General features: G+C 33.9%; 3 protein-coding genes and 1 long non-coding RNA gene across 5 annotated transcripts; all 4 read left to right on the forward strand.

The window, feature by feature from the left end:
* Window positions 1-7,494: 7,494 nt before the first annotated feature.
* Window positions 7,495-8,190, forward strand: LOC127148629 (uncharacterized). Its single transcript, XR_007819712.1, has 2 exons — window positions 7,495-7,969; window positions 8,055-8,190. It is a non-coding gene; the product is annotated as an uncharacterized LOC127148629 (long non-coding RNA).
* Window positions 8,191-13,198: 5,008 nt separating this feature from the next.
* LOC103485741 (basic blue protein-like) lies at window positions 13,199-15,163 on the forward strand. The gene is made up of 2 exons (XM_008443437.3): window positions 13,199-13,500; window positions 14,824-15,163. Exons 1-2 carry the CDS (start codon window positions 13,302-13,304, stop codon window positions 15,021-15,023), a joined length of 399 nt encoding a protein of 132 aa, XP_008441659.3. The 5' UTR covers window positions 13,199-13,301; the 3' UTR covers window positions 15,024-15,163.
* A 22,865-nt stretch (window positions 15,164-38,028) lies between these two features.
* Window positions 38,029-44,998, forward strand: LOC127148628 (uncharacterized). The gene is made up of 2 exons (XM_051082756.1): window positions 38,029-39,390; window positions 44,760-44,998. The coding sequence occupies exons 1-2, from the start codon at window positions 38,166-38,168 to the stop codon at window positions 44,807-44,809; spliced, it is 1,275 nt and encodes a 424-aa protein (XP_050938713.1). The 5' UTR covers window positions 38,029-38,165; the 3' UTR covers window positions 44,810-44,998.
* A 10,825-nt stretch (window positions 44,999-55,823) lies between these two features.
* Window positions 55,824-60,587, forward strand: LOC103485660 (probable protein phosphatase 2C 11). 2 transcript variants are annotated; one of them, XM_017043892.2, is made up of 8 exons: window positions 55,824-56,150; window positions 57,056-57,198; window positions 57,432-57,530; window positions 57,624-57,782; window positions 58,458-58,544; window positions 58,873-58,964; window positions 59,334-59,405; window positions 59,538-60,587. In XM_017043892.2, exons 1-8 carry the CDS (start codon window positions 56,104-56,106, stop codon window positions 59,568-59,570), a joined length of 732 nt encoding a protein of 243 aa, XP_016899381.1. In that variant the 5' UTR covers window positions 55,824-56,103; the 3' UTR covers window positions 59,571-60,587. The 2 variants fall into 2 exon arrangements, with proteins under 2 accessions (XP_016899381.1, XP_008441568.1); XM_008443346.3 differs by having other exon boundaries at window positions 55,825-56,150; window positions 60,158-60,587.
* Window positions 60,588-60,948: the final 361 nt, after the last annotated feature.

Genomic DNA, 60,948 nt, shown 5'->3' on the forward strand with positions numbered 1-60,948 from the left:
ATTCTTATTACAAGGGTCTTTATTTTGAACAGTGGAGATTTCGTTTGGAGCTATCTACATTTAGATTCCAGTGGATAGTTAGCTACCACATTTTGTGAGATCTTTCTAATTTTTTTCATTGTTCTTGTTGTCTGTTGTCGGGATTATTATTCTCGAGATATTTGGCTCTAGTTGTGACTAGGGAGAACTTTGTTATATCCATTAAAGATTATGGTGGAGATTTTTACTTCGGTCCGTGGTTTTTTATTCCTCACATTGAGGGAGTTTTTGCACGTTAAATTCGTTGTGGCCATACTTTGATTATTATTGTTATTATTGTTGATTAGTATTCTAACAGGTTCACACAAAAGTGAGATAATTGATCCAAATAGAAAGTATTTATGCCAATAGGAGAGAGGGACATTTGAGGTGTTTGGTTCCTCAGAAAGACCCAGAAAGTTTCTGGGAAATTTTCTGGCAAGAAGTTGTGAAAGATGGAATTTGGATCCCTGATGAAATTCTGAATTCAAGGAATTGAAAGTGAAGTTGCTGAAGAAATGTGGACTACTTCCGTTGATTGCTAAGATGATGCGACAGATTCAATTCAAACAAAAAAATTAGAAAATAAGAAAATTACAGAGCAACGACGAGATGAAGAAACATTGATGATGATGAAATTCACAACGAAATTAGCAATAAGTTTCTTTTCTTTTATCTCTTTGATTTCTTTTTTACTTGATATTGTCCTTTTCCTTGTTGCCTTACTTGATATTGTTCTTCCTTCATTTCCTTGTTGCTTTTAGAGAATGAAATTGATTTGGTTAAATTAAAACTGTGGAGGAGGTAGAGTTCGAGTGGAAGGCTCAAGTTGGAAATCCAAACTTGTATTATGTTCTTTTCTTCTATATTGAAATGGTGTATGGGTTGCAGAGAAGACTTCACACCCTTTGCAGAATTATATTTCGAAGAATTTGGAGAGAAATTATTATATTGAGCAAACCATAAACAAGAATAATGTACTTGTTGATAGAGGATATGACTTGGTATTTTTTAGATATATAATATCCTCACGAGCTGTAAAGCAAACAAGAAGTGTAAATTGCAAAAGAAAAGAAGTTGGCTTTGCCATTGATTTGATTACTTGAAGCTTTGATCATATTCTTTATTTTTTAATCAATCATAGAAGTTTTTTAAAAAAAAAAAAAATTGGGGGTTTGATGATTAATATCATGAGCCAATTTATTTAGTTAGTTTAATTGGGAAATGTAGTTAATTTAATTGGGGATAGAGATATTTGAGAGATTTGTTTAGTTCTTTGATTAAATTAAGGAAATGTCTTTTTTTAATTAATGATGATGTAAAGGGTAAAGCCATAGGAGAGTTTCAAAGTTTATTTAGTTATTTGTTATGATTATGAATTTAAAAAATAAATTAAGAGAGACAAAATAAATGGTAAAATGAATATAGAGGTTTACATGATTGGCTTCATTCATGTGAGAGAGAGATTGATTTATTATTAAAAATGAAATTTGAGATAAAACATATGGCAAAGGGTTTATATAACATTCAACAAAAAAAAGTTATGAAAAATGTATATTTAATTTATTAAAATCAATTGAAAAGTTTCGAGCTAAATTTATCAAATGATTTAATAAAATCAATTCAAGAAAAATGTGTATTTTATGTAGGCAAAAAAAGAGTAGTGAAAAACCTATATTATAATAGTCTTATCTCAAACATAAATTATAATAATATATACTATAATAATCTACACTCCAAACACAGACTATAATAGTTTGTACTCCAAACGTTGATTATGAAAACAAACTATAAAAGTATACACCCCAAACGCAAAATATTATTGTCTTCAAATTATTATAATACCCAAATTATTATAAGTCACTCATTGCCCAAAAAACCCCTAAGTATTTTAAAAACTTATGGTTTATTAACTAAGAAAATCTCACCGCTTAGTCTTTTTTGTTTATCTACTTTAATTAACACTATTTGATTTTATTTATTAAACACTTTTCTAAATTCAATCACTTATAGAATATTTGACTAATTCACCTTCTAGATCGGTTTTCAGGTAAAGGAATTTTGTTATGTTCGCTTAAGTACCCCAACCTAGACATAACGCTCCTTGACCAAGGAGTCCCTTATAGGCCAACTATTCTATAAATTTAATCTTTTCGAGAATTCATTTTAATCAAATTAAAACAAATTAAAAAAATTAACTTATTTCCAATCATATTAAAAATAATTTTGATAAAGATCTAGGTGAATCAATTTTAAATTATTTAACATAAATTGGAACCTATATTTGCATGCAACTTTTAATTATAGATTTTAATCTAACTCATTAAATTTATAACCTTTATAAAATAATGAATTTATTAAAACCTTTGAATTTTCATTATAAGTTTGATCAAATATAACAACTATATACATATTCATCATTCTTCATAATACATTGATACCACATGATAGAAACGCGGTGAAAAAAGGAATCAAATTTGACCCTAATTACATCGAAACTAATTTCAAGATTAACATGAAAATTACCTTAATTAAAACAAAATTAGGGTTAAAAGAAGAATGTACCTTTGAAGACTCTCGTTTGGGTTGTAAACTCGAACTTGATCCACATTTATATCTCTAATAAATTTCAAGTCTATACTAGATAACCTCGAGACGTTAGTTTATTGGATTCAAGATTATAGTATTCAAGATTTATACTAATTTAGTATGACATTAAACTTCTCACTTTCTTTTTTATTGGAGTCAAGTTATTGTACATATAAACAAAATATTAAGATTTCATTTTGTACATACACATGTAAAAGAGAAATATTATAGTTTCTAAAAGAATAATAATTTTATTGATTTGTCGACGTAAGAAAAAATGATCACATACATTATTTTATCAACAATTACTACCAAAAGCATGTGAGAAACTAACACAGAAGAAGATCTATAGTGTCAGTTTAGAACTGACATCAAAGCAAAATTGACATTGAATGTCAGTTTAAAACTGACATCAAAGCACAATCGACATAAAGTGTTTTAATAACACGAGCATAGATGTCGATTTAAAACCGACATCGTACCTCTTTAATGTTTGTTTTAAGCTGACATTAAAGAGTTTTAATAACACGTTCATAGATCACTACAAGAAAATGGCGCATTCCCGACGCCAAAAATCACGTCGGCATAAAGAACGTCGGGAATAAGGGCTTTCCCGACGCCATCAACAACGCATCGGGAGATGCGTCGGGGAAAACAATCTTTCCCGACGCACCACGAAGGCGTCGGCAACAATACGTCGGGAAAAGGGGCTTTTCCCGACGCCGTGCACAGTGCGTCGGGAGCGGCGTCGGGAATAGGGGTTTTTCCCGACGCCGCGTGAAACGTCGGGAAAAGGGGTTTAATGAGCGTCGGGAATTCCCCTTTTCCCGACGCATTTTGGGGGATTTCCCGACGCCTCGTGACTGCGTCGGGAAATCCCCTTTAAATTCATTTCAGTTCTGTATTCACAGAACCGAAGCCGAGAGGAGAGGAGAAAAAGAAAGGAGAAGAAGAAGAAGTCGCCGCAGCCGTTCTTTCCTTTTGTTTCGCCGCCGTCCGTCGCCGACCGCCCTCGCCGTTGTTCCTCGTCGCCATCTGCCACTTTAGGTAAGTGAAATATGTAAATTTATTTAGTTTAAGTTTATGTTTTAGGGTTTTTTTTTGATAAAAATTAGTTTAGGGTTATTTTTTATGAAAATTAGTTTAGGATTTTCTTTTGGAATAGATTTTTGTTTGTTAAATGTATTTTTGTATAGAGTGTGTGTAATTTGTAGTTGAATTGAAATTTGAAATTTGAATGGTTTAGGATTTTTGTTTTAGAAAATTGAATAAAATTGAATGGGGGTTGAATTGGGGGAGGGGTTTATTGTTAAATTGAAAATTGAATTGGGAGGGGGGTTTATATTTGAATTGAAAATTGAAAATTGAAAATTGAAAGGGGGGGGGGGGAGGGGAATTTATAGTTGAATGGAAAATTGAAATTGGAGAGAGGGGGGGAGTGGAGTTAATAGTTAAATTTAAAATTGAATTGGAGGGAGGGGGTTTAAGTTAAATTGAAAATTGAGATTGGGGGGGGGGGGGGGGGAGGGGAATTTATAGTTGAATGAAAAATTGAAATTGGAGGGGGGGGGGAGTTAATAGTTAAATTGAATTGGGAATGTAATATGTGTGTTAAGATTTGTTTTTGCTATCCTGCAGTTATGGTAGCTTTTTTGTTCTGAATTTGTTTATGTTTGGGATGGCTATCCTGCAGTTATGGTAGCCTTTTTTGTTTTGAATTTGTTTATGTTTGGGATGGCTATCCTGCAGTTATGGTAGCCTTTTTTGTTTTGAATTTGTTTATGTTTGGGATGGCTATCCTGCAGTTATGGTAGTCTTTTTTGTTTTGAATTTGCTGGTATCAAGGGGTGGTAGTTAGGATAGCTTGAAGTATTTTGTTGTTAATAATTAGGTTGTGTTGGCTATCCTGCAGTTATGGTAGCCTTTGTAGTTTGGAGGGGTTTGTAGGATGTGAAGATATTTTGAAGTATTGTGTTGTTAATAATTAGGTTGTGTTGGCTATCCTGCAGTTATGGATAAGGGTTGGATGAAACTTAGAAATAAGTTATCCCTTGAGTATAGACATGGAGTGACCCAATTTTTAGAATTTGCCAAATTTCACGTTGATGCTTACGGACGATTGAGGTGTCCATGCAAGAGATGTTTGAATTTAAATTGGAGCTCATTAGAGGGTGTGGAAAGACATCTGCTGACTATAGGAATATCCCCCTACTACACAGAATGGGTGTATCATGGAGAGTCATTAAGCTATAGAGGTACAGAAAACTTTGAGGAAGGAACTAGTAGTAATCCTTTTAATGAAGGAACTAGTAGTACACAATTTAATGAAGAAGGTGATATCTTTGGTATGCTAAATGATTTACAAGCCCCTATTGAACATGAAGAGGAAATAGAGGAATTTCGTTTGGAAGATGAAATGGCGATGAATGTTGGGGTAAATATAGATGAAGATACAACAAATAATATATTTCAGGACTTATTGAATCAAGCACGTAATGAGTTGTACCCCGGTTGTTCTGAATTTTCGTCGTTGAATTTTTTGATTAAGTTGATGCATGTGAAAGTTATAAATGGTTGGAGTAACAAGTCGTTCGACATGTTGTTAGAACTTTTAAGAGCAGCGTTTCCAATGTGTAATAGTACTATTCCTAGTTCATTTTATGAAGCAAAACGAAAACTTCGTGACTTGGGCTTGGGATACGAGACTATTCACGCGTGCAAGTATGATTGTGTATTGTATTGGAAAGAGTTTGCTGATTTGCAACATTGTCCTACATGTGGCGAGGCTAGGTACAAGGTTAATCATAATAGAGGGAAAAAAATTCCGCATAAGGTATTGCGCCACTTTCCTTTAGTACCTAGATTACAGCGCTTGTTTGTATCGCAGGAAGGGTCTGCTGACATGAGATGGCATAGGGACAAACGTGTTGAAACAGATGATGTCTTGAGACATCCAGCTGATGCAGAGGGGTGGAAGCACTTTGATTCTGAATTTCCTGATTTTGCTTCTGATCCACGAAACGTGCGTTTGGGCTTGGCTTCAGATGGGTTTAACCCATTTGGTCAAATGAGTACCTCGTACAGTATGTGGCCTGTTGTGTTACTTCCTTACAATTTGCCACCATGGAAATGCATGAAAGAGACAAATTTCTTTATGTCATTGCTCATACCCGGTCCTAAATCTCCTGGTAGGGAAATTGATGTGTATCTCCAACCATTGATTGAGGAATTGAAAGACTTATGGACTTTTGGGGTGCGTACGTATGACTCTCTTACAGGTCAGTTCTTTCAGCTATACGCAGCCTTGTTGTGGACGATTAATGACTTCCCGGCGTATGGTGACCTATCAGGGTGGAGTACGAAGGGGTATCAGGCATGTCCTATATGCATGAGTGATAGATCGTCCTTCGGGATACGAGGTAGAATATCTTTCATGGGACATAGACGCTATCTTCCACAGAATCACGTGTGGCGTAGAAGTAGGCTACACGATGGAAAGGTAGAGCGTAAGGCTCCTCCTGTGGTGATGAATGGGCATGAAATATTAGAACAACTAGATCAGTTAGAATTTCCAGTTATGAGTAAACATCATTCAATACAGGATAAGAAAAGAAAGAGAGCTCTTAATTGGACGAAGAAAAGTATTTTTTTCAATCTTCCTTATTGGTCGAGACTTTTGTTACGTCACAAACTTGATGTAATGCACATTGAGAAGAATGTTTGTGACAATTTGATTGGTACGTTATTGAACATCGAAGGGAAAACGAAGGATACCACGAATGCTAGGTTGGACTTACAAGATCTGAAGATAATAAAGGATTTACATCTTGTAGAAGTGGGTAACCGATTGGTGAAGCCACATGCGAGCTACACGTTGACTACCAGTGAACGAGTAGAGTTTTGTAAGTTTCTGAAATCAGTTAAGTTTCCCGATGGATTTGTTTCCAATATATCGAGATGTGTGCATGAAAGAGAGGGGAAAATATCAGGACTAAAAACGCATGATTGTCATGTTTTATTACATCGACTGCTACCAATTGGTATTCGAGCATTCTTACCGAAGAACGTATACACTGCTATAACCGAATTATGTAATTTTTTCCGTGACTTGTGCGCCCGAACGATAAGAGTAAGTGATCTAGACAGATTGCAAGCAGATATCATAATCATACTTTGTAAGTTGGAAAGAATATTTCCACCTGCCTTTTTTAGCGTTATGGTGCACCTTGCCGTTCACTTACCATATGAAACAAAGATTACTGGTCCGGTTTCTTATAGTTGGATGTATCCGATTGAAAGGAGTCTACGAACGTTAAAGCAGTATGTTAGAAACAAAGCACGTCCTGAGGGGTCAATTGCAGAAGGCTATATCATGAATGAATCTAGTACCTTTTGTTCACGTTACCTACGTGGTATAGAGACTCGATTCACAAGAGATGAGCAAAATGATGATACCATTGTAGAGAACGAGGTAATTGGTGACTTTGAAATTTTCAAGCAGAAAGTACGACCCTTAGGTGCATCAAGTGTTCGTGCTATATCAGAGGAAGAGAAACGACTCTTCCATTGGTACATACTGAATAATGCTGACGAAATATCAGAGTATCGCAAGTAAGCATATTCATCATCTTTGTAATTTTTAAATATTTGTTATATATTGTTCTTACAGAAATTAAACTCATCTCTATTAGGAAACATTTGAGGCTCCAACGTCGACATGCTCAAACTTCTATGGATTTGTATAAAATACATGAACGAGCATTCCCTGAATGGTTTCGAGCACAGGTGTTAGAACTGCGTCAGTCTGCAAACCTATCTGATGATTTCTTCTCACTAGCGATAGGACCATCCTTTGACGTTCGTTGTTACAATGGATGCATCGTTCGAGCTGGGACATTCGTGTCGCAGGCCGCCGAGGATGCGCATGTAAGTTATACCCTTATTAATTATCCACTTTTATTATATATTTTTGCGCGTTACCTAACATAATTTTTAAATTTGTTGCAGAATCAAATGCTGGAACTCCAATCCTAGCCTACCCCAGAGGGTAGTCAGCCACTCTCTGAGGATGAGATATGCGATCAGGTGTTGGGTAGACGACCAGGCTACTCAAAAGGCCTTGGTTGGGGACCCAAGCCGAAGGCCCGCAGAACGGCAAGTGCAAGCAGTTCGTCGACATCTTGTTCGCAGTCCACACAAAAAGAGATTGAATTACAAGCTAAACTTCATGAAGCTTTGGAACGGATTGAAGTACAAGATAGAAATCACCAAGCATTAGCTTCACAAGTGGAAGCTATGAAAAAGATGATTGAAGACCTAACTCGTGCACAACAGGGACCACCACATGATCCCTAGCCCTGCGGTACGTCGTATATGTCTCTATTATTCTTAAGTTTTTGCAATATATGATTATGTATTAAACTTAGTTATTTTTATACCATTTTTAGGACCGAAGGTGTAGAATGACGCGCATACGCACCTCGTTGGGAGATTGGGTCTTATGTTTATGTTTTTTGTATATTGAGAACTATATTTTCTTGTAGTCAACTTATTCGTATTATTAATTTTAATTCTATTTTTTAATTTGTGTTTGTATATTTATTAATTTAATCCAAAACGTCGCCAAATTTTTTTGAGCAATCCGAACATCATTGTGAATGTTTGAGCAAAATATTATAAGGAAAAAAGTAAAAATAAAATATTTAAAAAAATATATAAAAAATATTTCCCGACGTTCATTACGTCGGGAAAAAAACGTCGGAAAATAGGCTTTCCCGACGCCGTGCGATGCGTCGACATAGACGGCGTCGGGAATAAGGTTTTCCCGACGCCGTCGATGCCGACGCATCTCACGGCGTCGGGAAAGCCTTTCCCGACGCCGTACCAAATCGGCGTCGGGAAAGCCTCTCGCGACGCATTTCCCCCGACGTTCTTCCCGACGTCGTTTTGTACGTCGGGATATCCTTTCCCGACGTTCTTTGCATTTTCGCCGACGTATTTGTACGTCGGGAGTACCCACGTCTCTTGTAGTGGATGTCGATTGCCAACCGACATAGTACCTCTTTAATGTTGGTTTAACCAACATTAAAGCCCAATTTTATTATAGTAGATACATGAATATGCTTCATGGTATATGCAATGATATATTATAAGTACTCTTTATATTCAATATGATGCAGAGCATGGTTATTGTATCATACAACTATATACAAAATAACACTAGGGTCAAATTATCATTTTATCCAAAAACTACCCCTTACTACTCCTCTAATAATGAACAGTTTATTTATGGTCCAACCATAAACAAAGTTTCTCTCGAATCAGTGAAAAGGTAAAGCCTTATTGGTCAAGTCGTGGAGTTGACACTTAAAGGAACAACTTAATCTATTTACTCTAGAATGCAAAAGGAAGTGGATTTGATCATCCTGTACGTGAAGTTATGTTTTAAGCTTTCCACTTGGTATAGTTCCTAAGATGATAGACATATTGAGTCAATAACTAGGGTCACTCTCACCCATACAAATCAAAGGACAACTTTTATGAGCAAAAGTTTATAAACTCACTCAGTATTCATATTTAATTTGTTTACATGCATATGGTCATCGCTAATTGAAATATTAATCCCTTCACTTACAATGTTACCATGAGAGGTTAATAGATTCCGTGGTTTGGTCTTATAAAATTTCATTATATGGAAACCTTGACAACTCATATGTTTCTACATAAACGATTCGGATCAAATCGTTTATATAACACTTCCAACATTTGTAACACTTATTAAAATGTGTCGTATCCATAATGTTACTAGAATAAAACACATAGCATTATTCATATACCATAGATCATTTAGATTATTATTTTAACACATTCCACTTGTAAGTCAACTTTACATAGTTGAAGTTTTATTAAATAATCTTAGATTTTAGTTTATTGTATACAAATTTAAGCGAATAAAAATATAACACTTTATTTATATAATTATTTGTTTACGATTTACAGACTGCTAAATTACTTATGACATAAACCCCAACAATAACTTCAATTTCTTTTATCCATTTTTTACTTCATTTGCAGAAATATCTTTAACATTTTTGTTGCCAATTGCGAACATTTTTAGCTAATTGTATGAGTGTTGTGATAGAATAATAGTCAATATGGCAATCTTGTTTAGCTGTGTCCCACAGCTAAGTTCATATATTGATTTGTAAACGCATAGTTGCAAGGTTGGAATTATTGAATCAAAAGAGGTAGGTCCCTAGGATACTTTTGTGGTTTCAAGCACCACAATATAGTAATTTGAAGTAATTCAAGTAAGAAAATCTCCCCCAATGAGGAGTGTGGAGGGAAACAATCCAATCTCAGAAGATACAAGTTGGTTTCATAGATTAGACCATTTCAAAGCCATTTTATCACTAAGGAATCTATCAACCCCCAACTTGAGAAATGAATTGGATTGAACTTTTTCACATTGTATTTAACATGATTTGTAGTTGATATTTCTGATCACAACAAACTATATATATATATAAGCCGCAACTAATAAGTCAGCACGGTGCATAATTTATAACAAATGAGTTGAACTGAATTTCGTATTTATAGGCTTTTATTGGCTCATAACCATTTCAAACCATCAATTAGGAAATTGTTCGTTGAAATAGAAATAAATAGAGTTGTTCATCATAATGAAAAGAGTTTTGGTTGAATACGGGTCCGTTGGGATTGCCTATGAAAAAAAATATTTTTTTAAGAATACATTTTTGAAAAAAATACTTTTTGTAAAATGAGTTTAAAATCTAAATACTCACATGTTTGGTTTGACCTCTTTATAAATGTTTATATATAAAACTGTGATTGTTTTGGTTTATATTTATGAACAAATTTCATAAAAAAATACACACATTTTGAATCTTTTTTTCATAAATATATTTTAAAATTAATCGTACATTATCTTGAAATTATTAATTTTTTAGTTACTTGAAACTAAACATTAATTTCATTTTTTGTATTAATTTTTTTAAAAAAATTCAATTTTAAAAGCACAAATATCTTGAAATGTAAATATATAATCATAAAAAAAAATTGATTTCCATCAACAAAATATAAATAAGATAAATAGTTTTTTTCAAGACAATATAATATCAATTATACAAAAAGATGTGCAATTCGATCACGTTCTTCATTCTTCTTTATTTCACGAACCGAACGAATATGTTCTTTATTGACGCCCTCATGATTTCTTTCACAGATGTTAAGTCGAAATAGATTTGACTGAGAGAGAAATATTTGCTAATCTCTATATTTAAATGTTGTTCATATACATTGAAAAAAATATTCAAAGTATTTAAAAATAGAAAAAAAAAAACCAAAAAGAACTACGAAGTAAAAAATAAATAGTAAAAAGGAATAGAAAAAATAAAGGAAGAAAAATAGATATTTGAAAGGTATTTCTCATTAAACATAAAATAAAAATTTATTCTAAAAGGTTGCATGTGTTTTTTCTAAGATGATTTATTTCATAATCTCATTTTTCCATAATTTATTTCAAATGAATGTCAAACACCTCAATTTATCATAAAATAAATTATTTTAAGAATTAAACACTTCAAGAACCAATCCCAACACACCCTATATCTATTTACATTCCAAGTGGTCGTTGAATCTAACAAGTGAACCAGGTTCGGTTTGGTCAATAGAGACAATGAACCGGCAGAAAAAATGAATGAAAAGGAAATGTCCAAAATAACTACGTATATAAACATCATAATCTATTAACCTATGGGGTATGATTCTCTAATTCACTAATTTAAATAAATAATTAGATCTTTTCTAGCTTTTTGGTGATCCAATTATTTATAATAAATTAATAATCATTAGTCCTCCTCTGTATTCCTTTCTATTATTATTACTAGTATTGTATTCCTTGTTTTTACTGTATATGAAATCATTTTCTTTGAAAAGCAACGATGCAATAAATTATATATTTCTTTTAGTTTTGTGTAAATGAAATCATCTCTACGCAATAATGACGTCACACTTTTATCTACTTTACCATTTTTGTAAGCACTTTTTTTCTTTTCCATTCCTCAATTAAGGGGGGGGAGAGACTTATCAATCATTGTAGGTAGAAATTATACCTCAAATGTGGTCTAAGTTATAGTATTCATGAGATATCTCGATTTCATTTTAATATTTGGATATATATCTTTTATTTACATTTCATTTGCAAATTATTTATTTTATATATGTTAATTCAAAAACAAAATTCTTATAAAAATTATAAAGATCATTTAGTTTGTCGATTATATTCGTTTGTATTCAATTTTAGTTTAGATAGAAAATAGTAAATACTAATCATCAAAGAGAAGAAACATACGTAGGAAATAATAATCACACCAACCAAACAAATAATACAATTTTTGAATAGTAGTAATTAGGTTATAAATAGTTGTGTTATATTATCTCCCAATTAATCTACTCCACCCATTTTAAATTGAAATAACACCTAAATTTCTTTGTTTTGGTATAAGATTTTAAAAAATGTTTTTATAAAACGAAAGGAAATTTTTAGAACTAAAACAGTAATGTTGAAATTTTATTACTTTTATGAAGTTTATGAAAAAGAATATATAAATTTCAACCATAGGCATAAGTTTAAAACTTAGATAATATTACTGTTTTGTAAAAATAAATTAGATACAGCAGATTAGTGATAAAAGCACAAAGATTAGGCATGTAATAATTATATATGAGAGAGAAATAATATTTATATTTAGACAATAAATGTTGGGAGTAATAATTTGAGGATATACGTGGGGCAAGACCCAAAGGACATGACCTTAATTTTGTCACCTACTTACACAAATGTAGCACCTCCGACCCTTATATTACTCCATATGCTCCAACCTCTATTTTTGCCTTTTTTTCAACATCTTTGCATTTAAAGGCAGTCGGTGCTTACATTTTTTCTCTTTCTAACTTCACTGAGTTAACTTGAGAAGGATTCAAACTTTTAGTCAAGTGCATATCTCCAACAATTGAATTCTATGTTTTAAAAAAAATAAATTAAAAGAATTGACATTTGTACTGTGTTATTTGAACAATTATCATTATAATTACATCTTCAAACTTTTAATTATAGAAAAAGAAATCCTGAAACTTATACAAATACTAAAATTGTAAAGAAAGCATGACTTTGGAAGGTCTAATCTTAGCACAATTTGTATAAATTGGAGCTTCTTTTAGGGATAATATTGTAAATTTGTCTACAATTTTTGAAGAGTTAGGAAAAATTAATTAAAAGTGAAATGGATGGCACATTTGATTAGAATTAGGAATAAATTAGTGAAGGAGTGTAGTATGAGCCAAAATTTGAATGAATTGGGGAGGGTGGTAAGGTAAAGTCTAAAATCGTGGGCGTTGCCCATTCCATGGGAGTAGTTGGATAAAATTTAATGACACAAAACATGGGTGAGTTAAAAAAGTCACCAACTTTCCAAAGTTTTCAGTACCTCATTAAATATCCATTGGACCCCATTAAGTAAAATTTTAAATTTATGGGTTTTTTCTTTGAATTGTTATAAAATGGGCTTCTCCCCTTTCCTTAGCTTCAATTACCATTGGCATTTACGTTTCTTTCAATATATAATATAAAGGAAAAGAAAAAAGAAAGAAAAGAAAAGAAAAGAAAAGGCAAAATGGGAATTAAGGTGGGTGAGGGAAGAGGCAGTGCAATCGGAAGAGGCGTCGCTGTTGCCGCCGTTATAGGGTTAGTTATGATGTCTCAGTTGGAAAGCGTGGAGGCAGCCGTTTACGATGTCGGCGGCTCCAGTGGATGGACCTTTAACGTCCAAAATTGGCCCAAAGGAATACGTTTTCGTGCCGGTGATATTCTCAGTAAGTCCACTCCTTCCTCCATTTTCTATTTCTTCAAAAATATTTGAAAACAAGACACTCTTTTTACAAACACCAAGAGGTAGGATTAAAGTGAATCCTTCAATTTATTTCTAATATCCAACTTATATTTAAGGTTGGATTGTATTGGTTTTATTCTTGGGTTGTGTTAGAGTTAAACATTTTCTATTTTTCTTTTTCTTTTTTTGTTGGATTAAGTTGCATGTTAACAAAAAGGAAAAAAAAAAAAGTGTTAATGGAATCCAATTCAATTTATTTGTATTTTGACATTTAGTTATTTAGGATTATTAATTTGTGAATTTTTAATATTTTTGTTCTAGAATTGTTATGATATTTTTTTTATAAATGTTTTGTATTAAATATCATACACATTTAGTATTTTATGTTTGAATTTAATAAGATTTAGTTATTAATTATATATTATAGATTTACAAAATTTACGTATTTAAGATTAAAATTTAAAAAAGAAAAAAAAAAAAACCTTATTTGAATTCTTTGAGCTGTCAACTCAATAGATTCAAATTTTCGTATAAACACTAATCTAATCAATCTAATTACGTATGTATGTATTTACCAACATCTAGGAAAAATATGCCATTCCATTGATACCACAAAATAAAATAAAAAGAAAATTAATCTATTGAACGTTTCTCAGTATAGTTTGAGATCCACACTTCAAATTTTGCGTTTTTTTTGTTTAGTAATTAAATTTTAAAATTTTACATCTTTTTGAAATTTTGATTTTACTTTCATTTTGTCCTTAGTTTTTAAGGTTGGTGATTTACATTTAATTTCTAAATTCTTTTCTCATTTAGTTTCTAATCGAACGATTAGTTTCGGTTGGGAATTGCCAATATTAATTTTTAGTAATTAATTTTTATGAAATATTATTTTAATCTTTCTAATTTAAAATATTATTAAACTAATGTTTTAATCTGTGTTTACAAATTTTTTTTTTTTTTTTGTCACTATCAGAACTAACTAAAAAGAAATCACACCGTATGATTATAAATTCAATAAAAACCCACATATCAAATGAAATTAAATTCAAAACTAAGAAAAAAAGATGCATTTCTTATTTATAAATAACAATCCTAAAATATTTGGATTTGTCATTCTTAAAAATTTGTAAGTGTTTAACGATTTTTTCATTTAAAACAGTTTACATTTGAAAATCAAAACAAAATTAAACTGAAAAGGGTTAGTAACCTAATTCAGGGATGAAAATGGTATTTAAATTATTTCGGGAAACAATATAGATATATAGTGGAATGAGGGTATGTATGAGGGTAAATTTGTTCGCAGAGTTCAATTACGACTCATCAATTCATAACGTGGTGGTGGTGAACAAAGCTGGGTACGCCTCCTGCAAAACTCCGGGGGGTGCCAAAGTGTACAACACCGGCAGCGATCAGATCAAATTACCCAAAGGACAGAGCTATTTCATCTGCAACTTCCCCGGCCACTGTGAGGCCGGCATGAAGATCGCCGTCAATGCTCTCTGATCTAATTAAAATAATTTCACCCTCTTTTTTTTTTTTGATATGTTTATTTACTGCTGTTAAAATAAAAGTTATTGTACGTATGTATTGTCCTTTATTTATATAACTATAAGTATATAGTATATTGTGGGAGTGTTTCCTTTTTCTTTTTCTTTTTTCTTTTTCTAGCTGAAATGTCATTTACTTCTTCCAGACATATATAGCTGAAATGCTTGCCAACTGTCGTTTCTCTTTAATTGCTCCTTCGGTAAAATTCAGATTTTGATTACTTATGAAGACCACCGTGGTTCGTGGGTTTGGTTAAAATAAGGTGTAATATACTGGTTTAGGCCGTGTAATAAATACAGGTAGAATGTAGAATGAGAAGTGGCGCAACCGGGAGTTTTTTGGATAATTGAGGTGATTTGAAAAACAAATTGGAGAAAAGGGATGGGATTGAAACAATTTAGAATTACCGGTGTTTACTCAATCTAATTTTTCAAAAAGACTATGATTGTGATGGAGCATGTTTATTTCAAATTACAAACGAACCTATATTATATTCCCATCACCCTATTTTTCTTTTTTTCTTTTTTATATTGACAGCACTGAACACGACCAAACAAAATAAAATTGCTAAAGGTATCAGTATCTTAACTTCTATCGTCTTCAACGCCATAATAAGTAGATCGATAAGATAAAGAAAGGGTTCTAAAATTGTTACAATTCCTATCGACACTTTCATCTATGAAGTAAAAAGGAAGGAAACTGAGACAAAAATATTCTTACAAAATATGTGGGTCCCACTACATAATCAAAATATAATTGGATTGAGGATTTTTCCCAATTCAATAAGATTACAAGATTTCATAATGGATGGTACATTGGACCCCATTTTTAATTAAGCTTACTAATGGATGTATAAAGCTAAGTTATTCTAATAGGACCCCACAAGCAGAATAGAGATGATGCCTAATTTGTGTAAGAAATTTTGGAAATATCCTAAATGTTTAACTTTTCATCTAAACAGGAATTCACTTAGGACCATTTTATATTTATGATTGACATTTAATATATTCCAAATTCGAATTTAAGATTTAATTATTTTCTTAATTTCATTATTGTTATGATAATTGTAAACATTATAATTTTCTTATTTGTATTTTTAATTAATATTAAATAATTAAATAAATTAAAAAAACGTTTCCTTGTATAAATGCAATTTATTTATCATCAAATAATATATGTTTTAATGCGGTAATATTATTCAAAAATATATTTCTTAATTATTTCCATTGTTCAAAAGTATATTTGTAAATGCAATTTATTATATTCTCCCCTGTCTTCTGCTTTCTTCTTCCAATTTGTTGCTTACTAAACGTCGTCTTCTGCTCACGTCTTCTTCTTTCTTCTTCCAATTTGTCAGAATAATTTAAAAATCCTTCACCCCCGAAAGTCCTCCACCAATTCAATATATTTTTTCCACCGTCGGATATTTCATCTACCGCCGGATATTTATATTATATCACTATTCAAAGCTTCACCGGCGTTCAGCTATTAGATGAGTCCATCTGCCTTCATTCCTCCCTTGTTTTGTACTCTATTAAATCATAGTATTCCGAGAAAGTCTAACCTTATATTCCCTGAGATGTATTTTAGATTTATAAGTTTTGATACGCTAGTTATTTATCTTCTCTGTTTTTTGTAAATATATATCCCTTCATATTTACCATAATACATACAGTCGTCCGGATGGTCAGTATTGCGGTATATTAATTTGGATATGTACCCCTTATTATTTAACATAATACATACATTTTGTCATATAGTAATATAGTAATATATTTGTAATGTGTTTGTCATGATGGCCAGAATTGCAGTATACTTCGATGTTTTTTTCAATGAATCACACAATTACGTTAGTTTTAGTGTATCTGAGATTATAGTTAACGAACATATGTGTTATAAAGAATTGTATAGTAGCCTTAGATCCAAGTTAGGCAGTATTATTGATATGAACAATATTGATATATACCTTTGCCTAGGTCCTATAGAATGTGTTAAGAAGGATTTGGCTATAACGAACGATAATGATGTTAAATGGGTATACCATATAGTAACATTGAATGTTAAGTGTCATATTGCTATTGTTGTTCATTCTGTTGGCCCTTTATCTATTTGTTTGGGTTCATCGACGTCGAGTTCTTTTCAAACTCAAATCCATGATGATGTGGGTCGGTTTTTTTAGACCATAGATATGTCTAAGGTAGATTTCAATTTTGCATTGAAAGTCCAAGACATGTTTTCAACCAAATCTTTGTTCAAACAGTGTGTACAAGTCATTGCTCTTAGAGATAATTTCTAATACGTTACTATGAAATCGAACAAGGAAGTTATGATTTTGCAATGCGCCATTTAAAATTGCAAATGGTCCTTGCATGCTTCTTATTGTATTCATGGGGATAGGTCATAATGGGTTCTTACTAGATTTGATTCTGAATATACATGTCCAGTAGATGTTCCATTAACCGATCATAGACATGCCACCTTTACTGTTATCAAGGACCTAATTAAGAACAAAATTTCCTTAGCTGGTTCTGAATTGTCAATTTCCAAAGATATAGTTCGTTTCATTCGTGCTGAACGTGATTTAAGTATATCCTACCAAAAAGCATGGCGTGCTCGTGAGACTGCGTTGGATGATATTCGCGGATCTCCAGAGGACTCCTACAAGATGTTACCTAGATTTGCATACATATTGGAACTCAACAACCTAGGTATATTCACAATATACATGTGAATATTATTATACAATTTTCTGCATTATTTCTTTAACATGTTTTCGTTATATGTTCTTATTTTTTGTATGTTGATAGGTTTTGTTGTTGAATACAAAGTTGATGTCAATGGTAGATTTCTTTACTTCTTCATGGTATTATATGCTTCCATTTCTTGTTGGCAACATTGTCGTCCAGTCATTTCTATTGATGGAACAAGTTTGAAGAATAAGTACGATGGTACTTTGTTATCTGCTTTAAAACCTGATGCCAATGATCAAATTTTTCCACTAGTCTTTTGTGTTGTGGATTCTGAGAATGATTCCTCGTAGACCTGGTTTTCTAACCAATTGAAGAGAATTATAGGTAGTCGAAATAAGGTTGTCATAGTATCTGATAGGCATAAAAGTATATGCAAAGCTATAAAGATAGTATTTCCAAATGTTTTACATTGCATGTGCCTTGTTCATTTACTTAGGAACCTCAAGTTGAAGTATAAGAGAATAGTGAATACTGTATTTCATGCATGTGAGAAGATATTTAATATTTTAGACTTCGAACACGAAATGCGTTTGTTGGGATCTTCTGCCTCTAGTATACATGAGGAGCTTGAATCCATTGGTTTTGCTCAATGATCTCGTGCCTACTCACCACATAGGAGATATAATGTCATGACCACTAATATATCTGAGAGTTTGAATTGTGCTATGCTGAAAGCTAGGGAGTTACCAATATGTTCAATGATGTTGTGGTGCTTGAAACCACAAAAGTATCTTGCAAAGTATTTTGTGAATGATGTTGCAAAGATGGTCTTTTGAACGAAGAAATGAAGTTGATTATCAAGTTACTGATTTCACTAAAACCATTGAAGGTATATTAAGGGATCAGATCAAACATAATCGATCAATGTCGTATGGTCATTTTAACTATTCTTACATATGTTTAATATCCATCTCCATATTTCATATATACATTATATAAGACTCTTATATTTTGACATTGTAGGTTAATCCAGTTAATAACATGAAATACCAGGTCGTAGATGGTACTTCCCAATATGTGATTTACTTACCTTCCGAAGGTTTGTAGTTATAGGATGTGGAATATATTGGAAATACCTTGTGCACATGCATATGCTGTTTTCACCATGAAACATTTATCAATTAAGTCATATGTCTCCCCCCTTTACTTGAATAGCACTTTGAGTTCAATATATAAAGAAGTAATAATTCCCTTAGGCGATCATCGTCAATGGCAAATACCTGATGATATTATGTCCATTGTCATTCTTCCCCCCAATATAAAACGTGTTGTTGGTCGACCGAAGAAGATTAGAATTCCTTACAAAATGGAGTTCAAGAGACACATTAAATGTGACCGTTGTGAACGTGTTGGTCATAACCGCAAGAGATGCAAGTTTTCCTTATTGAACTAGATTATTCTTCATTTATTATGATTTATACTTATAATTAAATTTTTTATATTGTAATGTTGTTAAAATTTTAATTTCAATTATAAACGTTTCCTAAATTTTCCTTACTTTTATGGTACTATATACTGCATAATACTGAAAATATACTCTACATTATTTTCCTATTTTTCAACCACATGATGTTCTTTCCATTTTAATGTATACATTATTTGCCTTAGTTTTTTAGGTCAAACTTTGCAGTTCAATACGTTCCAATATTGTATTTAATATTGTTAATTTCAGTTAACTTCAAATTTTAATATATAGTATCTTGACTGATATACACTATTTTATTTAATATATACTATGTCAGTCGAAAAGTGTATTATTAGATTGTTTTCAATTTCAGTAACTTGAAAAATGTTGGTACATCCCAGAGTTGCTTTCAATAATCTGAATTAGAGTCATGTTCCTTTACATAAATAAACCTCTCAATTAATATCATGTTTTAAACAAACATCTGTTAACAAACATAATATAGAATTTGGGATATTCCTGAAATTCAACATTGTATATTGACAGCTATTCATGAAATCCACTTGACCTAATTACTACAGTCTAACTTTCAAAGCAAATAACATAATCCAAATTACTAAATTCTAAATAACAAAATTGTTTCTTCAGTTCAATATAACATAATCAGATCCAAATAACACAATGTTCTACAGTCCTTGGGAGAATAATTTAAAACATGGTGGTTCAAATCCTTGAACATTAAACTCTATTTTTTTCCTTTTTTGGCTCCGCAGAACCAAATTTCATTGTGTATGGCAATCTCAATATCCTTCAAGGTAAATTCCCTCTCCTCATGCTCTTCCTTACTGCTTGTTGATAAGACTATTATTCCATTCAATAATTAGTTAGGTACATATTCAATATGATGTCATACATATTATCTACATTAGAAATATACATACAGTAATTGTAGTAGTCCTAACAGCGACAGGTCTTTGAGCGGTTTTTTTTCTAATTTTTTCTTCTACATAAAGCACATGATGCGTAATTTTTCATAATTTCAAACTACATATATATTGAAATATAATAATTATAATGACTAAATTACTTACCTTCATTTTTATTGCTTCTTTCTCAATTTTGTCTACTTCATTTAGAAGAGCAGTGCTGTATACTACATCATCAAGCAAATCATTTTGTCATCCTTGTTAATATTCATAATTAGTATGTAATATACAGTATAATAGATTACAAATACAGATATATAACTGTCTAATATACCTCTTGCTCTTCATTTTCTCTTGTATCGTTTCCATCTTGTTCATCATTATAGTCAGCGTGAAACAATATACGTCTATATATATCTAATATACAGAAGAAACTATAAAGCATAATATAGCTATGAATAGAAAATCTACCTGCTGATTAGTAACATGCCTATCAACTTTATTATCAACATTCTCATTATTTGTATCTCTTTCATCTCCATCATTATTGTCATCCATTTATATATTTTCATTATTTTATACTATTTCAGTTACCTTTTCTTTAAACATATTTTTGAGACATTCGACATCCTCAATCAACTTGTCCAATATCTGGTTTAAACATTGATCGTTGGCCATAATCAGTTCTTGAAAATTGAGGAAGTAATAAGGAATTTCTTCATTGGATGACTTAGGTTGCTGTGAGCATTCACCTCTCTCAAATGTTTCATGAGTTTCCTCTCCCATTTTCCTTTCATGAAACGTGCTTGGTTCCACGAAATCATCCTCAAACATGGCCTTGTAGTGGAACTGTTTCAGAAATCACATTCAGATATGAGTTAATACTATTTGCATGTAAATATTAAATATTAACGGTATGTATGAAATATACAGTTTCAAATCAAATCTGATCATTGTTGAAGACCTTTTCTACCCGTTCTTTCCATTCTGGGTGGCTATGAACTACCTAGTTCATCATGTAGATCTTTCTGTCATCAACTTTTAGTGCATTGAAGGACCGGTCAACAGTGGGATGCACTCATAGACCCATACTAATAAGGAATACACAAATCCAAAAATTCTGATAGCTAGGGCAGTGGGGTTTTTTATAGATTTTTTAATAGAATCAATCAGTACATTATAACCTATCCTACCCCATGGAAACGCATCAAACTGTTTTTCATTATCCAGTAATTTGATGTGTTCCAAATCACGTCCAGTTGTGATTTTTTTTCCAAGAAGGAAATTCTCTAAGTATATTTTTGTCATCTTAATTTTATCTTCCTCCTTCAGTTTTTTCGATTCATTAAATAAAAAGGAAACCCTAGACCTCGGTATAGGATCTTCATTCTTGAAGTACTTTGAAAGAATTTGCCCTTCACCTTAGAAATATCCACTTTTGGCAATGGACCACAATTCAAACCAGTTATTGTCTCAAATTCCCTAATATGAAATTTGGCTATAGTTCCTTCAACCACAACTCATCGTCCTTCATCAATGTACATTGACGTTTGATTATGTGGTATAAGAGTTGGCTTTAAAATTTGAAAATTTTGAGATCTAGAAAACTACCAAAAGTTGTATTTCTAAACACTTCTAATTCCCTACTAGTTAATTTTTTTTTTTAATATTTCTAATTACATCTAATCTTGCATAGATGTTCAATTTTTGCACTCTAGACCATTGGCTCATTTTCAGGATCAATGGTGCACCCTGCACACATAATATAAAGAACAATATCATTATATGTATACTTAATATATACTAAACACTAACAATACCTAAAGTATATTTCATCATAGCCATGAATACCTCATAATCTTCCTCTACGTCAGCTGTTTTTTCCCCCTTCTTTTATCCTTAGTCGATTTATGAATCAATATTAGTAACATCATTTGTTAGTGATAATTAAATGCATTTTAATCAACTGCAATATTGTATACACATATTTTGTATACCTTAGTATTTCATTTTCTTGTTTCTTTCTTCACATTTGTATTTTTTTTACCTCTTTTTTCTTATCACTTTTTTTTTATTTCCTTCTGTTCCCTTGCTTTCACATCTTTCTCTAACTTTCTCTTCTTAGATACCTACATTTCATATGAACAATAAAAACCTTATAGTAATCTAATGATAGTTATTTACATACCTACGTTTCATATATACATACATGTTCAGTTTGGGTTACCTTCCCTTCCCCTTGAACACATTTACGGATAATTTCCTTTGCGCTATATACGTACATGTTCAAATTATAAATAAACCTCATCAGACTCCAATGAGAAGTTTAATGGTACATCATACGATGTTTCTCTTTCATTATTCTACAAACAAATATAATTATGGGAATTAGCATTTTAAATCATATAAAATATATATACATTAGTAAATATAACATATGCTTACTTTTTTTCGTTTGTTTTCATTTGATCTTTTTTGGCATTTTGGCAACCGGAGTTTCAAAAACCACATCCGTTTTCATAATCTTTTGATCATGGTATATAACAATCTGTGTACGTGTCGGCTCTCTTAAATCTTTTTCATCATCTTCTGGATAAATTGTTTCTAGTGGTTGGAATTTCATTTGTTCTTCATTTCTTATTTCTTCCTACGATATATACACATATTATATTTCTTTTTATATGTACAATATAGAATTTCAATTCAGTAAATATCAACTATACCTTTGTATTATCGTCGATCACAATAGGATCATCCTTGTTTGATTTAATCTTGTTCAGCCTCGATCCTAGGCATCTTATGCTTCTACGAACCATTGTTTTTCAACCTTATCCTACATATTATTATACAATATAAAGTTCAAATTTTTGGTATAACAACAAATATGTACATCCATCAATTTTTGGTATACTACACTTATAATTGTTTGTTTCAAAACTATAGAATCTCTTAAATATATACAGAATATCTGCACTTATAATTACTAAATGTATGTTTTCAACAGAGTATCTACACTCTAAGGTCTATATAATATAAGATTCAGATTTATGGTATAACAACAAATATGTACATCATGCAATTTATGGTATACACAGAGTATCTGCACTTATAATTGGTTGTTTCAAAACTATGTAATCACTTAAATATATACATACTTCAAAATGTCGATTTAATCAGGAAATATATACAACATGCATTACTAAATATATGTTTTTCACAGAGTATCTACACTTTAAGGTCATATAGAATATAAAATTCAGATTTGTGTTATAACAACAAATATTTACAGCATGCAATTTATGGTATACACACAGTAGCTTCACTTAAATACCCTAATTTCTTTGACATTCTAATCACAGTAATGGAAGATTGTTCAATAAATAAGTGGATATCCAACATATATTCCCTTAATCCCAGTAATAGAATACTCACCGGAACTCTAATGGAATGCTTCAAAACAGAGTTTTACAACGAAGTTTCCGAACCTTGAATGTCTGTTGAAGAATGATTAATTGAAAACGTCATTGAGTGAAAGAAAATTCCATTATACCCCCTTTAGTTCGAGATAAGAATAGAAAAAAAAAACTCACCAAAAGGGAAGAATGCTGCGGAAGAGATGAAGGAGCTTTACAAAACCCTAACAATCGGTTGAAGAAATTTTTTTGCGCACGATGAATTGATTCCGTAATTGCCCGTTGAGAATTTCCTCACGTGGTTCATAAACTCCCCATTTTCATGCCATTAATTAACGTATCACTTACCATTTTTTTTAATTTGTAAATCATTTAATATGGGTACTGTTGTAATTTGGGCCATACTTTTGTGTAAATTATTAGCCTAATTAGGACCTTAGTGTAATTTATGGACAAGTTAGGCCCATAGTGTAAAATCAATAGCCAAATTAGGCTATTTGAGTTAAAAACCCCTTGATTTAAACCCGTTCCTCCATGTCAATGTGGCCTTAGTCCACTTACTTTCGGTTTTGATTTCTTTTTTCTTTTTTAATACAGCTATAAGGTGAGAAATGGAATCTTCGACCTCTACAGATAGAGATCATGTCAATATCACCGAGTCAACTTTAGTTCGTTTTGATCTATTTTAGCCTTTCTACCTACAAAATATTTATATACTTACAACTTTTATTTATTTTGGTCTTTATACTTTAAATTGTTCATTTTGACCTTTATGGTACTTTTAAACTTTATTCATTTTGGTCACTTTTTGAAAGTTTAAGAACCAAATTTAAATTAACCAAACTTGAAAGTCTTTGTACCTTATGTTGAAACATTCTCACATGTTGCTGTCAAAGTTCTACTAGAGCGTACTTCAGCAGTTTCTATGAACTAGGAGTTTAATTCAACTCAATGTCAACAATGTTGAAAAAGTGTGTACATGGATCTATCATTAGGATATAAATATAATGTTGTTGTTAGTACCGATCGAGATCATTTGGTTTGCAAAATTCATAAATCAATTTATAGACTTAAACAAGCATTTTCAACAAGTTCTCTCATGCACTTTTATCTTTGGGATTCTTGCAACCCAAATTGGATAAATCACTTTTTACTCATAGCTCGAGAAAAGGATTCATTGCTTTGTTAGTGTATGTTGATGACATAATAATTACTGGTGCATCATTTATTGATTTTGACAAGTTGAAACAACATCTGAACTTTTCCTTTAAACTAAAAAAACCTTGATTGTCTAAAGTATTTTTTAGAATTGGAGTTGGCTCAATCCTCAACTGGTCTTTTTGTATCTCAAAGGCACTATGCGTTGCACTTACTTGAAGATAGTGGCTTTCCTTGTCTCTAAACCAGCACCTCTTCCTATGTGTCCGAACATAAAGCTACAAGCTAATGATGCCAAACTACTTGAGTATTCTTCCTTTTATAGGCATCTCATTGGTTGGTTATTATACCTTATCGTTGTTGCTCAAATCGACATTATGTTAGCGACATACAAAGCTCACCTAATATGTAGTAAACCTGAAACAACCACATTTGACAACAACTCAAACTTTGCTTCGATATCTCAAAGGAACATCTGGACAAGGGATTTCCTAAAAGCTTTAAGGTCTTTTCATATATTAATGCTTTTAGTGATGTCGATTAGGCTTCTTGACTTCATACTCGTAAGTTGATATTCAATTTGGTATATTTCTTAGTGACCCTTTGGTCTCATGGGAATCTAAGAAATAAACAATAATAGCTTCACGATCATCCATTGAAGCTTAATACAGAGCATTGTCAACCACCATCAGTCAAATTTAATTTCTTAGCTTATTCAATTGTTAAAAGACTTACAAGTTGACATATCGGCTTCTCCATTATATACATGGACACAAAAGCATATCAATAGTCCATAAGAGTGCAACTATGGATCATTAATGAGTGGAATGCCTCATACTTAATGAAGGTTGATTAATTAATTAAGGACCTTGATTAATTAACATTGTATCATTGGAGCTTATTAAAATGTAGGTCCATTTGGTCTTTGCTAGTTATAATGGATTAAACAAGGATTTAATGGTGAAATTGTTTTAACTATCCAAATCAATCAAGGGAATTTTGTAACACCCCCAAAATTAAGATAATTTTGGAGTTCATTATCTTAGTTTTATTTAATTAGATTTAATTAAGATAATTTTGAATTCATTTAATGAGAATTATTTGATTTTGTGAGGATTGAAACTAATTAAATATTGGTTGGATGAATATTTAGTTACACTACTACAAAAACAGACTCTCTTGACGGTTTTAAATTGTCAAGAATCACTATTCTTGACGGTTTTAAAACCGTCATTGAAGCCAATGTCAAGAATGTCATAATTCTTGACGATTTTAAAACCGTCAAGAAAAGTAAAAATTGACAGTTTTAAACTGTAAGTATACAAATTTTTATGATAGTTTAAAACCGTCAAGAGTATAAATGTTCATGACGATTTAGAACCGTCAAGAGTATAAATTTTCATGACAGTTTAGAACCGTCAAGAATATGAGTACCATGACAAAAACCGTCAAAAATATGAATATTTATGACATTTGATAACCGTTAAGAGTATGTTTTTTCATGACATTTAATAATCGTAAAAAAATTGACTGTTTATGACATTTAAAAACCGTCAACAATTTTTTATTTTTTATTTTAATTCAATTATATTTTTGTTCTTGTATTATGCTTCCATTTGTCTTGTATAGTGGTCTAACAATTGTTCCATAAATACATATAAACGACAATATTCATCAAATATAAAACCTTTCACCATATCATTTCCAAAATTGTGCAAATATTCCTATCATTTACAAAACCAATAGACAATTCCATCAGAGTTTCAGAATGGCTACAATAACAAAGTTTCAGAACAATTCAACTCGTATGAATAATTCACCTATCATCCATATGAACAATAATTCACCTATGAACAAATAACCTATCAACAAAGTTTCAAAATGGCTACCAACAACAAAGTCTCAAAAGTATACCAATCAACCCCCCTCCATATGAATAATTCAAAAATCAACCACAACAAAAAGTTTCTTGCTTCAGAATCAGAAATAAGTCGCAATCATATGTACGAACCCAAAAAATCAGCTAACTCAACCCGCACCTCATCTAACTCGGTCTATAAGTATGGTTTTCGTGTATCAATCTATATACATGCAAAATAAATGAATTAGTATTCGTGAAAATTATTATACCCACAAAAGAAATAGTTTGATATATAACACACCGAATCTGAGATGAGAATGCTTCCCCTATTTATAATTTCTCTCATAAACTTCATGACATAGTATCCACACTCGGTACTCCCGACTTGTAGTGGACACTATAAAAACAACAAATTAGAATAACGGACTAATCCTAATTACTAGTAGTCTACAAAATACAATGAACTTAAATATTTATACTTGCCTTTACTGTTCGTCATAAAGTTTGTTTCCTACTTTTATTAATATTCTTTTGCGAATGAAACATCACTATTGCTCTGTTTTTCCAAGATAAGATTGCACATATTTTAGAATATTGTACATGCATTAGAATTAAAGTACTACATGATATAAAATGTTAACTTATGTGTCGGTTACATATCTTGTAGTTGATTTGGATGCCGTCCTAAGTGAGTCAAGGTAAAACACTGTATCCTCATACGTATTTATGGCAAGCAGTGTCCAATGACCCCTAACTATACAAAAATATAAGTACTATTTTATTGTCAATGCAACTACTAAACTAACTTAACTTACCAAGGATTAAAATGAGTAAGAACTACTTGGTTTGCTTTTGACACCATCAATCTACTACACAAGTTTTGAATTTAAGATTCTTGTGTGTTTCCAAAAGAGATGAGAGACAGATCTACAAAGACATACTGCACATTTTCTTTCGGACCAAGAACAGATGAATACAAGTACCTACAAAATATAGACGATGAATTTGTATTTGTTGAGATCTCATCCTAAAAAAATACCAAAATTAATGTCAATTATAGAAATGCTTATGTAATGGATAATTGGAATGTGTAATCTACATGTAATGACTTACGATTTTATGTACGACTTGCTGAACGCTGTCGTTGTTGTACTCTCCTTATTTATTAACTCGAGCTTTCTTTCACATTTTAGCTCGATCAAAATCAACTTCATTTAAACCCTCCTTCTACATTCGAACATACGGAAATGAAGAACTTAACCCATTATTGAAATTATAAACTTCAAAACTTAACCAAGAACATATACATCGTTAAAGAAAAAATAAATAAAAAGTACACTTTAGTGACAATGAATGGCTAAAACAGCAAGCAGCAAGCATCTAAACATCTAAACAACAAGCATCTAAAGTATTCTAAAATGCCCCAAAGCATTAAAGAGATGAGCTTGACAAGCTTAAAAAGCCTTAAACTACTTCAAAAGAAAATTGAAGTATTCTACCCACTAAAACTTACCAAAATAGACTTGAATCCTAACTTAAACGTCTATGAAGACGCTCAATCCAACATATTTAAAGCGATCAAGATGAGGGTAACTCAAATCTTTGATCAAAATAGAATAAGTAGTTACCAAAATTCGCTGAAATGGGAGACGTTGCTGGAACATGTAGAGCAGAGGATTTGCAAGCTTTAAATGGGTAGAAAAATTGGAGGTGCTCGTTGCTAGAAGGGAAAGGTGTCATGGGTCTCTATCTCCAGCTAGGTGGTAGCGTCGACGGAGATATAAAGTTTTACTGCTATATATCAGAAGTTATATATAGGTAGAATATCAATCTATCACCATATATCAGAAGCTATAAAGTTTGACTGCTCTTCTAAATCAATTTTTTAACATGATAAACTTAAAGAAGAACAAAAAGATGTTGAAGTACCAGAAAGAGAGTTATAGAAGCAAAAAGGCTGAAAAACCTGAAAGCTTTTGGCAATGGAGCAAAAAGTGACGTTCGACGACGAAGCAACTTTCGACGACGTTCGGTTGAAGAAGAACGCTTGACCTAACTGAAGAAGAACGCTTGGAATGAGCTGAAGAATAACAATGCTCAGCCGAGGAATAGAATTATTTAGGAGCGACGAATTCTAGACCTTCACCGTTCGGCTAAAGAAGTTTTGAACGAATAGAACGTTCGGCTGAAGAACAAATTTCGAAATTTTGGGAAATTTTGATTCAAGTTATGAAATAATATTTATATTAAAATAATATTTTTTTAAAAAAAAATTACTTAGTAATTCTTGACGTTTTTAAAATGTCAAGAAATTTGGAAAATAACTCCTTCTGCTTTTTTATAAAAAATGTCAAGAATTTAATTGATATAACTTGATATTTTTAAAATGCCTAGAAAAAAATACATTTTACATGACGTTTGCAAAACGTCAAGAATATTGAATTTTTAAACATTCTTGACGTTTTAGATAATCCTTGACGTTTTTAAAACGTCAAGAAAAAATACATATTACTTGACGTTCAAAAAACGTCAAGAAAGTTGAAAATTGACATTCCATAAAAATTCTTGACGGTTTCTCCTTCCAATCACCCCTTTCTTGACGGTTTTTTCAAAAAACGTCAAGAAATAAAAAATACAATTATCAATAAAGGTATTTTTTCTAGTAGTGTTAACTATAGGTTTTGGCTTATAGTGTTTGTTGAGATTTGATTCAATTGTATGTTATGAGGTTTGAGTAAAGTTGGGAATTTTTTTTGTTATTGAAATTGAATTAAATTAAATAATTACGGATGCTATTTAATTAAATTGTAAAGTGGAAATTTTGTTTGAGATTTGATAATTATATGTATACGTGGAAATATATATATATAATTATTATGGGAAAGGAAAAGAAAATTATATTTGTTGAAATATAATTATTTAAGGAAAAGATAATTTGTATTTTGGAGAAAAGATATTTATTAAGGGAGAAAAAAGAAAATAATTATATTTTTCCAAAATATAATTATTTGTAAAAGGATAATTATTTTGGGAAAAGAATAAAGATTAATTATTGTAGAAGATAATTGATTATTTGGAGAAAGAATTAGATTTATTTAAGAGAAAATTGATAATTATATATTAAAATATAATTATTGGGAAAAGGACCGTAACACAAGGAGTTTTTATTAATTATGTTAAATAATTTGAGTGCTATATTAAAGATTGAAGCTAAATTTAATTGTTACGTTAAGATAATATATCTTAACTTATAATTGATATATTGGAGAAGATTTGGTTGATTAAAAGAATTGAGAATTTAAGTTAATTGAGATCTTGATGGGAAAAGTTAGTTTTGGTGGAATTGGATTTAATTGAGTATATATATGGATAAATATATTTAATTAATAATCTAGATTTTTTGTGGAATATGATATTAATTATTTGGTTTTATATAAATAATTAATATGGAAAAATAAAGTTAATTATATGACGGAATATAATTATAATTGTTTGAAAAAAAGATAATCCAAGAGATATTGTTGATTTGATTGGAGGAGAAAAGACAATATATTTAGTTAGAAAGAGAGATGGATGGTTTAAATAAATATATATGTTTATTATAGATTTTGGTGAGAGAATAATAATATTATTAAAGAAGTATTATTTGTAACGCCCCAAAATTTTGAGGTAAATTTCTTAACACTATTATCCTAAAGTTTGATGGTTTTATTTTTGTTGGGTGTTATATTATTTGAGTTTGGTGAGAAAAATGAAAAGAAAAAGGAGAGGAAAATATATTAGATGATAATATAAAATAATAATGAAATAAAATAAAATAATATAATTATATTATTATTATTATTATTTTAAAAAAAACCCTAAATCTTCTCATTCTCCTTCGTACAGCCAGATGGCAGTCGTTCAAGCACCCCCTCTTTCCTCTCCTTCTTATCCTTCTTCAGCTCGATGGCAGTCGCCCCAACCTCCATCTCTTCCATTCTTCCCCGTCAAGCACGCTGGCGACCACCACACGCAACCCATCCCAGATTTACCCAACTGCTCATCGCCTCTGCTTTCAACTGAACGTCGTCAGCATCCTCTGTGCTGTGTCATCTGGATTTGGAGCGTCCGCACAACTCTGACGTCATCGTCACGTCGTCACATCTTTGGTAACCGTCGTCGTCACGTCTCAGGCATCCGCATGCGCAACCCCTTCGTCGTCATATCTTAGGTAACCGCCTGATTCCTTTCTTCTTCTCTCCAATCCGCTGAATCATAGCTAACTTTGTCCTCTCTTTGTGCGCTGCCACGCTTGGTCAGTTGTGTTCAAAGTCCAGCCGTGTCCGTCGTCAAGTTCCATTCGTGCATCGCTGCTTCCATTTTTGTTAATCGCTGTGGGTGTTGGTAAGGGTAAATTTGTGAATTTTGGTAGTTGTTTCCATAGCCATTCTAAGTGAAATTTGTTGGATATTTAGTGTAAATGTTAGATCTAATTGCCTAATTATTTTTTTGGGCTACTAGAGGAGTAACATTTGAATTCTTTGAATTTTCAACAAGTTTGGTTAGAGTTCGACTCTCCACTACTTGGGTAAGTTTGTAAATGTCGCTTCGAAGTGTTTTAGATGAAGGGAATTGTTTGTGAAAGTAATTAACTTTTTTCTGTTTGATTATGTTTAGTTTGGATCGTTTGAATTTTGTGCGAATAAGGATTTTTAGCTATTTCGAGATAAGGGTTCCTACTATTGGACTCAAATTTAAGATTTAAACGTAGTAAATGATGCGAAAGCATGTTTTAAAGGCTACATTAGATTGATGGTTATGTGCTTATATAGAAGGTAGTAATGATATACTCTTGACTAGTTTTAGACAATATGGCTGTTAAGTGTAGTTTGTATACATTGATGAGTCGTGCTGTTGATTGAATATAGATGATGAGGATTTGAGTGTTATATGTAACTTAGATATATTGTTGGGTTGTGTTGTTGATGAAGTAGTTATATCTGAATGTTTTGTGTAGTTTATGCATATTGTTGGGTTGCGCTGTTGATGGACTAAGGGTTCAAGACCGTCATGTGTAGGTTGTATATTTACTAATGGAAAGTGCTGCAGACTGAATATAGACGTTATGCATAGTATATATCACTTGTAGTTTGTGTTATTGTTTAGGTTGAGACTATGTGATTGTCAGGTGTAATTACATAGTGATGATTTGATTTGTTGACTGAATTCAAGTAATGTGACTGTATTGTATGGATTAGATATATGTATAGTGATAGATGGTATTGTTGACTGAATCTAGATTGTCTGACTGATTATGCTTAGAGACTGGACTGTTAGTTTGAGTTATATTGTGATGTGACTGTTGTAGACTATTTAGAATGAACTGAAGGGTAACAATTAGCTTTATCTATGGGGTTGTGTAACTTGCAGGCATGGTGTCCTACGGGATCACCACATGTTGTGTATCCTTCGAGATCACTAGACTGATATGTGTATCTGACAGGATGACTAGACTGATATGTGTATCCGATGGGATCACTAGACTGATATATGTATCCGACGGGATCACTAGACTGATTGATGTGTGCGTCCTACGGGACCACTAGACTGTTATATTGTATGGTACCTCTTAGTAGGAAGCTAATTGTTATTACCCTAATTGGGACCAGTAGTGGGTCTCTTACTGGGTATATTTTATACTCACCCTTTTATGTTTAACTTTTTCAGGTAAAGATAATGTACGAGGTAGACCAGCGAGGTGCAAGAAGGATGCGTGAAGGCCATATGGAAATGTCTAGTTTTAATGCTTCTGCTCAATGTCTTTGTTGTTTTCGTTTTAAGGATTTTAATTTGAGTTCTAGTTAGAACATTTGTTCGTTTGTTTTGTTTGAAGATTCCATATTTTGGAACTTTTGAAATTGATTTGAAATAGTGTCCGAAGATGATTTTATTACATCTTGAAGTTTTAAATGAATCTTGAACAAGTTCTTTATTAAGTTTTTATGTTTAAATGTCATGTCTTCGCATTAAATAATGACCTCGGCTTAGATTGAAGAGTTGGGTCGTTACATTATAATTGTTATTAATAGTTATAAATGCCTAAGATTTTGTTCATTTAAGAAATTTATTAAGGAAAGATAATGGGAATAAAAATATATGTATATTTTAGTATTATATATATCCTAAAAGAAAAAGAAAATAATAATGATTAATATTATTGTCATTATTTGGGTTTATAAATAGCATTGGAATGCTTAAGTTGGAAAGAAAAATAAAAAGAAAAAAAGGTTATTCATCTTCTTCACTAAGATAACCGTCTGTTATCGTCGCGCTCACCAGTTTGTTATGATTGGTCCTTTTGGAAACCTTGAAAATTTAAGTGATAAATTTTCTCATCAAGATTGAGAGAAATTTTCAACCTCCATTTGGTAACTTTGGTAAGCTAAGGTAATTAAATTAATAGTTTGTTAATTTAATTTTGGATCTAATTGAGGTTTATTTTAAAAGTTCAATTGGCTAATTTTTTGAAGATTTAATCTTGAATTGGTTTCAACCCCAACATTTTTGGAAGATAATTAATTTTGAAGAATATTTGGATGCTAGCCAATTGCTAATTTTATTAATTAAGATACTAAAATTTCCTTTTGTGATTAGGATCAAATTAATTAGAGAGTTTTTACTCTCAGCTAGGGAGTATTTTGTTTGGCTAAAATCTCCGGATAAGAGATTCTACTACTAGACATTCGAACTGAAGTTAAGAGCTTGCATGTAATTTTTTCTATTATGCATTGATGTAGCTAAGATGCATAATGTGTTGATGACTTATGTTGAAGACTGATGATGATGATTGATATTATGTTGATGACTGATTTACGTTGATAATGATGCATGATATATTAATCACCTGGATCTGAGCGTTCAGATTAATATGCATGTCATGTTTATGATGTTTATGATGTGCTACATGCTATGGATGAGTGTTCTGTTAACTTTGTCTATTAGGGTCATACCCGTATAGGTGTCCCTTGGGATCACCATCTTTTTATGAATATGTGGTTCGACGGGACCACCAATTTGTCATGATATGTTTATGAGTGGTCCGACAGGGTCACTTACAGCCCGATTGTCTTAAGTGTTCCTTCACGTTCATTGAAGACCAGTTTTGTCCTAGGTGTTTCTTTGAGTTCACCGAAGACCAGTTTTGTCCTAAATGTTTCTTTAAGTTCACCGAACACCAATTTTTTCCTAGGTGTTGTTTTAAGTTCACCGACGATCAGATGTGTTCCTACGGGATCTTTATATTGTGTGTGTTCGAGAACATGCTAGTTTAGGGATACTTCCTTACGGGACCCTAATGGGAAGTTAACAGATGAGACTAGTAGTAGGTCCCTTACTGAGTATATGTTTATACTCACTCTTTCTCTGTTTAATATTTCAGGCAGAGGTAAAGGTAGAGGAAAGCTGACGAGTGATAAAGAAGGATGTGACATGTCATATGGAAACTCAGTTTTGCTTTTGCATCTATGTATCAGTGTTTCGGTATTCTGTGTTTAATGAAAATTTAGTCTTCCTTTTTTCAAGAAAGTGTCTCTTGTTATTGTTTATTTTTAGTAATAACCTCAACTTAGTATAAAGAGTTGGATCGTTACAAATTTATTGTATATAATACAATTAATATAATGTATTTAGATACATTGTATAATATAAAATTTATAAGGAATTAAATTCAAAATTGAACTTTATAATAAGATTCTTAAAATTTGAATGAGATTCTAACATTAAAATAATATGAATTGGATTCATATTAAACCTAGCCGTTAAATTAATGATAATGAGATTGACATAGAAATAGATGTTATGAAAGAATAATTATGTTAAAATATGATTGATATATACATTTAACTAAATATAAATATTTGATAAAGGTATTAATTAAATTAGATTTAATTAATAATTAGGTTAATTTTCAAAAATATAACAAATCACAAAAATATTTATGGTCGTGTAACAAAAAATGAAAGCCCATAAAATCATAAGAATATTTTAATAAATTTTAGATTTGGTCTTCAATATTGCAGACGATTCATCATTTCAATTTCTTATATTCTTTTTTGTGATTTATTCATTTTTTCTTTCAGATTTCTTTAATCTTCTCTTCCAGATTTTATTTCTTCTATATTTAAACAATTGGTTCTTCTGTTTAAATGTCATATTTCATCTTCACCTTTTTCGGCAATATTCTTTGAAACTACTTCATCTTCTAAATATCATTTTGACGTGATCTAAACGATTGTTTACCTTTGTCAATATGATCGTTTACCATGGTCAAACACGATCGTTTAAATTTGAAGCATTTTCCCATCGTTTAAAATGATCTAAACGATCATGTTGACATTTTCTAAACGAATGCTTACTATAGTTAACACGATCATTTAGCATAACCCACATAATCATTAGATTTGAAGTTTTTAACAATCATTTACATTGGACAACATGATCCCTTACCGCAATCAACACGATCATTTTTCATGATTAACACAATCGTTTGCCATGATCAACACGATCGTTTGCCATGATCAACATGATGTTTAGCATGGTCGACTTAATCGTTTAAATTTGAAGCATTTTTTCCCATCGTTAAAAAAAACTACACGATCATGTATCATGAACTAAACGATAATAGATTATTCATTTAGATTGTAGTACACGATTGTTTATAATAAGATTACTTACGCACGTGTGGCCTACTAATCATGTATTGATTAAGCAATTTTTTGTATTTTCTATTGTGAGCCTATGAGCTTTTTCCGTTTTTAAAATTATTTTACAGGGTGTAAATATTTTACAGGTTTGTTTTATTTTTGAAAAAACCCTTAATAGTTATTTTAATCAAATTTAATATATTATTTTAAGAAAAATTGTCAAAAATGAGATATTTGACAAAATATTTACAAAATTTAGTAAAATCTCAAATTCTATTCAAAAAATTTCTATCTTTATTTTGCTAAAATCTCCAGATAAAAGATTCTACTACTAGACATTTGAACTGAAGTTAAGAGCTTGCATGTAATTTTTTTTATTATGCATTGATGTATCTGTAACGCCCAACAAATTCGATATTTCTTTTTTTGTTTTGTCCATTGTCATCAATATTAAGTGTGGTTATGGGAATTTTTAAACTTATTGGAAGAACCTTGTCATTTTATTTCTCGAGTAATTAAGGCTGAGAATCTTTATTTGGTTTATGATAATAAGTATTTTTGGAAATAATTGGGGAAGTTTTATAAAACTAAGGTTGGTTGGTTAAGGGAGAAATGTGGGGACTAGTTGGGGTTAATTAGGTAAATTTCAAAAAGATTTGGAGATATAGGAGGTGGTTGTTTTCTAATTAGTTAAAGGAATTGGAAAAAAAAAAAAAAAAAAAAGAAAAGATAAATTTTCTCTTTAAAGCAGCCTCGGGACGCGCATCAGAAAATCAAAAAAAAAAAGAAAAGAAGAAAGAAAACAGTAAGCCGCCGCCGAAACCCTAGCCGCCTACCCACGCCACACGCCCAGCCGCGCCGGAGACTGCAAACCAAGTCAAGCCACCGCACGCCGAGGACCTGCTACGCACGCCAGCCGTGTTTGCAGCCGGAACTAGCCGCGCCGCGTCGATCTGAGGAAGGGCAGCCAGCCGCGTCGCGACGCCCCGATCCAACGCTGAGGAGCCGCAGCCGATTCGTCAGCCAAGCCGTGTCCGCGACGCCGTCGTTCACACGCCCAGCCACGCCGCGCCGCTTAGATCCGACGCAGCGCAGCCGGAACGTTCGCCAGCCAACCGTCGCGCCGACTGAAATCCAGCAGCTAAGCCTCGCGCGCCTCCAGCCGTCGAACCCGAACCCGGAATCGCCCCGCGCCCGCTCGCCCGAACCCGAAACCGAACCCGCGTCCGTGCCCACACGTGCCTAGCTCTCCCCGCGTGCAAGCCACGCCGCGCCGCCTGCACTGCAAGCCGAGCCGCGCCTCCTTGCTGACGCGAGCCGAGCCGCACGCGCAAGATCCTTGCGCCAAGCCGAGCCGAGCCGATCTCTGTCTCCTTCCAGCCGAGCCGCCAAGCCTAATTTGGCTCCTTCCACCTAATTTTTGGTAATTAAATCAATTATTTTGGCATTATCCAGTAAGATTCAATATTTTGGGCACTAGTTAATTTAATTTGGAATTAAATTAGATCATTTTTCCTTAAGGGACGTCTTGGGCCAAGTAACGGCTGCAGCGGGGGATTTCTTCAGTAGGGGCTTGAGTACTGCAATCTCCTTCTAGGGTAAGTCATTTCGAATGAGTTTTGAACCGTTAATCGTGGGCGACCTAATTACGAATTTTGGCATATTAAACAGTTAGGGCCTCGTCGCTTGGAAAGCGTACTGCCTCGCGGTTAGGACTCGTCAAGTAAATCTCCAGGTAAGAGATTCTACTACTAGCTCCATGCTTAGAAATATGAGATGATGCATACTCCAATTTTGCATGTTGAGGATTGGACGGTACGATGCCTGAAATCAATGTTAGTATGATGTAAATGACGGTATGGTTATACTATAGCCTGTTACGTGTGGCGAGAGCTGTTATAGCTATACGACGAATGTCGAGACGGAGAGGGCAGAGATGATTTATATGATATGTTATATGCTGATGCCATGTGTATGTATACTGCAATTAGGGTACCTGTTAGCTTGATCTGTTAGAGTCGTACCTGCATGGGTGTCCTTCGGGATCACCACCTATTGAGGACTGTGTGGTCCGACGGGACGCCAGTCTAGCATGGATATAGATATGACTCGAGTGACTCGACGGGGTCCTCGCATCCCGACTGTCCTAGGTGTCCCCCGGGGCACCGAAGACCAGAGTTACGTTCCTACGGGAGCGCATGTTTGCACGTGTTCGGGAACGTGCCAGAGATTGGGTACCAGTTATCAGGACTCTAACAGGAAGTTAACAGGCACCTAGTGGGACTAGTAGTGGGTCCCTTACTGAGTATTTTATACTCACTCTCTTCGTTTTATGTTTTCAGGTAGAGGACGGGGCAAGGGCAAGGGCAAGCTGGCGAGCGACCCGAAGTGAGACCGTGGAGGGCCATAGGGACTACCGCTTCCGCTTATTCTTATTTCAGATTTTCGCATTTGAATTTGAGTACTTTTCATCACTTACCATCTTTTATGTAGATAGGGCCCGAGTAGGATTTCAGAACGCTTTTACATTTTTGCATGACTACCTTGTTTAAATTTTATAAATAAAATTTCTTAAACCGTATGCGTTTTGAAAATTTTTTTTTATGACTTAAACCACTTGTTCTATATTTGGTAATGACTTCGATTCAGTATAAGGAGTTGGGTCGTTACAGTTGGTATCAGAGCACAGTGTTTTAGGTTCTGTAGACTGACCTACGATGTAAGTCATTTTTTTGTTTTGGTTTTACTTCACCCTATGGCTATACGGTCCTTCGGCACTCGCCAGGTATGTCTAAAGCCTTGCTAATGTTAAGATTACAATTTTGCCTGAATAGTCTAAGACCTAGATATAGGGTGTTAAGTTCTTGTGGTGAAAAGTTTGTTGGTGAATTTTAGGGAGAATGCCGCCACGTAGGGGTGCACGCCGAGGAGGTGGTAGGGGAGGCAGAGGAGCCGGTCGTGGCCAGCCGGAGGCGCCACCTGTTGCACCGGCAGTCGACCCAAACGCACCGGTCACCCAGGCGGATCTCGCCGCGATGGAGCAGCGTTATCAGGACATGCTGCAAGCTGCTTTGGCGCCTTTCCTTGCCGCCCAGCAGAACCAGGCCGCCCCTGTTCAGGCCCAGGCCGCCCCTGCTCAGGCCCAGGCCGCCCCTGTTCCGGCTCAGGCCGTCGCTCCTCCAGCCCCTGAGGAAGCTCAACCAGTACCAGTTCAACTGTCGGCCGAGGCGAAACACTTACGGGATTTCAGGAAGTATAATCCCAAGACCTTTGACGGATCCATGGACAACCCCACAAAGGCCCAAATGTGGTTGACGTCCATAGAGACTATTTTCCGGTACATGAAGTGCCCAGAAGACCAGAAGGTGCAGTGTGCAGTCTTCTTCTTGGAGGACAGGGGCACCGCCTGGTGGGAGACCGCTGAGAGAATGCTGGGGGGCGATGTCAGCAAAATAACTTGGGAGCAGTTCAAGGAGAACTTCTATGCTAAGTTCTTCTCTGCAAATGTGAAGCACGCCAAGCTGCAAGAGTTCCTAAACTTGGAGCAAGGCGACATGACGGTGGAGCAGTACGACGCCGAGTTCGATATGCTGTCCCGCTTTGCTCCCGATATGGTAAGGGATGAGGATGCCAGGACGGAGAAATTCGTTAGAGGACTCAGGCTAGACCTTCAGGGCATTGTCAGAGCCCTCCGCCCAGCCACGCATGCTGATGCACTACGTATAGCACTGGATTTGAGCCTGCCTGAGAGAGCCGATCCGTCTAAGGCTGCCGGCAGAGGGTCAGCCTTGGGACAGAAGAGAAAGGTGGAGACGCAGCTTGACGTAGCACCGCAGCGAACACTGAGGTCAGGAGGTGTCTTCCAGAGACACCGACGGGAGCTTGCAGCAGCCGGGAGGACTCTGAGAGAGCTACCCGCTTGTACTACCTGCGGGAGAGTCCACGGAGGTCGTTGCTTAGCTGGAAGTGGAGTCTGCTTCAGATGTAGACAGCCGGGGCACACTGCTGATGTGTGTCCTCGGAAACCCTTTGAGACGACACCGCCCCAGCCTTCTGCGTCCCAGCAGGGGAGAGTTTTCGCCACCACCCGGCAGGAGGCCGAGCGAGCTGGCACAGTGGTGACAGGTACGCTCCCAATTTTGGGGCATTATGCTTTTGTGCTATTTGACTCTGGGTCATCCCACTCGTTTATATCCTCCGTTTTCGTTCAGCATGTGGGTTTGGAGGTAGAGCCTTTGGGTAGTGTTTTGTCGGTTTCTACTACATCTGGGGAGGTCCTGTTGTCCAAAGAACAAATAAAGGCATGTCGAGTAGAGATAGCAAATCGTATGTTAGACGTGACCTTACTAGTGTTAGACATGGAGGACTTTGATGTGATACTAGGCATGGATTGGCTGTCAGCCAACCATGCAAACATAGACTGTTTTGGCAAGGAAGTTGTCTTTAACCCTCCCTCCGAGGCTAGCTTCAAATTCAGGGGGGCAGGCATGGTATGTATACCCAAGGTCATCTCAGCCATGAAGGCTAGTAAACTACTCAGCCAGGGAACTTGGGGCATCTTGGCAAGCGTAGTGGATGTGAGAGAGCCAGAAGTTTCCCTATCTTCCGAACCAGTGGTAAGGGAGTACCCCAACGTTTTCCCAGACGAACTTCCAGGACTTCCGCCTCCCAGAGAAGTAGACTTCGCCATCGAGTTAGAGTCGGGCACTGCCCCTATCTCGAGGGCCCCTTACAGAATGGCTCCAGCCGAGCTAAAGGAGTTGAAGGTCCAGTTACAGGAGTTGCTGGACAAAGGCTTCATCCGGCCCAGTGTGTCGCCTTGGGGAGCCCCAGTATTGTTCGTGAAGAAGAAGGATGGGTCGATGCGCCTTTGTATTGACTACCGAGAGCTGAACAAGGTGACAGTCAAAAACCGCTACCCCTTGCCCAGGATTGACGACCTGTTCGATCAGTTGCAGGGAGCCACTGTCTTTTCCAAGATCGACCTGCGATCAGGCTATCACCAGTTGAGGATTAGGGACGGTGACATTCCCAAGACGGCCTTTCGATCGAGGTACGGACATTACGAATTCGTTGTGATGTCTTTCGGCTTGACTAACGCTCCTGCAGTATTCATGGATTTGATGAACAGGGTGTTTAAGGACTTTCTAGACTCGTTCGTCATAGTCTTCATTGACGACATCCTCATTTACTCAAAAACTGAGGCGGAGCACGAGAAGCACTTACACCAGGTTTTGGAGACCCTTCGAGCCAACAAGTTGTATGCCAAATTCTCCAAGTGTGAATTCTGGTTAAGGAAGGTGACGTTTCTTGGCCACGTGGTTTCCAGTGAGGGAGTTTCAGTAGATCCCGCAAAGATTGAAGCGGTGACCAACTGGACTCGACCGTCCACGGTTAGTGAAATTCGAAGTTTTCTGGGCTTGGCAGGTTACTACAGGAGGTTCGTGGAAGACTTCTCACGTATAGCCAGCCCGTTGACCCAGTTGACCAGAAAGGGAACCCCTTTTGTCTGGAGCCCAGCATGCGAGAGGAGCTTTCAGGAGCTCAAACAGAAGCTAGTGACTGCACCGGTCCTGACAGTGCCCGATGGTTCGGGAAACTTTGTAATCTATAGTGACGCCTCCAAGAAGGGACTGGGCTGTGTCCTGATGCAGCAAGGTAAGGTAGTTGCTTATGCCTCCCGCCAGTTGAAGATCCATGAGCAGAACTACCCTACCCATGACTTGGAGTTGGCAGCTGTAGTCTTTGCACTGAAGATATGGAGGCACTATCTGTACGGTGAGAAGATTAAGATTTACACCGACCATAAGAGCCTGAAGTACTTCTTCACTCAGAAGGAGTTGAACATGAGGCAGAGGAGGTGGCTCGAGTTGGTGAAAGACTACGACTGCGAGATCCTATACCACCCAGGCAAAGCAAATGTAGTGGCTGACGCGCTGAGTAGGAAAGTGGCACATTCAGCAGCGCTAATCACCAAGCAGACCCCCTTACTCAGAGATTTTGAGAGAGCCGAGATTGCAGTCTCAGTAGGTGAGGTTACCGCACAGTTGGCTCAGTTGACAGTTCAGCCAACCTTGAGGCAAAAGATCATTGCTGCTCAGCTGAATGATCCTTACTTGGCAGAGAAGCGTCGCGTGGTAGAGACAGAGGAAGGTGAAGACTTCTCCATATCCTCTGACGGTGGCCTTATGTTTGAGGGACGCCTGTGTGTGCCGGAAGACAGCGCAGTTAAGACGGAGCTTTTGACTGAGGCCCACAGTTCCCCGTTTACCATGCACCCTGGGAGTACGAAGATGTACCAGGACTTAAGGAGTGTCTATTGGTGGAGGGGCATGAAGAGGGATGTGGCAGACTTTGTCAGTAGATGCTTGGTGTGCCAACAGGTGAAGGCACCTAGGCAGCATCCAGCAGGGTTGTTGCAACCCTTGAGTGTGCCAGAGTGGAAGTGGGAGAGTGTGTCGATGGATTTTATTACGGGACTGCCCAAGACCCTAAGGGGCTACACGGTGATCTGGGTTGTGGTCGACAGACTCACGAAGTCGGCCCATTTCGTGCCAGGGAAATCCACTTACACTGCCAGTAAGTGGGGGCAGCTATATATGACAGAGATTGTGAGACTACATGGAGTACCCGTATCCATCATTTCAGACAGAGACGCCCGTTTCACATCGAAGTTCTGGAAAGGACTTCAACTTGCATTAGGTACGAGGTTGGACTTCAGCACGGCATTCCACCCTCAGACTGATGGTCAGACAGAGAGATTGAACCAGATTTTGGAGGACATGCTGCGAGCCTGCGTACTAGAGTTTTCAGGAAGTTGGGACTCCCATCTGCATCTGATTGAGTTTGCCTATAACAACAGCTACCAGGCTACCATCGGTATGGCACCGTTCGAGGCTCTGTATGGCAAGTGCTGTAGATCCCCTGTCTGCTGGGGCGAGGTTGGAGAGCAGAGGATGCTAGGCCCCGAGTTAGTGCAGACGACCAACGCAGCCATACAGAAGATCCGAGCTCGTATGCTGACAGCCCAGAGCAGACAGAAGAGTTACGCTGATGTACGACGTAAGGACCTCGAGTTTGAAGTGGGAGATATGGTCTTTCTGAAGGTTGCACCCATGAAGGGTGTTCTGAGGTTCGCGAAGAAGGGGAAGCTGAGTCCACGCTTCGTAGGGCCGTTCGAGATATTGGAGCGGATTGGCCCCGTGGCTTACCGCTTGGCGCTACCCCCATCTTTTGCTGCAGTGCACGACGTATTCCATATCTCCATGCTGAGGAAATATGTCGCAGACCCAACACATGTGGTGGACTTCGAGCCACTGCAGATTAGCGAGAACTTGAGCTACGAGGAGCAGCCTGTCGAGGTCCTGGCAAGGGAGGTCAAGAAGCTTCGCAGTCGAGAAATTCCACTGGTCAAAATCCTTTGGCAGAACCATGGAGTGGAAGAGGCCACGTGGGAGAAAGAAGAGGACATGAGAGCCCAGTACCCCGAGCTGTTCGAGGATTAGAACTTTCGAGGACGAAAGTTTTTTTTTTGGAGGGAAGATTGTAACGCCCAACAAATTCGATATTTCTTTTTTTGTTTTGTCCATTGTCATCAATATTAAGTGTGGTTATGGGAATTTTTAAACTTATTGGAAGAACCTTGTCATTTTATTTCTCGAGTAATTAAGGCTGAGAATCTTTATTTGGTTTATGATAATAAGTATTTTTGGAAATAATTGGGGAAGTTTTATAAAACTAAGGTTGGTTGGTTAAGGGAGAAATGTGGGGACTAGTTGGGGTTAATTAGGTAAATTTCAAAAAGATTTGGAGATATAGGAGGTGGTTGTTTTCTAATTAGTTAAAGGAATTGGAAAAAAAAAAAAAAAAAAAAAGAAAAGATAAATTTTCTCTTTAAAGCAGCCTCGGGACGCGCATCAGAAAATCAAAAAAAAAAAAGAAAAGAAGAAAGAAAACAGTAAGCCGCCGCCGAAACCCTAGCCGCCTACCCACGCCACACGCCCAGCCGCGCCGGAGACTGCAAACCAAGTCAAGCCACCGCACGCCGAGGACCTGCTACGCACGCCAGCCGTGTTTGCAGCCGAAACTAGCCGCGCCGCGTCGATCTGAGGAAGGGCAGCCAGCCGCGTCGCGACGCCCCGATCCAACGCTGAGGAGCCGCAGCCGATTCGTCAGCCAAGCCGTGTCCGCGACGCCGTCGTTCACACGCCCAGCCACGCCGCGCCGCTTAGATCCGACGCAGCGCAGCCGGAACATTCGCCAGCCAACCGTCGCGCCGACTGAAATCCAGCAGCTAAGCCTCGCGCGCCTCCAGCCGTCGAACCCGAACCCGGAATCGCCCCGCGCTCGCTCGCCCGAACCCGAAACCGAACCCGCGTCCGTGCCCACACGTGCCTAGCTCTCCCCGCGTGCAAGCCACGCCGCGCCGCCTGCACTGCAAGCCGAGCCGCGCCTCCTTGCTGACGCGAGCCGAGCCGCACGCGCAAGATCCTTGCGCCAAGCCGAGCCGAGCCGATCTCTGTCTCCTTCCAGCCGAGCCGCCAAGCCTAATTTGGCTCCTTCCACCTAATTTTTGGTAATTAAATCAATTATTTTGGCATTATCCAGTAAGATTCAATATTTTGGGCACTAGTTAATTTAATTTGGAATTAAATTAGATCATTTTTCCTTAAGGGACGTCTTGGGCCAAGTAACGGCTGCAGCGGGGGATTTCTTCAGTAGGGGCTTGAGTACTGCAATCTCCTTCTAGGGTAAGTCATTTCGAATGAGTTTTGAACCGTTAATCGTGGGCGACCTAATTACGAATTTTGGCATATTAAACAGTTAGGGCCTCGTCGCTTGGAAAGCGTACTGCCTCGCGGTTAGGACTCGTCAAGTAAATCTCCAGGTAAGAGATTCTACTACTAGCTCCATGCTTAGAAATATGAGATGATGCATACTCCAATTTTGCATGTTGAGGATTGGACGGTACGATGCCTGAAATCAATGTTAGTATGATGTAAATGACGGTATGGTTATACTATAGCCTGTTACGTGTGGCGAGAGCTGTTATAGCTATACGACGAATGTCGAGACGGAGAGGGCAGAGATGATTTATATGATATGTTATATGCTGATGCCATGTGTATGTATACTGCAATTAGGGTACCTGTTAGCTTGATCTGTTAGAGTCGTACCTGCATGGGTGTCCTTCGGGATCACCACCTATTGAGGACTGTGTGGTCCGACGGGACGCCAGTCTAGCATGGATATAGATATGACTCGAGTGACTCGACGGGGTCCTCGCATCCCGACTGTCCTAGGTGTCCCCCGGGGCACCGAAGACCAGAGTTACGTTCCTACGGGAGCGCATGTTTGCACGTGTTCGGGAACGTGCCAGAGATTGGGTACCAGTTATCAGGACTCTAACAGGAAGTTAACAGGCACCTAGTGGGACTAGTAGTGGGTCCCTTACTGAGTATTTTATACTCACTCTCTTCGTTTTATGTTTTCAGGTAGAGGACGGGGCAAGGGCAAGGGCAAGCTGGCGAGCGACCCGAAGTGAGACCGTGGAGGGCCATAGGGACTACCGCTTCCGCTTATTCTTATTTCAGATTTTCGCATTTGAATTTGAGTACTTTTCATCACTTACCATCTTTTATGTAGATAGGGCCCGAGTAGGATTTCAGAACGCTTTTACATTTTTGCATGACTACCTTGTTTAAATTTTATAAATAAAATTTCTTAAACCGTATGCGTTTTGAAAATTTTTTTTTATGACTTAAACCACTTGTTCTATATTTGGTAATGACTTCGATTCAGTATAAGGAGTTGGGTCGTTACAGTATCTAAGATGCATAATGTATTGATGTTGATGACTTATGTTGAAGACTGATGATGATGATTGATATTATGTTGATGACTGATTTACGTTGATAATGATGCATGATATATTAATCACCTGGATCTTGACGTTCAAATTAATATTCATGTCATGTTTATGATGTTTATGATATGCTACATGCTATGGATGAGTGTTCTGTTAACTTTGTTTATTAGGGTCATACCCATATAGGTGTCCCTTGGGATCACCATCTTTTTATGACTGTGTGGTTCGACGGGACCACCAATTTGTCATGATATGTTTATGAGTAGTCTAACGGGGTCACTTACAGCCCGGTTGTCTTAAGTCTTCCTTCAGGTTCATTGAAGACCAATTTTGTCCTAGGTGTTTCTTTGAGTTCACCGAAGACCAGTTTTGTCCTAAGTGTTGCTTTAAGTTCACCGACGATCAGATGTGTTTCGTGTTCCTATGGGATCATTATATTGCATGTGTTTGAGAACATGCCAGTTTAGAGATACTTCCTTACGGGACCCTAATGGAAAGTTAACAGATGAGACTAGTAGGAGGTCCCTTACTGAGTATAGGTTTATACTCATTCTTTCTATGTTTAATATTTCAGGCAGAGGTAAATGTAGAGGAAAGTTGACTAGAGATAGAGAAGTTTCTTTGACATGTCATATGAAAACTCAGTTTTGCTTTTGAATCTATGTATCAGTGTTTCAGTATTCTGTGTTTAATGAAAATTTAGTCTTTCTCTTTTCAAGAAAGTGTCTATTGTTATTGTTTCTTTTTAGTAATAACCTCAACTTAGTATAAAGAGTTGGATCATTACAAATTTATTGTATATAATACAATTAATATAATGTATTTAGATACATTGTATAATATAAAATTTATAAGGAATTAAATTCAAAATTGAACTTTATAATAAGATTCTCAAAATTTGAATGAGATTTTAACATTAAAATAATATGAATTGGATTCATATTAAACCTAGTGGTTAAATTAATGATAATGAGATTGACATAGAAATAGATGTTATGAAAGAATATTTATGTTAAAATATGATTGATATATACATTTAACTAAATATAAATATTTAATAAAAGTATTAATTGAATTAGATTTAACTAATAATTAGGTTAATTTTCATAAATATAACAAAATACAAAAATATTTATAGTCGTGTAACAAAAAGTGAAAGCCCATAAAATCATAAGAATATTTTAATAAATTTTAGATTTGGTCTTCAATATTCTTTTTCGTGATTTATTCATTTTTTCTTCCAGATTTCTTTAATCTTCTCTTCCAGATTTTATTTCTTCTATATTTAAACAATTGGTTCTTCTGTTTAAATGTCCTATTTCATCTTCACCTTTTTCTTCAAGATTCTTTGAAACTACTTCATCTTCTAAATATCATTTTGACATGATCTAAACGATTGTTTACCTTTGTCAATACGATCGTTTGTCATGGTCAAACACGATCGTTTTAATTTGAAGTATTTTTTCCATCGTTTAAAATGATCTAAATGATCATGTTGACATTAGCTAAACGATCGCTTACTATAGTTAACACGATCGTTTAGCATAACCCACACAATCATTAAATTTGAAGTTTTTAACAATCATTTACATTGAACAACACGATCTCTTACCGCAATCAACGCGATCGTTTTTCATGATTAACATGATCGTTTGCCATGATCAACATGATGTTTAGCATAGTCGACACAATCGTTTAAATTTAAAGCATTTTTTCCCATCGTTAAAAAAAACTACACGATCATGTATCATGAACTAAACGATAATAGATTATTCGTTTAGATTGTAGTACACGATTGTTTATAATAAGATTACTTACGCACATGTGGCCTACTAATCATGTGTTGATTAAGCAATTTTTTGTATTTTCTATTGTGAGCCTATGAGTTTTTTCCGTTTTTAAAATTATTTTACAGGGTGTAAATATTTTACAGGTTTGTTTTATTTTTGAAAAAAACCTTAATAGTTATTTTAATTAAATTTAATATATTATTTTAAGAAAAATTGTCAAAAATGAGATATTTGACAAAATATTTACAAAATTTAGTAAAATCTCAAATTCTATCAATGATATACATTAGACTTTGAAATATTTCTATTGGTGATATTGATAGACAGTAATAGAAGTTTATTAGTGTATCTATTATTGATAGAATCCAAAAAATTTCTATATTTCGTAAATATTTTAGTTTATTTTATCATATTTAAAAATGTTAGTTTATTTTAATTAATTAATATTGTGCAGTAGTAGGAGAGTGGAGCAGTAGGTAACTCCTTTCACGTATTTTGCTTTGCAAATTAAGATACACAGATAAACTAGAATTTAATTGGGAAATTGAAATACCCAATTACATTTGACCAAATAAATCTACGGTAGAATAAATGGATAAAAAAGCTTTCTAAAATTAAAACACAGAGAAATAACCTTTTTTTTACTGTTGTTGACGTCTCAGAACAAAATCTCTTTGGGATGAAAATCGCATACTGTATTTTTCTTAAAAAATACAAAGACACCGTCAATTGAAAATTAACCTATAACTTAATTTGATTTTTTTTTAGCTTATGGGAATCAATTGGGATTGGGAATGATATTTTTAGAGATTTTTTTTTTCTTCTTTTGTAATTCACTAATTACATTCTTCAACCCATATACCTATCTTCTATAGGTTATTGAAGAAGATGAAATGAGAAGTTGTGCACGAGAGAGAGTTTCAGATTAAAGGGGGAGATCATACATAAGGTGGAAGTTTATCTCCTTTCCATTTATTTTATTTAATTTCAAATTAAAAACAATCAATTAATTAATATTTAATATTTAATATTTAATTAAAAATTATATTTAATTAGTATTTTATTTAAATTACATTTAAATAAATATCACTCACATCAACTATAGTTTAATTCATTTATTTAATTAAATCAATTAAATTTAATTTAACAATTAATTAATTACTAAAATAAATATTTAATATTTAATATAATTTATATTTTAATCATATTTAAATAAATATTTTTCTCATAACTTACGGTTTTAATATAAATCTAACTCACATTAAATTAATATTTTTTTAAAAAAAATTAAATTAATAATTGAATCTATTTAAATATTTTATTCTTTCATAAATTAATTTTAGATCAATTTCATAATTAAATTTATATTATGAAGCTTAATTAAAATATAAATTTTATATTATAATGTAACATCATACATTATATTATTTTCCTAACTGAATTTGAACCATTCAAATTCCATTCAATATATAATAACCTTATTACCAGACGAGCTAGAAAGGGTACTAATGAACCTACAAATCAAAAGTTTCAATAATACGAGATTAATTGATTAAACTTATTAACCATATTAATTAATATTTGTTAATTGTGTGTACACTCCATTAAAGACTTAGAGTTGCACTCTTCTAGCTGTAGATATATGGTTATGTTTTTGGATATAGATTAATAATTGTCACACCCCTCCCGAATCACCTACTTTTGACCCGAGAGACGACGTGAAGTTAACCGATGTCGCTTCCCTTCTGAAACAACACCAGTTGACCCTAACTACTGAACCATTTAGAATGCTAATCAACTTTAGTAAGTTAAAAATTACACAAGGAAATAAGACGATGAACCTACATTAGATAAACTTCATTACATTACTTCAAAACAAGTTAAGGCTAAATGCCTTTATTTACAGACATAACTTTTAGACCAAACGAAACTAAACAACTGAACTTAACGCTCACTATCTACAAGAAAATGAAGATCTATCGACGCAAAAAAGCATTCTCGACACATAAATTCGCGTCGGGAAAAATAAGTCGAGAGATTCTTGACATCACTCAATGTCTTATTTAAGCATCGGGAGATGTCAAGAATACTGTGTCGATGTTTTCGAGGATCTCCTGACGCACAAAATGAAAGACGAATGGAAAATTAGAAGAAAACGAATGGAAAAATAGAAAAATTAGAAGAAACATAGAAAAGATCTGATCGGATCTTAGCATAAGAAATAAGGAATAAAGAAGAAGAAAGAGAAGTGACGATCATGTTAACTATGGACAGCGGCGACGTGGAAGGGTAGCGGCAGACAGTGACGGCAAGAAGAAAAACACACAAGAGAAGGCCTTGACTGTAACGCCCCAAAAATTAAGAAAATTTTGGAGTTAGTTATCTTAATTTTGTTTAATTAAGATAATTTATTGGGCGTTATTTTGAATCCATTTAATGAGAATTATTTGATTTATGTGGGAATTAAAATTAATTAAATATTTCTTGGATGAATATTTAATTAATTAGAGGTTTTGACACGTGGTGTTTGTTGAGTTTTTATTAAATGGTAGGTTAAGAGGATTAAGTAAAGTTGTGGATTTTTAGTGTTGTTGAACTTGAATTTAATTAAATAATTATGGATGTTATTTAATTAAATTGTCGGGTGAAAAGTTTGTTGGAGATTTGATAATTATAAGTATATGTGGAAATATATATATAATTATTATGTTAATGGAAAAGATAATTATATTTGTTGAAATATAATTATTTAAGGAAAAGATAGTTGTATTTTGGGGAAAGGATATTTATTAAAGGAGAAAAAGTAAAATAATTATATTTTGGGAAAATATAATTATTTGTAAAAGGATAATTAATTACTTTGGAGAAAGATAAACAATAATTAATTATTGTGGAAGATAATTAATTGTTTTGAAGAAAGATAAATAATAATTAGTTATTGTGGAAGATAATTAATTATTATGTAGGAAGATAAATATTGTTTATGGAGTGAAGTTGTTATGGTTGAGTTAAGATAATTCATGTTGGAAGTTATAAGTGATTTATTGGAAAAGATTTGATTGATTAAATTAATTGAGGACTTAAGTTAATTTGAGATTTTGGAGGAAAAAGTTAGTTTTGGTGGAATTGTAATTAATTGAGTATATATATATGGATATATATATTTAATTAATAATTTGGAAAAGTGTAGTTAATTATATTATGGAATATAATTATATTTATTTGGAAAAGAAAATAATCCATGAAGAGAGAGATGGTTGATTTTGATTGGACGAAAAAGATATATATTTATAAGAGAGAATAATGGTTTAAATAAATATATATTTATTGTAGATTTTGGTGAGAGAAAAATAATAATAATAAAGAAGTATTATTATTATTACTAATGGTTATAAATGCCTAAGATTAAGGCATTGATTTAGGAAAGATAATGGGAATAAAGATATATGTATATTTTTTTGGTATTATATATATATATATATATCCTAAAAGGAAAAGGAAAAGGAAATAATAATAATTATTATTATTGTTATTATTTGGGTCTATAAATAGCATTGTAATGCTTAAGATGGAATTAAAAGAAAAAAAAAGGTTCTTTATCTTCTTCTCTAAGATAACCCTCTGCTGTCGCCGCCTCAATTGAAGTTAAGATTGGTCTCTTTGGAAGCTTGAGGATTTAAAGTGATGAACTAAGAGGATTTTTCGACCTCCATTTGAGTAACCTTGGTAAGTCAATGAAATTAAATTAATATTTTATTAATTTAATTTTGGATCTATTTGGGGTTTCTGTAAAGGTTCAATTGCCTAAACTTTTTAAGATTTAAATCTTGGATTTTTCCCAATCAAGGTTGAATTGGTTTCAACCCCTTTTGTTTGAGAAGTTAATTAATTTGAGAGAATTTTTGGATGTTAGCCAATTGCTAATTTCATTAATTAAGATACTAAGTTTTCCTTTTATGATTAGGATCAAGTTAATTGGAGAATTTTACTGTCAACTAAGGAGTACCTTTGTTTGGCTAAAATCTCCAGATAAGAGATTCTCCTACTAGACCTTCGAACTGAATTCAAGAGACCGCATGTAATTATGATTATGCATTGATGGTAGCTAAAATGCATAATTTGATGATAATGATTATACTAAGATTATGATGATAGTTGATGTTGATGATGATGACTGAGATTATTATGTTGATGATTGATGATGATGACTGATGTTATGTTAATGACCGGTAGTATGTTGTTGATGACTGTTGATGATTGTTAATGCATGATATATTAATCACATGATTAAGGACGTTAAGATTAATACTCATGCCATGTTATGATGTTATGTTATGCTACATGCTATGGATAGGGTGTTCTGTTAACTTTGTCTATTAGAGTCGTACCTGCATGGGTGTCCTTCGGGATCACCACCTATTTAGGACTGTGTGGTCCGACGGGACGCCAGTCTAGCATGGATATAGATATGATTCGAGTGATTCGACGGGGTCCTCGCATCCCGATTGTCTTAGTGTTACCCGTGGGTTCACTACAGACCAGCATGTCCTAGGTGCTCCCTCGGGACACCGAAGACCAGATTTTCGTTCCTACGGGAGCGCATGTTGCACGTGTTCGGGAACGTGCCAGAGATTGGGTACCATTTTCAAGACTCTAATGGGAAGTTAACAGACACCTAGCGGGACTAGTAGTAGGTCCCTTACTGAGTATATGTTTATACTCACTCTTTCTATGTTTAATATTTTAGGCGAAGGTAAAGGTAGAGGAAAGCTGGCGAGCGACAGAGAAGAATCCGTGACATGCCATATGGGGACTCAGTTTTGCTTCCGCGTTTATGTTTCAGTGTTTTAATATTTCGTTTTTAGTGAAAATTTATTCTTCCCTCGTTTCAAAAAGTGTCTCTTGTCATTGTTTCCTTTTTAGTAACGACCTCAGCTTAGTATAAAGAGTTGGGTCGTTACATTGACAATCACAAAAACATACTTATTTCGTATTGTTTTTTTCTCAAACTCAAACCAAAACAAAGAAAAAATAAAAAAAACACTTATTGGCGAGGGGCGGACGACGACTAACAAGCATCGACGGCAACGACAAGCAACAAATGATGGATGGAAGCAGTGAGCCTTCTATTTCTTCTTTCAGACTTCTTCATTCATCTCCTTCGTTTTCGATCTCCCTTTCCCTCATTTTTGGCTAACACGGATCAGTTTTACATATCTGAAAATGGTATTTGAAGGGGAACGCGCCCGATGCATGACTAAACATGTCGAGAATGTGTAGGACATTTCCAACATCATTACGCAAGGCATCAGAAGAAGTTAAATATATTATAAAAAATTATAAACTTCTCCCTACGCCATGCATAACGGTGTCGAGAGAAGTTAAATATATTAAAAAAAATTATAAATTTCTTCTGACACCATTACGCATGGTGTCGGGAGAAGTTTGTAATTTTTTTTAATAAATTATGTTTACTAACGTCGCCTTATGTTGCATCGGGATTGCCAACCTTTCCCAACGGATCTTCTATGACGTCGGAAGAAGCTTTTTCTCCAGACGTCACTTATCTCGACGTCCATGTTGTGCGTCAGGAAATATATATTTTCTTGTAGTGCCTAAATTTATGTACAAAGTACTGACCAACAACAGCAAAACTATCTAGGACTTTGCACAGCAAACTTAGAGACAACGATCAGGCTCTCAGATCATGATCTCTTCCTGGAAGGTAGAAAAACATATGGAAAGGATGAGTTAAATAGCCTAGTGAGTTAAGGTTTTAATAAAGCATATATATGTTTTTTAAATAACTTTATTCTTTTTCTTAAATCATTCATAAAACATAACATAAGAATAAAATCTTTAAAACTCTTTCTACATTTGGAAATATCTCTTCCTATCTTGAAAAGCTCTTTTGCTTCCTAAAAAATCTCTGTTTCTTTATCTCTATTAGATCTATACCCTGGAAACTCGATCATGATGGCAACTAGCTTGACTTACCATGCCTGAAACTCGACCATGATTATATCATGTCTGAACTCGGTCAAGGTAGCAGAGTGCTGATCATATTATCCTGCTTGAACTTGGTGGTAGTGGTTAAGTGGTTAGCATAGCTCTTTACCCTTGAAACTCTATGCACATTGACCGCCGATAACTCAGTGTATAAAGCAAACAAGGTTTTCATTTAAACTAAGTACTAGATCATTTAGACTGAAAACAAAATTGTTTAGATTGGGTATAAAATTGTTTTTAATCATTTTTTCAAGTGTGTGTAACTGAGGAGTATTTTTGCTATTTCACGTTGTGGGCTGTGAGTTTTTTTTCTTTTTTAGAATTATATTATATGGTGTAAATAGTTTTGTAATTTGTTATATTTTTAGAAAAAAACAAGAAAATACAAAAAAAAATATATTTGTTTTAGAAAACAAAAATAAATAGTGTTATGTAACCTTTTGGGTTAGGTGTGGTGGTAACGAAAAATCGACGCCAGCAAAAACAAATTTCCAAACCCAAACTTAAAATTAAAGAAAAGTCCAAAACCTTTCCCCCACAACCAATTTCAAAAATATTATTTTGTGCTCTTCAAAGGTGAAAAGTCACAAAATATAATGTCCTCAATTGGAATCCAACCTTTAAACACCTCAATATTTTACTCTTTCTTTTTTCTCCCTTTATTTGATCTATTTCAATCAAGATCGAATAAGAAAATTAAAAGAAAAAAATTTCTAGTTATCAGTTGATACAATTGCTAGATAATATTTTGTATAAAAAAAGATTGGTATGGTTTTAGAAAGAAAGTTTTGTAAGAATGTAGAAAAATAATATTTCAAATGCCTTTCTTTGTTTTGTTTAATAACAATGATTATTGATAATTATATAAGGGATGATTAAACAAAGAAGCACGGTTTTTAAAAAATTGAATCAGTTGATGTTTTGTATGAAATTCATGATCTTTAACCCAGATTTTGATTGCCATTCATGAATTTTGGTTGAGATTTTCTGACAAATTTATGATATTCGATCAAGATTTTGGTCAAGATCCATGATTTTCAATCCGAAGAAATGTATTTTCTCTCATGATTCTACTATGTTTTAGATTTAGAAAATAATATGTTTAAAAATAGGTCTATTTTCAAAATAAAAAGTTAAAAGGTTTAATTTTTATCATTTTCACGAAGATTAAAGTATAGCATTTAAGAAACTAGAGACAATTGATTACAACCACGAACTCAAACCTCAACATCTAAAAGAGTATTTCTTTCGTGATAAAAATTTTGTATTAAGATAATAATTAGTTTTTATTATTTTTATCTTATCATTCATTAATTAAATATTTTACAAAATTATTGTTTTAGCTTAGGATTGTTGTAATTTTTAAAATAACTATTGAAAATTGTATTCTTATTAGAAGGAAAAAAAGAAAGAAAAAGAAAAAAACAATCATGTTAAACTATGTATAATAGATTGTGTTTAAATAAGTTTTAAACTTTTTATTACATTTATATTAAATAAATCTTAACATATTTGAAAATATAAAATCAAAATATATATCTCTAAGGCATTAAATTTGAACCATAGAATTTACACAAATAATTTTAAAAATATAAACCTAAATGTTATCTTAAATTTATGGGAGATTACAATTATATTTTACCATAACATTAATACAACCAAGATATTAAATTTAAGCGCATCAATAGAAGGTTATTATTTTCTCTTTTTTCATCAATAGAAGGTTTTATATATTATATAGAAAAATTAACATTTATTTTAGGATTAATTTACGATAGAAAATATAAAAAAAAATATTCATTTAAATTGTATTCCTATACCCTTAGAATTAAATCGATTAAAATATTAAAATAATAATAATTGAATCAATTTAAAATTTAAATTTATATATATTTGTTTATGATTTCATTTCAACTAACCAACTCAAAATCACTTAATACATTATTACTCTTTCAAAATTGTTGGAAAAGAAAAAAGAAACTTATGTATAATCCCCTGAACAAGTTAAGAAGAATATAGGAAGAGAAAGAACAAATTCTTATTCCACTCATATTAATGAAAGTTTCTACTATTTGTTTGTAAAATTTATTTCTAATATTATGTCAATATCTGCATTATATAAAAGATTACGTTAATATTTGCATTATATAAAAGTCTTATACCACATATATATATATATATATATATATATATATATATATATATATATATATATATATATAAAGTGATGTATTAATAATTTAAAGATAAAAATATCTAAATCCCAATTTCATGAAATAAAATTTAGTTTAATTAGATTATAATCAAGATATCGTTTAGATTTATATCTAAACCAGTAAGAGTTTCGATATTTTTATAAAATACAAAGTCTACAATATGAGATAATAAAAGTTGACTATCTGTATGTTGAGAACAAAATCAAAATTGAAAGCACAATCCGAGACTAAATTGTATTTTTTAAGCATAAAAAACAAAACAAAGAATTGATTAAAAAAAGTAAATAAAAAAGAATTAAAATTTAAAAATAGAAATAATGTTTATAAAGTTAAATGTAGTAATTAAGATTAAAAGGTAGAAAGAAATAGTTGACACGTAATTTTGGTCCACAATGTGAGAGGTTTAGATTTTGTACCAACATTTTGTTGTATTAAGTATTAAACAAAACATCTTTTTTTCTTTCTTTTTTTTTTTGTTTGGTTTTGTTTTTAATATTATCAAACACTAATTAAAAATTGTAAAAAAAGAAAAAGAAGAAAAAATGAAAAGTAAAGATGTGATTTATCGGAAACAAAAAGAAAAATCACCATCCAATTTTGAGGAAAAGGAATTTTGTTTTTCTTGTTTTACTTGTATTCCGTTGCAAAAGTTTGAAGAAGACTGACCAATTAAATTAAAAACTATCCACACCCTCTTCCTTTCTCACCCATAACTTTGTTAAGAACTTCAACTAAATCATACCATTTTCTCTTTCTTTTCCTTTCCTTTCCTTTCCTTTCCTTTCCTTTCTCAAACCGTACCAGATTCCACCGCCGTCCTTCTCCGCCGCCATCTCCACTCTGCTCCTTCCTTCAACTCCTACCTCCCCCCCCCCCCCCTTCCTTGGGGATGCCGATCAATACGTCGCTCTTCAACCATCCTCTCCTCCGCCGCCGCTAGTTTCTCAAATTTATAATGTCCTCGAGGGATTCTAACGTCCTCTTCAGTGGTGGCGGCATCAGGTCTTTGTCTCTTTCTTTTTCTCTCTCATCGCCACTCCTCTTCATATGTATGCATAAAATTCAATGGTGTTTTCTGCTAATTTTGACCTTTTCTCTCCTCCCCTTCTTTATTGACTTACTTTTCATTAAAGCGTCGTTTGTGGGGTTCGACCTTTGGATTGGTCTTTTCAAGCTTCTTACAGGATGTATTGATGATCCTTGTGACATTCCATATCTGGATGGAGACACATAGTTACATATTTTCATTTTCATTTTCATTTTTTTTTTTAAAAAAGTTGTCTTTGCTTTTTGAGGGAATTGTATTTTTAGGCAAATTCTTCCAATGGGTTATGTAATTAATAGAATGTATAATGAAACTTAAGGATCTTTTATTCGGCCAGTTCTTTGTATAGTCTACTTTGATGTTAATTGTGGTCCAGATTACCTGGCCATCGCATGAATGGTGGACCTGAGTTTTTGGTCTCCCTACCTGCTTTTGGAATAAGATTTCTTTCTACACTTTCTTTTAAGAACCTGAAGCAATCAATGTGCAATAGCTCAGTTCTTAAAGGTGGCCACATAGGGCCCATTATCTTCTGGGGTGTGATTTGAGTTGCCCTCATGGATGGATTTTTCAGTCATACATCATTTAATTTCTTTACGAACACGATCATCCTTAGTTTTATACTTTTGATGGTTTGTTTGTGAAGCTTTACTTGATGTATTATATCGAATTCAGTAATTGTATTTTCTATGCAGAGTTGAAATCTAGCAGCCATGGTGCACATTAGGTCAATAAGGCATAACAAGGGACATAATGATATTTGTTAAAATAACTTCTTATTTTGGTGGTTTTATTACAATGTGAAGTTGGGAAGCAGTGAAACTTGCTCATCTACTAATACTTTTATCTTCTGTCCTTTTAGTTTTCTCAATGAAAATCACACTGGAAAGTTCAGCTATGGATATTCTAGTTTCAAGGGCAAAAGAGCTTCAATGGAGGACTTCTATGAAACAAGAATTTCTGAAGTTGATGGGCAGATGGTCGCTTTTTTTGGTGTTTTTGATGGTAGGACCTAGTATTTGTTTGCAATTTTATGTCATTTTATTTGTGAGATTGAATCAGAGGGAAGATTTACACCTGAGTGGTTCAAAAAATTGTTTCTATATTTAAATCACTTACTGCATTTAATTCATCCGTTTCATTTAAAAGCTATCCTTATAAGAGTCCTCAGTTGTCTAGTTTGATGCATGAATGCTTGCTTTCCCCCCTAATTTCATGGATGCTGCAATGTTACGTAGGTCATGGAGGTTCCAGAACAGCTGAATACCTTAAGCGCAATCTTTTCAAGAACCTAAGTAGCCATCCAGACTTTATCAAAGACACAAAGACTGCTATTAGTAAGAAGTTATAATGTATTCATGTGTTGATGCCATGTTTTCCTTTTGTCTTCGCTAGTGGAGAATAAACCGGAAAAATGACTTATTCTGCAGTTGAGGTCTTTAAACAGACTGATGCCGATTATATCAATGAAGAGAAAGGGCAGCAGAAAGATGCTGGGTCAACTGCATCAACTGCTGTCCTGTTGGGGGATCGTCTCCTTGTTGCAAATGTTGGGGATTCCAGAGTAGTTGCATCTAGAGCTGGTTCAGGTTCCATATTCTTTTTTCTGATACTTAATCTTAATAAAACATGAATTTGTTAAGTATTTTAGGTTAAAATGCTATTTAGGTGCATGCACTTTGAAATTTGTTTAGTTTTAGTAGTAATTCCAATTGTTCAATTTTAGTTCTTGTACATTCAGTAAATCTTAAATTTAAACTCTCTCCTCTGCTAGTTTATAGTTGATTTTTTAAAAACTTTTGTACTCTCTTAGCATTTTTTCTATAATTTGGAAAACATATTCACATAAGTATGAAAATGTTATTATTATTTAATCATTTTTAATAAGAAAAAGGGGGGGAATTGTTATGGATAGAAAAATAATGAAACTATTTACAATATCTGGCAAAAAAACTAATTAGCCTTTATCGATTTGGATGAACTTTGCTATATTTTGTAGATAGTTTCAATATTTTGCTACTTTTGAATATGCCCCAAAAAATAACTTTGAGGGACTAAGTTTAAGACTTACTAAAAGTATATTGACTAAAATTAGATAATTGAAAGTACAATGACTAAAAATGAACGAGCTTCAAAGTATGTGGACCAAAATGATATTTTAACCATTATTATTTTATTAAGTATAGAAAATGGAGAATTGTTGGAATCAATGGATATGTGGCAATGGCTATTTAGTTGTAAGATACATTATTCATTTTTTGCAGCTATTCCCCTCTCTATTGATCACAAACCTGATAGGTCAGATGAGCGCCAAAGGATTGAGCAAGCGGGAGGATTCATTCTTTGGGCAGGTAAAGTACACTTACTTTTCAATTGCTACCCTGTGCACCCGACTCAATTGTTTAATTCTGTTTAAATGATACAGTATACACTAGAAAATAATCTCAATGAATAAAGTTTAGGTATATTTTTATTATATATATATATATATATATATATATGAATATATAAAGAACAAAGGTACACAGTATCCACACTTGTGATTTCTGATAATATAATTAGACATAAACAAAAATTTTCCATTAGTATTTCCATTTTAATCCACTATTACTATTTACATAACAATCTTTATTAAAATATGAAATGAAAACATCTGATTTGATGCAAAACTTGACCCAGGAACTTGGCGGGTTGGTGGTATCCTAGCAGTTTCACGTGCCTTTGGAGATAAGCTACTCAAACCGTATGTTGTTGCTGATCCTGAAATTAAGGTTTGTAAGCTATCTTTTGTATATGAATGTAGTATGTATTTATTTGGTCTAGCACTCTAAATCATCAGCACTAGTTGACTATGTTCGTATTATTTGTACTTGCATATGTTCTTCGTCAAACGTTAATGACTTGTATCCCAAAGATTTTGCAAAGTGCTAAGATCCTTGAATTTAACTAAAAGGCCATTGTTTCAAAATTTCTCTTTCACATCAGCACAAGTTGGCGTAACTATTGTAGCCCTTTAACCTTGTATTTTGTATATTTATCTGTTTCCTTGTGCTCTTATTGATTGTGGAAATGTGGAAGAGAGCATTGCTTTTGTTGTTCTTACCTGCTTCTTTGACTATGATTTTCACTCATCTGAGTAGGAAGAAGAACTTGAAGGTGTAGATTTTATTATTATTGCAAGCGATGGACTTTGGAATGTCATATCAAACGAGGTGATTGTTTATTCAAATTACATTGACTTTCTCTATCTTGTTCTATTAGAGAGATTAATTATTCATTTATTTAATCTTTTAAAAGAAGAAGTTCTTTACTGATTTTGACATCTTAAAATGTGCAAATGCCAGCTTGGAGATCTTGAAAAGAAAAATAAAAAATGAATATCTGGGAATACTTCTCTGGGGTTGGAAGAATTCAAGTCATTTGGCCCTTCTCCATTATAGGCCGTTGACTGAAAGGAGAGTCAGAGACAGCCTTTCTTCCTTGTCATATTCTTAGAAACCAACTATTTCACGAGCATATAAGGAGAAAAATGATAAAATAGTGCATATACTATACTAGAAAATCCATAGGATCATTGAAAATGGATAAGATTTCCATTAACTTGTTCTTTCGTAGGTTTTCAAAGTATATGCTGAGTTTTCTAGTTGTGCAATTTCATGCTTGTCAAAAGGCAGAGTCGTCTACTATTTCTAATTTCAGTAGATATTTGATCAAGTTATGGAACATTTTAAAGAACTTTTTGAATCTAAATGCTCGAATTGGCGACCATTTTGTGAGATTAGTTATCGTATGCATCACTGTGTTAAAATAATATTTGGATTCAAACGTTTTTAGAAGAACTTTAGGTTTCTTAAGCTCATTCTCCCTTCTAGTGGCAATTTGTCTAAACGGAGTGGGATTCACACACACAAAGCTCAAATCAAACTGCATAGTCTATGTTTCATTTCCATTTTTGGCTTTGCAGGAAGCTGTTGCATTGGTACAACACAACCAAGATGCAGAAATGGCATCAAGACAACTAATCCAAGAAGCTTTTGCTCGAGGGAGTTCCGACAACATTACATGTGTCATTGTACGGTTTGGTTTATCGTAATGCAATAGAATTCGATGAAACTTGTATGAATCAGCAAATGGCAGTTCTTTCTCATGGAATGTCATAACTAACTACAGTTACTGGTCTTAACGAGATCTTAATCCTCAAAGATTAGCTGATTTGTTTGTTTGTATCGAGTCAAATCCATAACTTGCACTGTGCTCAGGACTTTCCTGCTCAATCTGTAGATTACTTAATGCATTTGTTCCAACTTTTGCTTGCAAATGTAGTTTCAATGGGGTTCTCAAACAATAACATTCAGGCTAACTTTATGTTATTTTTATTTTCCCGTTTGTGTTTCGCTTCATTGCTTTCAGAAAGTTTCACTTTCATTTGTATATTGCGTTTTTTTTTTATTTTTTATTTTGTACGGATGACCTCTTTTCAGAGACATTGAAAAATGACCCACTTTTCTCAACTCAACAAAAAGTGATCTTTTTGATTATGTTAGCACCCTATGAAGTTACATGTTCGCCCCCAAGTTCAGTACGCCTAGGTCACTCAATACACGCCTACTCACTACTCGATGCTTGACATGCATTTCCTCGCTCCACCAATTAATTGAAAAAAGTAATATATTTTTGAGTTAACTCGATACATGCTTTACTCAATGCACGATGCTAGCTTGCTTGCTACTCGATCCTCGATTCCCCCTATTAATA

The sequence above is a fragment of the Cucumis melo genome, chromosome 3 (genome assembly GCF_025177605.1).
Source record: "Cucumis melo cultivar AY chromosome 3, USDA_Cmelo_AY_1.0, whole genome shotgun sequence".
Classification (NCBI taxonomy): Eukaryota; Viridiplantae; Streptophyta; class Magnoliopsida; order Cucurbitales; family Cucurbitaceae; genus Cucumis; species Cucumis melo.

Coding starts and splice junctions, on each gene's coding strand:
- LOC127148628 (XM_051082756.1), top strand. CDS start 38,166: ATGCCGCCACGTAGGGGTGCACGCCGAGGAGGTGGTAGGGGAGGCAGA. Junction 39,391..44,759: donor AGCTGGCACAGTGGTGACAG/GTACGCTCCCAA, acceptor TTATGTTTTCAG/GTAGAGGACGGGGCAAGGGC.
- LOC103485741 (XM_008443437.3), top strand. CDS start 13,302: ATGGGAATTAAGGTGGGTGAGGGAAGAGGCAGTGCAATCGGAAGAGGC. Junction 13,501..14,823: donor TCGTGCCGGTGATATTCTCA/GTAAGTCCACTC, acceptor ATTTGTTCGCAG/AGTTCAATTACGACTCATCA.
- LOC103485660 (XM_008443346.3), top strand. CDS start 56,104: ATGTCCTCGAGGGATTCTAACGTCCTCTTCAGTGGTGGCGGCATCAG. Junction 57,531..57,623: donor AGACACAAAGACTGCTATTA/GTAAGAAGTTAT, acceptor CTTATTCTGCAG/TTGAGGTCTTTAAACAGACT. Junction 58,965..59,333: donor TTGCTGATCCTGAAATTAAG/GTTTGTAAGCTA, acceptor TCATCTGAGTAG/GAAGAAGAACTTGAAGGTGT.